The sequence below is a fragment of the Urocampus carinirostris genome, chromosome 13 (assembly GCF_059441175.1).
Source record: "Urocampus carinirostris isolate Australia breed hairy pipefish chromosome 13, RoL_Ucar_1.0, whole genome shotgun sequence".
NCBI lineage: Eukaryota > Metazoa > Chordata > Actinopteri > Syngnathiformes > Syngnathidae > Urocampus > Urocampus carinirostris.
In genome coordinates, this window is record NC_142361.1 from 6,618,345 (window position 1) to 6,690,433 (window position 72,089).

General features: G+C 39.2%; 3 protein-coding genes across 4 annotated transcripts in view; 2 read left to right on the forward strand and 1 right to left on the reverse strand.

Moving 5' to 3' along the window:
- Window positions 1-10,067, forward strand: part of wnt8b (wingless-type MMTV integration site family, member 8b) — a 17,252-nt gene extending 7,185 nt beyond the window's left edge. Inside the window, exons 4-6 of the mRNA XM_088350776.1 lie at window positions 2,558-2,683; window positions 4,381-4,523; window positions 7,556-10,067. Coding sequence (XP_088206902.1) covers window positions 2,558-2,683; window positions 4,381-4,523; window positions 7,556-8,122 — 836 coding nt within the window. The 3' untranslated portion in view covers window positions 8,123-10,067. The remainder of the gene's footprint in view (window positions 1-2,557; window positions 2,684-4,380; window positions 4,524-7,555) is intronic.
- Window positions 10,068-22,782: 12,715 nt separating this feature from the next.
- On the forward strand, window positions 22,783-44,300 carry hif1an (hypoxia inducible factor 1 subunit alpha inhibitor). 2 transcript variants are annotated; one of them, XR_015852443.1, is made up of 9 exons: window positions 22,783-23,224; window positions 26,029-26,058; window positions 29,081-29,331; window positions 30,649-30,797; window positions 32,414-32,559; window positions 33,581-33,687; window positions 37,279-37,335; window positions 40,051-40,161; window positions 42,524-44,300. XR_015852443.1 is itself a non-coding variant. In XM_088351277.1 (9 exons), the coding sequence occupies exons 1-9, from the start codon at window positions 23,054-23,056 to the stop codon at window positions 42,590-42,592; spliced, it is 1,098 nt and encodes a 365-aa protein (XP_088207403.1). In that variant the 5' UTR covers window positions 22,783-23,053; the 3' UTR covers window positions 42,593-44,300. The 2 variants fall into 2 exon arrangements, 1 of the variants encoding a protein (XP_088207403.1); XM_088351277.1 differs by having other exon boundaries at window positions 37,279-37,342.
- An 8,965-nt stretch (window positions 44,301-53,265) lies between these two features.
- cuedc2 (CUE domain containing 2) lies at window positions 53,266-59,822 on the reverse strand. Its single transcript, XM_088351900.1, has 9 exons — window positions 59,656-59,822; window positions 58,009-58,095; window positions 57,784-57,927; window positions 57,511-57,572; window positions 57,312-57,442; window positions 57,065-57,232; window positions 56,933-56,997; window positions 54,037-54,097; window positions 53,266-53,972 (listed from the first exon to the last, which is right to left on the reverse strand). The coding sequence occupies exons 2-9, from the start codon at window positions 58,080-58,082 to the stop codon at window positions 53,826-53,828; spliced, it is 852 nt and encodes a 283-aa protein (XP_088208026.1). The 5' UTR covers window positions 58,083-58,095; window positions 59,656-59,822; the 3' UTR covers window positions 53,266-53,825.
- Window positions 59,823-72,089: the final 12,267 nt, after the last annotated feature.

Below are 72,089 nucleotides of genomic sequence, written 5' to 3' on the forward strand. Positions count from 1 at the left end.
GCAAGACAATACAGTGATCCGGATTGTCAAGCTGTGTTCTAGTACCGTGGTGGGCAAACTACGGACCGCAGGCCACGTTAATCTGACCTGCCAAACAAAAATGGTAATGTTAATGATAATTTATCAACAAACTCATAACATAAGTGCAAGACTAACTTTTTTAGGCCAAATTGAGATTCTTGCCAACATCAGCTTCCTATACAACGCTGCACTATTTGCACAAGTGACAATATCGTAAATAAAAACGTAATGTTTTGTGCCTCTCTTGTCCCCAGTCTCCATTTATGTAGGTCCCCGCCTCACAGAAAATAAATATCACAAAGCGTTTTTCAATACTATTTTTTAATGATTTAACTATTTTATTCATCAAGATATTAATTGAATTTCACGTAAAAAATAAGCGTGTCTTAATTTATTTGGGTTTTTTCAAATTGATCACTGTAAAAAAGAGACAAAATATATTTGATTGCTTTGATTATAAAATTTCAAAATAATAGAAAAAAAATCTAAGGGAATAAGCCATGTAGCCTAATGGCGTAGCAAGAATCCCAGGGGGTCCCAAGTAAGAAGGGGAATGGGGCCCTGGCAAATGGGGTGTGGTCTTGTATACACATGTGACTTGACAGAAAATGGTGCATTTGTCATATGCACATTGTTTTATTTGATTGGCATACTATAAAGAATGAACAGTAGCGGACCGTAGTACAAACAAACTGATGAAACTAAAAATAATTAGCGTTTTGCATTTAAGAACTACATTTTGTTTTGGTAATTAGTTTGTCATAAATTTATAGAACAACAACGTATCATGTTATTACCATGTTGTTACTATGTTATAAGCAGGTTAGTTATTAAAGGATGGTTGAATAGACTCAGTTTACCACTAACAATATTTTTACTAGAAAATAACAATGACCCAGCACTGGTGAGCTACTTTAAGAAGCAGTCCGTGGGCTATTCAGCTGTTTAGGGTGCTACCGTTGGAGACCCCTGATGTAGGTGTTTGCAAGTATATTTATTGAGAACTATTAGATGGGTAATTTTTCTCATGTATTGCAGATGTATGGGATTCCAGACTCTGTATAAAATCAATTTATCAATCCTCCTCCCCCCCTTAACACAGCCCCTAAACCATTTTTTTCCACCCATCTCGGCCCGCGATTCAAAAGATTTGCTCACCCCTGTGCTTGTTACATATACCAATATTGACAAAATTGTCCAACCCTTTTTGTAGCTGCCATTCCTATTACAGGTCTGCTGCATACCTTTATCCGCACATACCAAAACAAACTAATCCCCCACCCTCACTGGATTGTTGCTGGTCATGAATGCTACTCACAAAAACACTCCTCATCTGTAAGGCTTGCCGCTATGAACATAGAATTGACCATGTATTTGGAAAAATAGAAAGCTGCATGGCGTAGCAAGAATCCCAGGGGGTCCCAAGTAAGAAGGGGAATGGGGCCCTGGCAAATGGGGTGTGGTCTTGTATACACATGTGACTTGACAGAAAATGGTGCATTTGTCATATGCACATTGTTTTATTTGATTGGCATACTATAAAGAATGAACAGTAGCGGACCGTAGTACAAACAAACTGATGAAACTAAAAATTTTTTCCATTGCCGTTAAGTCATTCAATAGCATTAGCGAGCAGAAGCTCACCTATTTGGACTAACTAGTCGCAGTTTAAACCAGCAAACAATAGGAGTAGACAACATGACAAAGATATGATTTCATAGTTAAAAAGACTAATCTGCTCATTTCTGATCCATTTTTTCGGTGGGACACAGAACTAAGACACAATTTATCTCAGGATCGAATCCACAAAATTCTGAAGAAAAATTGTTGAAATTAAAAATGAAAAAAATCATTCTTAATGTGACATTTTTACACAGGTCTTTAACTGAGAAGACTGAAATAAGAGTTACAAGCTGCCTTTACAGTGCAAATATAAACAATTCATTAACAAAAATATCGTGCAAAAGTGGTAACCACACGGCTGCGCACTGGTACCGGACCTTGTCAATGTGTCTTATTTTTTCTCATACGGTATTTATTCCTGTATACATTTTTTTTTCCTAAACAAAGAACTCAATGTTTGGGTGTGCCTTACAGTGAAGTATTTCCTACTGTCGCATATTGTTTACCACATTTGCTCAACATAGGATGCAATCAGAATCAGAGCTGGATCGCAATGGTGAGAGCGCCAAATCCTAATTACTAGACCAGTTGGATTGTAGACAACATAGGTAAAATCATTAGATTTTATCTGATCATTACGCCATTTTTACTCATGGTGCCACTTTATACAAAGTTGTAATGCAGCAATATAGAAAAGAGCCAAAACAATAATAATAATATAACAAGACATCACAACAGGTCCGTGGTACAGAAAAGGCTGTGGACCACTGCTGTATATCACATTTACACATCTTCATTGTTCAACTGATACTGGCATCCATTATAGTCATAATGCAAACAAAGCCCAAGAGCAACTAAACATAGTAGCATACATATCAAATCCACACAAAGCTTAAACAAGTCTCCTTGCTAGCCAATCGGGAGACGGCATTCGTGCACGCCATCAGCTCAGCTGGAGTCATGTACACCCTGACCAGGAACTGCAGTCTTGGAGAATTCGACAACTGCGGCTGCGATGACAGTCGGAACGGACAACGAGGTAAGTACTAATAAAAAATAGGTGTACTCTAACTCTATGAAGCAAAGATATTATGTATTGTTGGTGATATGATAAATATTCAAGCTTTCTTTTACTCCATTTGAACATGTAACTTGTGTTAATTTTGTATTCTTTGAAGGGTCTTTCTTTCTGATAGTTTAATGTTTAGTAGACACTCAAATGAAGGAGAGAAGAATGGATTTGAGATCAGGGGAGAAAAAGAAACAGATGATAAATTCCAAATTTTTTTGAAGGCCCTCCCTTTAGCCTTTTCTTTTTATTAAATCCATCTAGCTTACAGAAGCAGATCAGCCCTAAAGGGTGTGAAAATCAAAGAAGAGTAACATGATTGGCTGATATTGACGATGATGATAACCACATGTGTCAACCACGTGCTCCATAGTGTAAGTCGCACCAGCCAAAAAATTTAATTAAGACAGAAAAAAACACTAAAGTCACACCTGGAGTAGAAGTCACATTTTTGGGGGAAATGTATTTGATAAAATCCAGCACAAAAAACATTCATGTCATCTTGAAAGGCAATTTAAAATAAAAATAAAATCAACAGGCTGAATAAGTGCGGTATACTAACATTACATGATTGACATGTCAGGTATCGTTAGTAAAGTCGTAACATTTAAGCGTTATTCAGATAACTCTAGCAAAGGGAAAATGCCTGCCAAACTACCATCTTCACTCTAAATCACTAAATTGAATAAAATATTTATCCTCTGTGTCAATTGTCCAGTAAACAACTCTTAGTAGGTCCCGCAGGTGGACGATATGCCACCTCCTTACGCTTCTACGTCGAGGTCAAGGTTGAAAATGTCAACACAGGCCAAGAGTGCCCTCTTGCGGTTCAGTGTGAAAATAACAAGTGAAATGATATACCGGTAATCAAAATATTAAAAGTCAATGATATAACAATATGTTAAGAATTTCACATCTAAGTCTCACTGGAGTACAAGTAGCCCCCCAGCTAAACTATGAAAAAAACTGCCACTGATGGTCTGGAAAATATGGTATGTTCAATATAACAATTTATCACTTGAAATCAGATGTAAGAATGGGCCTAAAAAAATCCAGCCAGACTGAACCCAGGCCTGCAAGTATGCCTGACCCAGCCAGAGCCTGACCAATTAACTTGATTTGCAGGACCGATCCCAAAGCAAACACTACATTTACTTGTGAGGACTCAGGAGGAGGAAAAGGTGATTTATGACAACAAATTAAAGCCTGTCTTTTAAAACGAAGTCTAAGTTAAACAACACTGTATGAACTTTTACTCATTTTTGTGTCTGCAGAGGTTCCATAAAAATAAAATTTTCCATTATTGACAGATTAAAAAAAAAAATCTTAAGGCTGCTTTTCATTTTGATGGGTTAGAAATTGGGTCATAAACCACAGCAGCAGTACATCCTTTAATATCTAGGGCTGCAGTTTTAGAAAGGAAGAGGTAGAGAGAGAAACAAAACAGTTACAGGTGGATTATAAAATAAAAAAGACAGCAGGTAAGAAAGCGCGGCCCGACCCGAACCCAATGATTGACATTTTAGGCCCGGCGCAGCACAAAATTTGGGTTGGGCTTGGACTCAAGATCTTACCTCTGCTAGTAATAAAATACATAGCAGTGATAGACGCCAGTGCATACACTGAGATCTTAATATTTTAACCAGTAAATGTTATTTTATTACCAGGTGGTCACGGTTGGTTGTGGGGAGGCTGCAGCGACAACGTAGGTTTCGGCGAAGCTATCGCTAAACAGTTCGTGGACGCTTTGGAGACCGGCCAGGACGCCAGGGCGGCCATGAACCTGCACAACAACGAAGCCGGCAGGAAGGTACTGTTTAACCTCCACTGTTTATTGGCTTTCATATGCAAGGGGATAAAGATTTGAGTATTGTTGGGGCTCCCTTATTACAACCGTCGTCTACACGTCTCTCCAAAAGTTGCCACCCAGGCATCCCCTTTCACACAGCGATAAGTGAGGTGCCACCGGTCCCCGATCATAACAGTGTGTTCGCTGTACCAGAAGGGCCTATTTACTGGCTCTGAATGACAATCCCTCAACTCGAGAATCGCCGGATCGCCGGCGCACAAGCCTAATTGGAGATCCAGGGGAGCCAGACATTGCAGAGTGTTTCGTATTATCCCTTCGTTTTTTAAATAAGTGTTTAGTTTTATTCTTGCAATAAGGATCCCACATTTATGTCGGTCTTTGTCCCACCCCGGAGGTAGTCTGAGGGGACCACAGGCGTGCAGCTGAAGTGCTCTTTGTTGACGATGCCTTTGCAACCCCCTGGCGGGCCCCGGGATCCCCACGGCACCTGGAGCATCATTGTAACAGAAAAAAATGGCCACAGAAAGTGGAAGGGGGGGAAAAAAAAATCCTTTTTCATAAACCCCTTCAATGGGACCCTCCATTGGGTCTTGTCACTCTCAGAAAACATCGTGGTAGTGAACAGGCTAAATAAATACTCCTTTTCCTTCAAGGAGGGAACAATGGGTGCTCGACGTGAAACTTTTGGACTAAGAAGAAAAGGAGGAGGTTATCTTTTCAAGCGACAGATGTTTTGTGTTGGTTAAAGTCAGGAAGCGCAAACAACAAGAAAAACGCAAGGACCTCTAGATGATTATGAGCATGATCTGTTTAGAACAAAAACTATTTGTTTGGAAAGATCACATTCTGCCCATTCAAATTACTCCTATTTATGTTTGGGACGATGTTTTATTATTAAGTATTTCTTTTTAGAAGTGGCAACTCTGCTTTGAGGCGAAGGTGGGAGAAGATGAATGGCCAAAGCGCAGGAATGCAGGACAAAAGTCCTGATGCATGATGCATTGATTAAAAAAAGTAATAGAGTAAAATATAAGTATAACAAAGACTTAATGCTTGTGAATAGAACCAGCGGTAAAAAAAATAAAAAAACTTTAAGTTGTTAAAACCTCTCCTTAAAGGAGCTGTACGGAATTTGGAACCTTGTTTACCATCTCCTGCCTTATGTCATCATTGCAGCCTCAGTCAGGCCAATCATGATGCACGTGCAATCACGTGTTTTTCTTAGATGTGCGAGATTAAACTTAAAGTCTTTTTCCATCTTTCTTGGGATTTGGGTTAGTGTTTGAACTTAACTTAAAACAGGCTTTTTCTTACTTTCACCATTTTCATGCTAGACTGAGAAATACAAAATGTTATCATAAAAATCATGTAAGGACGTTCATGACGTCACTCTCCAGCAATCTCTTTAGCCCCCATTCCTCGAACCTAATGTATCCCGCCCCAAACAGCTCTGCTATATGTAAGATAAAAGCAGATTGGCGCATTGGAAAATAAAGCATAAGGGCTCTTTGAATTTAGTTGGACATTGTTACACAATACTTAATAGGAAAAATATTTACGTTAAATTTTTTTATGGACATCTCAAATTATCCTACCCACCTTTTAAAAGCCATTTAACTCTTCAAGTCTTGTTGGATACTCTATATGTTTGTTTTCCTTCCTTTGTAAGATGTTTTTAGCGCATTTATGTTTTAACTAAGCTTGTTGTGATCACACGCCAGGCCCATTCCTGACTTTTTAAGTGCAAGTCAATCCAATGGGTTTCCTAACAATTTTACGTTACATAGGCCATTACTAGTCTAAACAGGCTGTTATGATGAATGTCGTCTTTGTAGTAGAATTAAGAAGCCAAATCCACATTTATTTTAATCGTTTTCCGAGGGGGGGGCAATTTGAGAATGGTGAGTGAAGGTGATACGACAAAAGCTCAAGCATCAGCTAACAACCAATCACACATTAGCTGTTTTCTAAGCTCTGGACAACAATTCTCAAAATCGATTAAAACAGGACATTGCTTTCTACTTACGAACTCATAATTACATGTTTAAAATAGTAGGGTACCATACTACAAACCTGTGTTAAGGGAGTCTGATTTCCAATCAAAAAATCCCACAAGTCCTGTGTACATTGGAAGGATCGCTGACTAAAGTGACCCCTTCATACTGTATGCACTGTTTATGTAAGTTAGGGTATCTGTATCATATCCCTTTATGAATACCGTAAATTCCTGACTTGGTGGTCGAGGGGGATACTACTACGTGAAAAACATTATACATGCCGACACCATTCACTAACTAAGGAGTGGTACACGATAATCATTGGGCTGACAGTTGTGATATGACGTCATGTTTTTTGACCCAGTAGGAAAAATAAGCCTAATAATGTGTCACCTGTTGTCACACTAAAATATTTAATTGGCCACCATTTGTTCAAAAGATCCCAAGCATTTATGTGTAATGATTTGTTTTAAGTACCGGTAGTAGTAGAAATACCTAGTCTCCTCTCAGTCACTTTGTCATGAGCACAAGAAATGTGAGAGCTTAAAATCAGTCGCATGGCTCAACATGTGTACAGGGATGTTGTGATTGTACAGGCTGCTGAATTTATGTCACTAAAGTACATTGAGTATTGTTTTGAGAATACTTTTGTTGCACTCCTGTATATATGTTAATGTTATATTAATTAAACTTAACTCCTGCGCTAGTTGATTACGATTGGCACCTGTGTACACAGTCTGCGAATGAGTGTCTTAATTGCGGCTTAATGTGTTACTTTTCTGTACAAGACATTTCCCCGCTTTTTTTTAACGTAAGAAATGTATATGAATTTGTTCATACTTATGGCTGTTTGAGCTCGCGGCCTGAAATCCAGTGCGCCTTGAACAGAAAAAAAGTTACGTTTCTTCCTTAGATATTCCCCTGTGGCTTTTAATCGGGTGCACTCTGTAATCCGCAATTTACGGTAACACCTCCCCATCTAATGATCTCAGGATTGGGAATTGTTGGTCTATTTTACGTTTATCCCGACTGCAGGCAGTAAAGGGCACCATGCAGAAGACATGCAAGTGCCATGGTGTGTCGGGGAGCTGCACAACGCAAACCTGCTGGCTTCAGCTGCCTGAGTTCAGAGAAGTGGGCAACTACCTGAAGGAGAAGTACCACAGAGCTATTAAGGTGGACCTCCTTCGAGGGGCCGGCAACAGCGCGGCCAGCCGGGGGGCAGTAGCCGAGACCTTCAGTTCCATTTCCCGCAAGGAGCTAGTCCACCTAGAAGATTCGCCCAATTATTGCCTGGAGAACCGCACACTGGGCCTTCCGGGCACCGAGGGCCGCGAGTGCCTGAAAAAGGGAAAGAACTTGAGCAAATGGGAAAAGCGCAGCTGCAAGAGGTTGTGCTACGAGTGTGGCCTGGCGGTGGAGGAACGCAAGGCCGAGACAGTGTCCAGCTGCAACTGTAAATTTCACTGGTGCTGCGCTGTAAAGTGTGAACAGTGCAGGAAGACGGTGACCAAGTTCTTTTGCGTGAAGAGAAGCACAAGGGGGAGAAAAGAGAGTGCCGGAGGATGGCGCAAAACTATCAAGCTCAGCAAGAAGCATTGAGACTCCCCATGGAATACTTTGGGTCATTCAGTTCAAGAAAAGCTCCTGGAGGGAAAATTTGTACATTTCCCCCCTATAAAGAAAATGTCAATTTCAGACTTTTTGGTGGAAGAAAAAGACAGGCATTTCTTTTAAATGAAAAATACATTTTGAAAAGGCATATAGGCAACACAGTGTCATTGTGATTAGGACCTCCGGCCCAAAGTTCAGAGGTAGAGGGTTTGAATGAGGTCATCGCACATTCTTTCATTGGTTTTGCGTGCTTTCTCAAAAAAACGCCAGGTTACGCCGAAACACATTACAGTAGTTCCTTCAAAACACAATTGTCCATGAATGTGAATATTGCCCTGTGATTGGATCTCTTTCCAAAGCAAATGGTCAAGCTTAGATCCAAATGAGAGTAGGCTTGGAAAAATGGGTCATTACGTAGGTTGCAGACTAGTAAAAAATATAAGCAGTTGTTCCTTCAGTATATTACCCAAATATACAGTTTATAAACTGTACATAAAAGCAAGGCAGGAACCATAAGCAGTGGAGAAAGCTGTCCAGAGTTGCGTCCACAGTGGTGCCCTGACAACCCAGGCGGTTAAGGGATTCTTGAACCATGAACCGTGAAATTGTACATCGGTGTATGCCAAATTTGAGATACGGCGGAAATAAAATTTCAATAATGAAATAACTGACCTATCAATATCAAACAAAAACAAAGTCATTTTTTTGCTCTCTGAAGACTTTTTTTCACAGTATTTTGTCTTTTGGTATCTGGGGTGGGCTTAGTAAGATTGTCCATGCCATCAAAAAATGTGTTTCTGGTTTTGGTTTCTTCATAAATTTGACCCATATCTGCAAGCAGATAGTTCACTCATCTGTAAAGTGTGAGGTCATTGTTACTCTTGGAAAGCACGCCATTTTTGCTTTTTATTTTAAACAATCAATAAGAAACACTGTTTTCAGATCACTTTATGCAATAAAAAAGAACAAAAGTGAGATTTTCTTTGGGTCAAAAATGTGATTTGTCCAAAAAAATGTCATGTTTATCTGCTTGTGCATTTCGCCTGGGAAGTCAACCAGATATGGTCTGCGCATACAAGTCCTTCCTTCACTGGAGAGACCAAGATTTCCTGAGGATAAATCAAAAGCCAGTGTCGCGGTCAAGGGGAACTCCATTTTACCTTCATATGACAAACAGTTTGGGTTAGAAAAAGGGGTCCTCTCGAATAGGAGCATTGTTAAGGTTTATTGGCTGTATGTACTGTAAATGTAGTAATTTGTCTTATGTTAATAGTATATTACCTCCAAAAAAGGTCAATTTTCCCTACGTCTATTAAAAAAATACCTTAAATTGGCTGATTTAATTGGACTGATGATACATTGATCATTGAGGACTGCCATAAGTCTTCATTTTGATTACTATTGGCAAATCCTCTTTCAAGAAAAAAACTCTCAATTGAATTGTCTGAGGCAGAGATGTCAAACTCAGTTTGGCTCTGGGGCCAGATCAGACTTTCTGTTCTGAGAGAGACCGGATTAGTAAAGAAACGTCATCTCCAAATTTTTAGCTTTGTTTTACAGTATTATGCTTTATCATTCAGCCTACATAAGTAACCTACCCGATGCATTACAATCACGGATGACAAGGGATCTTTTCTAAACACAACACATTTATTTACAAAAAATGAAAAAAATATTTACACGTTTGACATTAAATGTGTTAACTGCTTTATTTTAACAGATGGGTGAGTGAATTTTACACCTGAACCAACTCACTATGCTATACAAACTTAACATTGCCCTCTTGCGGACAGAAAAAACATAACTTTTGGTAGAAATGACCTTGAGACTTGCTTCTTTTTTGACATACTCAGAATTTTATGGTAGGCAGAATTAAATTATCCAACAGGCTGGATCCAGTCCGCAGGCCTTATTTTTGACATGGCTGGTTTGAGGTGACCAGATCAAAGAATTCGTCTGAATTCATTTCTAATCAGTTGTTGGCCCCGTTGTATATTTAAATATAAGATGAAGCACTTTGTATTGTACATTGTTAATTTATTGCACCGCCTTACCTTAGTTTCATTGTTGTCTGTTTTGTTTGCTTTCTATTCAGCTGTAATAAAAGAATAATAAATCCTTTGTGGTATCATTCCGCCTCATCTCGTGACTATGGTTTGTGACTATGGTTTGGAAGTAAACATAGTGAGGTTCCTTGCATTGTTTGCACAAGTGGTTAAGGATCTTCAAGGTGGGGCCAGAGGGTTCGACAAAGAAAGGAAAACCCTTCAACTTCCTCCAAGGTGCTTTTCTCAATTTCGCCTTCACAACAAATCCCCCGTAACCTCCCTCGTCTGGGTAATCCCCAAAAGAACGCTTGCGTTTCTTTACTGTTTAATACTAGTTTAATTAACTTTGTCCAGACAGAGTCGAACACTCTGAAGGGGGGACTTGGAGAAGGCCATGAGGCAAGTAAAAATCATCCCTCTTCTAATTTTGTATGCTAATCTCCTTTTTCACGCCGCGCCCCCTTCGCGAAGCATTTGGACGAGGAGGGGGGAGAAATGTTGGGAAAACTTGTGCTCGGCTTCCTGCGGCTGTTTTATCCCAACGGGCCCACCTATTTGGCTCTTTCACTCCTCTAGGGCCTGCCTTTGCTCGATTTAACAATGCGCGCGGAGCTAATCAGCTCTCTCGGAAATGCGCTGCTGTCGAGGAAGGTAATCCCCTTCTCCGAACACTCTCAATGGCCCGGCGCCTCCTAAAGGACTTTGGGAAAAGGCTTTACACAGATTCACACTGTTCCTCAAAAGAAGTTAGTTCAAGTATTGTGCCCTAACAAGTGGCTTTTATAAACACATGCCTGCCAAGGTAGTGGAAGGAGTGCCAGGACCGACCTGGCAGGGGCCAGCACATGGCAGCCGAGGGACAAACCCTTCAGAAGAGAAAGTGAAGATTAGGGATTCCTTTCAGAAGGAATAAGAAGCGGTTTCTGCACCTACCCACTTTGACTCAACAATGTGTCGAGGAAACACCTTGTTGACATCTTATTTAGCAAATCTTGATAGTCACGACCCCTACCTTTAATTCCGACCCACCCTGAAAGAGACAGCGGGATCACTCAGCATGGCATGAAAATTCCAAATATGCTGCCCCTATGGATGGCGAGCTCAAATCCCTCACGCTCAAAGCTAAATGCCAAAGCAAACTAAAAATTAACATCTTTATTTCCAGATGGTTTAATGAATCGCTGGACTGTGTGATTGAAGTCAGGAGCATTACTGAGAAAAAGTAATTTGTTACTTTTTGAATTAAGTAACTAGTAACTGTAACTGCGTGAACCTCCCCAGATTACTGACACCCAAAAGAAGCACATTACTCGGAAAGTAACTATCTAGTTATAGGAAAAACGAATAATCTAATATTGAAGTTTACCCCCTAAAAATGCTTAAAAATAAACAAATGAAAGGAAATAGAAGAATGTGTGTACACTAACCTGTGGAAGCGCTTAATTCTTGGTATTTCTTGGCTTGTGCAATCTTGAGAGCTTGCAAACTAACACAGCCGAAACACTTCATATCCATTTTGTCTTCCTTTTTTGTTCAGGATAATTCCTAAGACGTTTTGTTTTTTGCTCCAGGAATAGCGTATTGCAAAAATATTTTGGGAAATAAACCCGACAAAATTCATCTCTCACATACGTTAAATTTTGTACTCACGTTTTCCCCATTGATTTTGATGATCCTGTATAAGCCACACCCATTTCTCATGCGCTGCCTACCATTCAGTACTGGTGACACGCAACCAAACATGAAATGAATGTGTAATTTAAAACAGAGACGGAATATATTTTCCCTTTTTTTTAAAAATATCACCATCAAAACCAAAACAACTTCAAGTACCGTATATACTGGCTTTTAAGCCTAAATCACCCATAAGTGACCCCCAAAAAACTACTTTAAATACTAAAATTAAATTATACCCAGAATATTTATAAAATGTCTACCTAAAAATTGATAATTACTAAATTATGCAGATGTTAAAGATTACTACAGAAATATATAACATTTTCAAACCATTTACTGTACTTTACAGCAGTTTTTCATTGGCAGCCCTCCTATTGTTTCACAATCACTTATTTCTTCAACTTGGTCGTCATCACCGTTTTCCAGTTTTCATTCCCCAAATCACTTATATTCTTGGGACCGATTATTGTGGGTAAAAAAGGGGAAAAACGATCATAATCATAATAAAATGAGATATGGTTCTTCTCAAACTCAATTGAGTTGGTGCGGATTAACAGAACAGTAAGATGAGATCGAGCAGGGCATGAACGCTATATACTGTTGAGGAATTTACTTCACCGTCTGGTTTTTCATCTACTTAGCATTTTTTTGCTAAGGCAAAGGCCCGCAACCCACTGAGAAAGGTCCACAACCGATTCTTAGGTTCCGTCCCACCAGTTGAGAAACACTGCTTTAGACAGTGCTATCATAACTGTATTCAAATGTATTTCGTAGGTACATATAAACACGCCCTGCCCTCTCCGAAGTTGTATTCGGCATTGGGTTGCTGGCGGTTTGAGCTATGCATAGTACTTCATGAGTGAAAAAAGAACTTTCAATGGGCAGAAAACGTTGTAATTTATGATCTGTTTCAAGAAAAAAACTGAGTAACGCTTGTTGTAACAACGGTTGAGTTACAAAAGGTTATTGATAAAACGTAACATTAATTGTTACAGAGCAAAATACTTGCATTCCAGTAGCTCGTTTCTTTGTAATGCGTTACAACAGACACATGGGCTTTACCTCTTTGTTGATCGTTTTACTTTTCAATGTTACTCACATTTATCACATATTTATCCTCAATGAGAAAAAAGTGAAGCAGTGCTTTATTTTGACCAGGGCTCAGACACACAAACATTTGCCCCAAAGCAGAGAGCAACGCGACCTCTGACCAAGGGGTCTAAAGTTCTGTGTTCGTGGGCAGACCCTGCCACCACCAATTTGCTGAAACACATTGAGCTCAAGGTGGCGGGGGAGAGATGGACGACAGTAGGCAGGAAGAGCAGGATTTAAAGCCTTTTTTCTCACGAGGCAGAAAGACGAGTTGTTTCTGAATTGTCTATTTATGAAAGGAGCACAAGTACTGATACTTTTAAACAAATTGAAGCACAATTTTAAAAATGTATAGAACAATAGTGTAGTTTTGCATTGAACGGAGGGGATGTATCCCCACCAATATCGGTAATCAATGTTTTGTCCCCACCAATGTTATGTGATCAATTAAAAGAATGAGCTTTTTGTCCCCACCAATGCCAAAACCAAACCTACCCCCTTGGTATAGAACTGGGGTCCACACCCTGCAGCTCTTTAGGCTGCCGAGTGGCTCCCTGGTACTTTCCCAAAAATGTTTACAAATTGAAAATGATTGGGGAAGAAATATACTTTGCTTTTAATATGTTTTTTTTAAGGCGGCACGGGTGGCTAGCGCACAGCCCCACGGTGTGAAGGTCCAGGGTTAAATTCCAGCTACCGGTCTCCCTGTGCAGAGTTTGCATGTTCTCCCTGCTCCAGCGTGGTTTTCCTCTGGGTAGTACGGTTTCCTCTCACCTTCCAAAGAAATGCGTGTTAGGTCAACTGGTGACTGCAAATTGTTCCTGGGCATGAATGAGTTTGTAAGAGGTTGTATGTCTCCCTGTGCCCTGCAACACGCTGGCAACTAGTTCAGGGTGTCCCCTGCACACTACCTGAATATAGCTGAGATGGGCTGTAGCACCCCCTGCAAACCTAGTGAGGATAAGCGGTGCTGAAGATGGATGGATAATTACTGTAGGTGGACAAACATGGCACAAAAACCTTTGCTGTAAATGTTGGAAAAATGTGTAACATAAATATTACACTTCAACTACTTTGCGGCATTTCTCCTCTGCTTGTGTCCCCTCGTCTGTGTTTCCTGTGTTGGAGCCGAGCGTATCCAAAGCTCCACCTCTTTTAAAAGGGCTTTTATTCTTCTACGGCTCCAGACAAATATGTTTTCTGTTTTTTCCGTCCACTTGGCTCTTTCAACATTTGGGGTTGCCGACTCCTGTTATAGAACATACATAACTGAAAAAATAAAAGCCATACCATAGTCCCAGATCTGAGACAAAACAAAAGATATTTATTGTTTGCATTACTTATTTTTTTTTAAACAAAAACTGCATCCGCTTAACAAATGAGTACTTACCAGTAATTTAAACTATCCCACTCAGCACAATTTGGTTGAAAAGATGTTGAAAGTCATAGCAATGTGGGTGTTAAAAGGACGTCTTTATACACATTTTATTGGGGCTAAATTTGGAACACAAAAATGACTATTTTTGGACAAAATTTAGTCCAAGTTGGATGGGCTAACCCGAAACAATCCCCCCATTTTTGGACTTTAAAAAAACATTTAAGCTATTAAGCCAAACCACAGGAATAAAAGCATTGATACCATTTTACTGAATTTATCTTTTCAATCTTCAGGAAGCAAATGGGAATTTCTATTAAATGTTCATACTAGTTTAGTTTTAGGTATTACCATTCAAACATTTAGAAAAATATGGTTTTATATATATGGTCGACACTTTTTAAGAAGCGAGCAATGTTAAAAAAAACAGCTACTAATGCTTGAGAGAATCCCTGACTAATAGGATTTAAAGCTTAAGGGTTCTGGACCTACAACACCTAGAGGGGCGAGGGTCAATATGAATGTGAGAGAAAGCCAACACAGATGAGGAAAAGGAGGGAGGATGCAAGACATGCTGTCATGTGCTCCTATTACCAAAAAATCTTTGGAATCCGTATTACAAATTCCTCAAGTACTCCTCTGACTATGCTTGACTTCCACATAGAATTTGGGGGGGAAAGAGCAGCAGATAGAGAGGAGACAATAGCAGTGCATTATCAGTCTGGATTGAGACACAGGCTTTGGACAGGGGAGTGTAAGAGGGTAGGGGGTTTACCAGGGTGGTCAATCTTCCTGCTCATCCACAAAAGAATGGGGAAGGAGAGGAGCATCAGAGGGATCAAGCTCAGTTCATCCCACTGATGTGGCCAGGAAACACAAGAGCATGGGAACCCACCAGGGAGCCTGCAGCAGTAGTTGAGCTTCCCTGCAGGGCGGAGGTGAACGCAGACTCAGGAGGAAACAAACAAGGCGCTTCACTTTCAGGAATGTCTTCATTTGTCTTGCTATGAGGATGTTTTGGGGAGCTTAAGATCAAAAGGCAATTGGGCCACTTGGCCATGTTTAACAAAACATTGAATACAGTTGATATTTAATTTGTATGTATATAGGACTTTCTCAGAAACTACAATACTGTATTGTGAACCAATAAAAACCCTCAGTAGGGTTGCGGGGGTGCTGGAGCCCATCCCAGCAATCATCGGACAGTGGGCAGGGGACACCCTGAACTGGTTGCCAGCCAATCGCAGGGCACACAGGGACGGACAACTCGCTCGCTCATTCACACCTAGGGACAAATTGGACTGGCCAATCCACCTGAAATGCATGTCTTTGGAATGTGGGAGGAAACCGTAGTGCCCGGAGGAAACCCAAGCAAGCACAGGGAGAACATACATACTCCGCACAGGAAGTCCGGTAGCTCTCTCTCTATATATATATCTCATCTCATCTCATTAGCCGTACCGCTTATCCTCATTAGGGTCGCGGGGGGGCTGGAGCCCATCCCAGCCATCTCCGGGCAGTGGGCAGGGGACACCCTGAACTGGTTGCCAGCCAATCGCAGGGCACACAGGGACAGACAACTCATTCGCTCATTCACACCTAGGGACAATTTGGACCGGCCAATTCACCTAAAATGCATGTTTTTGGAATGTGGGAGGAAACCGGAGTGCCCGGAGGAAACCCACGCAAGCACGGGGAGAACATACAAACTCCGCACAGGAAGTCTGGAGCTGGATTTGAACCCGGGACAGGTTCCCATGACATGAACTGTGCCGCACAAGCGCTAACCACTGCGCCGCCGTGCTGCCCCTCTATATATATATATTATCGGGTCGGGTCGCGGGGGCAGCAGCGTTAAAAGGGAAGCCCTGATGTCCATATCCCCAGCCACCTCCTCCAGCTCATCCGACGGGACCCGGAGGCGTTCCCAAGCCAGCCCAGAGACATAGTCTCTCCAACGTGGGTGTGTCCTGGGCCGCCCCGGGGCCTCCTGCCGGTGGGACATGCCCGGAAGACCTCCTGAGGGAGGCGTCCAGGAGGCATCCTTATTAGATGCCCGAGCCACCTCAACTGGCTCCTCTCAACGTGGAGGAGCAGGGGCTCTACACCGAGTCCCTCCCGGATAACTGAGCTTCTCACCTTATCTCTAAGGGAGAACCCAGCCACCCTGCGGAGGAAACTCATTTCGGCCACTTGTATCCGGGATCGTGTTCTTTCGGTCATGACCCAAAGTTCATGACCATAGGTGAGGGTAGGAACGTAGATCGACCGGTAGATCGAGAGCCTTGCCTTTTGGCTCAGCTCCCTCTTCACCACGACGGACCGGTACAGGGTCCGAATGACGGCAGACGCTACACCGACCCGTCTGTCGATCTCCCGTTCCATCGTACCCTCACTCGTGAACAAGACCCCAAGATACTTTAACTCCTCCACTTGGGGCAAGACCTCCTCCCCGACCCGGAGGGAGCATACCACCCTTTTCCGACTGAGAACCATGGCCTCGAACTTGAAGGTGCTGATCCTCATCCCGGCCGCTTCACACTCGGCTGCGAATCGCTCCAGCGAGAGCTGAAGATCACGGCCTGAGGAAGCCAACAGCACCACGTCATCTGCAAAAAGCAGTGACGCAATGCTGAGGCCCCCAAACCGGACTCCATCCCCGCCAAGGCTGCGCCTAGAAATTCTGTCCATAAAAGTTATGAACAGAATCGGTGACAAAGGGCAGCCCTGGCGGAGCCCAACCCTCACCGGGAACGAATCCGACTTACTGCTGGCAATGCGGACCAGACTCTGGCACCGGGCATACAGGGACCGCGCAGCCCGGATAAGGCTGTGCGGTACCCCATACTCCCGAAGCACCCCCCACAGGGCCTCCCGAGAAACACGGTCGAATGCTTTCTCCAAGTCCACAAAACACATGTAGACCGGACAGGCAAACTCCCATGCACCCTCAAATACCCTGCAGAGTGTATAGAGCTGGTCCAGTGTTCCAAGGCCAGGACGAAAACCACACTGTTCCTCCTGAATCCGAGATTCGACTTCCTGGCGGACTCTCCTCTCCAGTACCCCTGAATAGACCTTACCAGGGAGGCTGAGAAGTGTTATTCCCCTGTAGTTGGAACACACTCTCCGGTCCCCCTTCTTAAAGACGGGAACCACCACCCCAGTCTGCCAGTCCAGAGGCACTGTCCCCGATGTCCACGCGATGTTGCAGAGGCGTGTCAACCATGACACGCCCACAACATCCAGAGCCTTAACGAAATCCGGGCGGATCTCATCGACCCCCGGGGCCCTGCCCCTGAGGAGTTTTTTGCCCACCTCGGTGACCTTAACCCCAGTGATACGAGAGCAAACCCAGAGTCCTCAGGCTCTGCTTCCCCAGAGGAAGACGTGTCGGTGGGATTGAGGAGGTCTTCGACGTACTCCGCCCACCGATTCACAACGTCCCGGGTCGAGGTCAGCAGCGCTCCATAGGCACTATACACAGTGTCGATGGCACACCGCTTCCCCCCCTGAGGCGCCGGATGGTGGATCAGAATTTCCTCGAAGCCGTTCGGAGGTCAGCTTCCATGGCTTCGCCAAACTCCTCCCATGCCCGAGTTTTTGCCTCGGCAACCGCCGAAGCCGCATTCTGCTTGGCCAGCCGATACCTGCCAGCTGCTTCCAGAGTCCCACAGGCCAGGAAGGCCCGATAAGACTCCTTCTTCAGCTTGATGGCATCCCTCACCGCCGGTGACCACCAACAGGTCTGAGGGTTGCCGCCGCGGCAGGCACCGACTACCTTACAGCCACAGCTCCGATCAGCCGCTTCGACAATGGAGGCGCAGAACATGGTCCACTCGGACTCAATGTCCCCCGCCTCCCTCGGGACATGGGCAAAGTTCTGCCGGAGGTGTGAATTGAAACTTCTTCTGACAGGAGATTCCGCCAGCCGTTCCCAACAAACCCTCACAATACGCTTGGGTCTGCCGGGTCGGGCCGGCATCTTCCCCCACCATCGAAGCCAACTCACCACCAGGTGGTGATCAGTTGACAGCTCCGCCCCTCTCTTCTCCCGAGTGTCCAGAACATGCGGCCGCAGGTCCGACGAAACGATGACAAAGTCGATCATCGAACTACGTCTTAGGGTGTCCTGGTGCCAAGTGCACATATGGACACCCTTATGTCTGAACATGGTGTTCATTATGGACAAACCATGACGGGCACAGAAGTCCAATAACGAAACACCACTCGGGTTCAGGTCAGGGGGGCCGTTCTTCCCAATCACGCCCCTCCAGGTCTTACTGTCATTGCCCACGTGAGCGTTGAAGTCTCCCAGCAGTACGAGGGAGTTCCCAGTGGGCGCGCTCTCAAGCACACCCTCTAAGGACTCCAAGAAGGGTGGGTACTCCGAACTGCTATTTGGTGCATAAGCACAAACAACAGTCAGGACCCGTCCCCCCACCCGAAGGCGGAGGGAGGCTACCCTCTCGTCTACTGGGGTGAACCCCAACGTACAGGCGCCGAGCCGTGGAGCAATTATTATGCCCACACCGGCTCTGCGCCTCTCACCACGGGCAACTCCAGAGTGGAAGAGAGTCCAACCCCTCTCGAGAGGACTTGTACCAGAGCCCAAGCCGTGCGTAGAGGTGAGTCCGACTATATCTAGTCGGAATTTCTCAACCTCACGCACCAACTCGGGCTCCTTCCCTGCCAGAGAGGTAACGTTCCATGTCCCAAAAGCCAGTTTCTGTCGCGCCAAGGACCCCTCCCTTGGCCGCTACCCAGCTCTCTGCGCACCCGACCCCTTTGGCCCCTCCTACAGGTGGTGAGCCCATGGGAAGAGGGTCCCACGTCGTCCCTTCGGGCTGTGCCCGGCCGGCCCCCGTGGGTAAAGGTCTGGCCACCAGGCGCTCGCCAGCGGACGCTACCTCCAGGCCTGGCTCCAGAAGGGGGCCCCGGTAACCCGCGTCCAGGCGAGGGAAATCGAGGACCAAAGTTTTGTGTCATCATAAGGGGTCTTCTGATCTGCGTTTTGTCTGGCCACTCACCTAGGACCTGTTTGCCATGTGTGACCCTACCAGGGGCTTAAAGCCCTCGACAACATAGCTCCTAGGATCATTGGGACACACAAACTCCTCCACCACGATAAGGTAGCAAATCAAGGAGGATATATATATATATATATATATATATATATATATATATATATATATATATATATATATCTCATCTCATCAGCTACACCGCTTATCTTCAGTAGGGTCGTGGGGTGCTGGAGCCCATCCCAGCAATCATCAGGCAGTGGGCAGGGGACACCCTGAACTGGTTGCCAGCCAATATATATATATATATATATATATATATATATATATATATATATATATATATATATATATATATATATATATATATATATATATATATATATATATACAGAGCAGCACGGCGGCGCAGTGGTTAGCGCTTGTGCGGCACAGTTCATGTCATGGGAACCTGTCCCGGGTTCAAATCCAGCTCCAGACTTCCTGTGCGGAGTTTGTATGTTCTCCGTGCTTGCGTGGGTTTCCTCCGGGCACTCCGGTTTCCTCCCACGTTCCAAAAACATGCATTTCAGGTGAATTGGCCGGTCTAAATTGTCCCTAGGTGTGAATGAGCGAATGAGTTGTCTGTCCCTGTGTGCCCTGCAATTGGCTGGCAACCAGTTAAGGGTGTCCCCTGCCCACTGCCCGCAGATGGCTGGGATGGGCTCCAGCCCCCCCGCGACCCTCAGAGGATAAGCGGTACGACTGATGAGATGAGATGAGATATATATACATACACATAGATATATAAATACGTATATATAAATAAATCAATTTCTCTCTCTCTCTCTCTCTCTCTCTCTCTCTCTCTCTCTCTCTCTCTCTCTCTCTCTCTCTCTCTCTATATATATATATATATATATATATATATATATATAATACCCTGCTATTTTGCTATTTCTCCCACTTAGATATCATGGAGGGGTCTGAAATTTTCATTGTATTTGCATGTCCACTGTGAGAGAGATAAACAAAAAATAAAAATCCAGAAATCACAATGCATGATTTTTTAACGATTTATTTGTGTGATATAGCTCCAAATAAGTGTTTGAACACCTGAGAAAATGAATGTTAATAGTTGGTACAGTAGCATTTGTCTGCTATTACAGAGGTCAAACGTTTCCTGTAGTCTTTCAACAGGTTTGCACACACTGCAGGAGGGATCTTGGCCCACTCCTTCACACAGATCTTCACTAGATCAGTCAGGTTTCTGGGCTGTCACTGAGAAACATGGAGTTTGAGCTCCCTCCAAAGATTTTCGATTGGGTTGAGGTCCGGAAACTGGCTGGGCCATGCTAGAACCTTGATATGCTTCTTACGGAGCCACTCTTTGGTTTTCCTGGCTGTGTGATTCGGGTCGCTGTCGTGTTGGAAGACCCAGCCACGACTCATCTTAAATATATATATATATATATATATATATATATATATATATATATATATATATATATATATATATATATATATATATATATATATATATATATATATATATATATATATATGAACTGAAAATACATGATAAGATTTTGAATTCGAGCCTTATAAAACAAACAAATCCAGACTCTCTTTGGTGCTCAATGTAATTGTAGAATTTTTAGATTTATATTGAGCCAAAATAACAAAGTTGAAAGCAATTTTCATATATTATGGACCAAACAGTAATTGAATCTTAATCATTTGGTTTGTGGGTGTTCTGCATTAAAAACATTGAATTTTGTTAAGGTTTTTCAAGTACATCGATGGAGAACTAAAACATCTTTTCTTCATCTATAAGCAGGCAGTCAGACAGATAGCCAGATAGATAAATGGATAAATACAAATTCTTGTTAACTTCTCACTTTTATGATTAAAAAAAAACACCTCAGGTTTTCTTTTTTTGCACCTTATTTGGTAAGATACAAACTGCTATTGACTAAATCATTCTATGTGTAACCTATCCAAGGGTAGGATAATTAAATACCTTGAAAATTAATTTGGGAAAGTGCAGCCAACATTGAAGACGGACAAGCCTAACTGTAGTATCATAAGACGGATTGTTTACAACCAAACAAACAAACAAACAAAAACAACGACTGTTTCTTAAATCATACTGCGCTCATCACAGACTAGAAAATACATTTTAGTCAATATTGAAAGAAAGAGACAGCAGCACTCTCTAGCGTTGAAAACTGTCATAAACAAATAGATTGCTTCAAAATTAAAAACGGGAGCACTTTTTGCACACATTAAACCTTACAGAATTCAAAGAAAAAAAACACAAAACACCGTTAAATATAAGCTTGCTGTTAGTTTCCAAATAAATTGGTCAAGTGTTTTTTCCAGAACATAAGTACTGAAACATTGAAGAAAACAATTAGCCTAAACCAGGACCGTTGCCAGGCATGAGTTTCGAGGGGTGGGATGGGGGGATATCGAATGTACAAATATTGTTAGCCCCTATTTTTTTTTGTTTGGCACGGTTCCCAATGTTTTTCAGGAATGTGCTTCACAAGCAGCGTTTTCTTTATTGTATAGTTTATTATTGTATTTTGTAGTTTATTTGTTGCACTAAAATGTCAATATATTTAACAAACATTTCGGCTTAAGGTTTCTTCGTATGAAAATTTTTAAATGAGTTAAAAGTTCACCGCAGAGTGAAAAAAACACAATAAATTTCGTTATATTTTCGTAAATTAAAAAAAAATGTATTCATTTATTTTGTGCAGACTACATTATCATTAGTAATGTACCGACAAAGGGGCCCCCTTTTTCCTGCTTTTTTCTTTCTTGCTTTATCAATTTTAAAAAACTTATCCCCCCTTTATACCTTTAATATAATTTTTTAGTTTTTTTTTTACAGTTTTTTTTTCATTTTTTTCAATTTTTTCTTCTTCTTTTCCCGCAGGTTTTTGCCTCTTTTTCTTGGTTTATTTCTTTTAATTCTTTTCTTGACTCTCCATGTATGGATAACTACAAATTCTTGTTGGCTTCTCACTTTATATATATATATATATATATATATATATATATATATATATATATATATATATATATATATATATATATATATATATATATATATGATTCAAACGCTGCGTTGTTCATTTTCGTTTTGTTTTACTTTTTCTTTTATTCATTTTTTAAATTGAGCGTTTTTCATCATATTTTAGCCCATCCTCTCTTTTATCAGAGAAAAGAGAGTTTTAAAAATCGTAAAGCCTTCTGTGGGTTCTTTGGTTGAATTAAGGGGGCGCTTGAAAGCCCCAAACACAGTCTGGTTACGTCCATATTTCAACATATCGCATGATCGGTTTACCATAAGACTGTGTTCTAAGCGTCGTCTCCCCGCCACTCCGCTAAATGTCGCCCTTTCAATTGCATGTACTTCCTCACCAAATTATTCTCGTTTGTTTACCGGATGTCAACGCGGTGTGTAAACACCAGCAGTACTCTCATATAACACAGGTAGAAGCAGTGGTCTCCTTTTTACGACGTTTTGGCTGCATTTGAGAAATTATTATTCACTGAAAACGTTTATATAATACTGAGGTAGAGTGTTAATTACATTTTAGCAAGTGTAGGGGCGAAACGCTTTACTTTTCTTGCTAAGTCGACGAACCGGCGCAAGGTACTGGAGGTGGGGTACCGAATCGGTGCTGGCACGTCCGACCCATCGACGGCCATGGCCGCAGCGACCTTCGTGGAGGCTGAGAAGGCAGCGGCAAACGGTTTCTCTGGCGTCCACGAGCCGGCCTGGGACAACTCTCAATTGCGAAGCTATACGTTCTCCACCAAGCCCATTCCGAGGCTCTCGCACTCAGACCCCAGAGCTGAGATGCTCATCAGCAATGAGGTAATGAGCGATTACATTTGTGTTATATATTATGCACAAACACTCCACTCCTTGTTTTTATTTCCCCCCATATATGACCATTGTATTGTGAAACATGAATGCTTACCTACCCAGCATGTTTACTATTGCATACGTTGTTCTTACTGGGTTTGTCATAAGAGCCATGTAGAGCCTCACGATTAGGAAAATTATGGAGACGATTTATTGTGACACAAATTATCACGATTGAGGAATAAGATGTCAGTTCCTCCCTCTGCATTATATCCTCTTTTGGTCATATGAGCTTAATATTACATATACTGGACAGCTCAATAAAGAAAAGCAATGTAATGGTCAAGAAATTGTCTTTTTTTTTAAATATTTGGATTAACTTGATTTCCTTTTCCTTTTATCAAAACAACTGCAACAGTGCAGAACGTTTTGAGGAACAATACACAAGTCAGGTAACAGGTCGTAAGGTCTTTGACTCAACTTCTCAGTAATAAAATGCAAAATTGAACAAAGTTAGAAAACGTGGTGCACAGATGAGAAACTAAAAACAGCAGCATGCCAAATACATGTCTCGTTGCTTTGTTTCAGTTCTTAGGCTTTGAAAACAAAGACTGGTGCATAGTAAAAGGATGTATGAAGAAAAAAAATTGTAAAATTTGAAAACTTTCAAATACTTTTTATAAAGACAAAGTTTGTGAAGAGAACGGCATTATTTTTATTACATGAGACCTACACAGAAACAGTTGTATCATTGATGTTTCACATTAGTTATATAATATATAGCTAAGCATACAATCTTGACACTGTCAGAATTATGTGCTTTTATGTGCACAGCCCCTTGATAAACGGTACTTTATCCGACATTTTAAAAAATGTATTCCATTCAACGGCTATCAACCTTTATGCGTGAATCTAGAAATGTTATTTGTTTTGAGTGCTCACCATATACAGGGAGTGCAGAATTATTAGGCAAGTTGTATTTTTGAGGATGAATTTTATTATTGAACAACAACCATGTTCTTAATGAACCCAAAAGTCTCATTAATATCAAAGCTGAATATTTTGGAAGTTGGAGTGGGGCTTTTTTAGTTTTAGCTATTTTAGGAGGATATCTGTGTGTGCAGGTGACTATTACTGTGCATAATTATTAGGCAACTTAACAAAAAACAAATGTATACCCATTTCAATTATTTATTTTCATCAGGGAAACCAATATAACAGCTCAACATTCACAAATATACATTTCTGACATTCAAAAACAAAACAAAAACAAATCAGTGACCAATATAGCCACCTTTCTTTGCAAGGACACTCAAAAGCCTGCCATCCATGGATTCTGTCAGTGCTTTGATCTGTTCACGATCAACATTGCGTGCAGCAGCAACCACAGCCTCCCAGACACTGTTCAGAGAAGTGTACTGTTTTCCCTCCTTGTAAATCTCACATTTGATGAGGGACCACAGGTTCTCTATGGGGTTCAGATCAGGTGAACAAGGAGGCCATGTCATTAGTTTTTCTTCTTTTAGACCCTTTCTTGCCAGCCACGCTGCGGAGTACTTGGATGCGTGTGATGGAGCGTTGTCCTGCATGAAAATCACGTTTTTCTTGAAGGATGCGGACTTCTTCCTGTACCACTGCTTGAAGAAGGTGTCTTCCAGAAACTGGCAGTAGGACTGGGAGTTGAGCTTGAGTCCATCCTCAACCCGAAAAGGCCCCAGAAGCTCATCTTTGATGATACCAGCCCATACCAGTACCCCACCTCCACCTTGCTGGCGTCTGAGGCGGACTGGAGCTCTCTGCCCTTTACCGATCCAGCCACGGGCCCATCCATCAAGACTCACTCTCATTTCATCAGTCCATAAAACCTTAGAAAAATCCGTCTTGAGATTTTTCTTGGCCCAGTCTTGACGTTTCAGCTTGTGTGTCTTGTTCAGTGGTGGTCGTTTTTCAGCCTTTCTTACCTTGGCCATGTCTCTGAGTATAGCACACCTTGTGCTTTTGGGCACTCCAGTGATGTTGCAGCTCTGAAATATGGCAAAACTGGTGGCAAGTGGCATCTCGGCAGCTGTACGCTTGACTTTTCTCAGTTCACGGGCAGTTATTTTGCGCCTTCGTTTATCTACACGCTTCTTGCGACCCTGTTGACTATTTTGAATGTAACGCTTGATTGTTCGATGATCACGCTTCAGAAGCTTGGCAATTTTAAGAGTGCTGCATCCCTCTGTAAGATATCTCACTATTTTTGACTTTTCAGAGCCTGTCAAGTCCCTCTTCTGACCCATTTTGCCAAAGGAAAGGAAGTTGCCTAATAATTTTGCACACCTGATATAGGGTGTTGATGTCATTAGACCACACCCCTTCTCATTACAGAGATGCACATCACCTGATATGCTTAATTGGTAGTAGGCTTTCGAGCCTATACAGCTTGGAGTAAGACAACATGCATAACGAGGATGATGTGGTCAAAATACTCATTTGCCTAATAATTCTGCACTCCCTGTACTAGCTGGCAGCAGACATCTTAACTTCAGCACTCTTTTCCTATTCTGTCCTTAATGTGAGTGCCACTGTCTGCCAGCAACAAATGATTTGTTTTATATGAAAGTTTTCAGTAAGGCATTTCTTACTGACACCTTGGAAATAATTGAAATGCAAACCACCTGTGTTATCCTAATAAGGTGCTTTATTGTTATGTTTGTTGTGAGAAGATACTTGAGCTTCATATGACATATTTTTTTGACTTTTAATAATACATCAAAGTGTTCCTACTTTGTTTTTGTCTCTCTTGGTGAATCCGCCATCCTCTTGCAAAGACCACACTTTGCGGACCAGATCTCAAGCAGGTGATTTAATTCAACTTACTGGCAAATTTCGCATACCAATATCCCAGCTTGTGGTATGTTTTCTGACTCACAAACCTAGATCACAGCATCTGTGTTTCTGGTCTAGGGGTACCGCTGTGCTTGTGCTCTAGCTTTCTCAACCGATTCTTGTGACTTTTGTGTTATTTTCCTGAGTAACGTGCAGCGCCAGTATGCATAATGTCACCATCCCAAGGACCAAACAGTGGCTTATGTGGATGTGCTAATTTTCCTACGGCAATAAAACAAGTTTTGCACTTAGATATTTGCAAATTCAAAATCAATTATTAATATCCTGCTTTTAGTCATGCTTTTAGCTTTTAGTCTCTCACACTGCTCTTATGTGATTTTGGTCCATTCTTCTTCCAGCCTCCTTCACAGTTCGGTAATTGTAGTGGGTTTCTTGACCATAACCTTGTCACCAAGTTTTTTATTGGGTTGGGGACTATGGGCAGGCCACGCCATTAATTTAATGTTTTACACTTGAAGGACATTTTTTACCTATTTTTCTGTGCGACATGGAGCATTGTCCTGCATAAGGACTGCAGGCTGATAGGCGATAAACGCAAGTAAGGAACCATGTGCGGTTTAAGAAGGTTCTGACACAGATTTTCATTTACCTGCCGATGTAGCTGCCCAGGAGGTCCAACTCCTGCTGCAGAAAACATGTTCCAAATAATGACACTTCCTCTTCCACATTTCACTGATTTTGTTTTTACAAGGTGTGGGTTTTGTCTTTCTCGTAAGTGTTGCCAAACATAATGTTCCCATTGGACCCAAATGAATTATATTTGCTTTCATCACTGAAGTGAACTTTGGACCAGTTCTCCTCTGTCCACACAACATGTTCCTCAGCAAAACTCAGTCTAGCTTTTTGATTATTTATTTTTTGTTAATAAGAAGTTTGGTCACTGCTGTGTGGGCCTTCAGTCCAAATGCTCTTAACGGCGAGACACTGAATGGTGAGAATTTTTCTTACTATGTTCAGCACTGAACTAACAAGCAATTCCATCTGGACTGTGAAATCGGTTACCCATTGCCATCCTTTGCAGTGAACTGTCTTCTCTTACATTTGTGTTCCGAGGATGACCAGCCTTCTTGGGCGACTTGAATGCTTTTGTAGTTTTGTAAAGATTCAATATTCTTGAAATTACAGTTTTGGAACGATCAACTTGTCTTACTACATCTAGATAAACTGCTACCAGAGAAATTCAGTCACCTTATAACGGCCAACCATCTTGCAAAGTCAGTGAAACTGGCTGTTACAATTCCAGCTAAATGGGGGTTGACTGATCATCAAGGAAATTAGCACCATATGCTAGATTAGCACCATTAAGTGGGAGGCACCTGAAAGTGTTCTGATCAGCGCATTTTTGTCAAAATACAGGTTTTTGCTATAATGCCTTATCCATTTTGTGAAAATGTGTTTGTAGTAGCATGGTATAGACTCAACAAAATATCCTTAAGTTGTTAGGAAATGAAGATGGCATTTTTTCAGAAATATTCGATTTTTTGTTGTTCTCTAATTTTGATCTTTTGAATGTGTGACTGTTGAGCTCACACGGATTCGCCAAAGTGTGCAGCCCAACACCAAAACAAAATGATTCTAAAAACAAATGTTTTGACTTACGTTTGTGAAATTGTATGGAACACACTGTCGCCCAAGTTGAGATGTTGTCAAAAGTGAAATGTTAATGAACTTCACTCATGCATATCAGGTCAAAGGACTTTTGCCTCACAGTTTAGTTTACAGAGATAACTTTTTTCTTTTGCAAACGTGACCGAATGCTGCTCAGAAATATGTAAGCAAAATGAAGGAATGTGAAGGAGCCTTTGAGTTATTTACTAAATGTTTACTGACATTATTGCTCCCCTTGTAAAATTAGTTCGCTGTTTGGTGTGGCGGGTCCATGTAGTGAGCGCGTCTGAAATTGCCCCACAAGATGATAAGGATCACATATTAGGGGTGGGACGAAATGCTTTGGTTACGGTTCGATTGTGTCACGATACTAAGGTTCCAATTTGATGTATCACGATTCTCATTAATTGCGATTCTATGTAATTGGAGATTGCAATTTTATCTTATTTCCTAAAAAACAGGAACCTTTAATCATACGCTTCTGAGACAATAGACTATGAATGAGGTTCGAACAACGCATATCAGTCTGTGTCAGTCAGGGAATCTGACATTTATTTCGACTGAGACAATGAGAACATAACATGCACATACTGCAACAGGTTTACAATCACAGAATGTCATGAACTTAAATCTCAACATAACACATGTGGTCCTCTAATAATCCTATTTACAGTTAACACTTGAGTTAACAACTCTTACAGTTAACAACTCTTGTGTCCCGTTTCATCTGAAGGGACGAAAGCATGACCAACTTGGGTGCAGAGGTGCTTAACTTGTTTGGGTGATTAGGCATTTGGGTTGCCCATGGTCAAATCTTTTAATGTTTTTTGCTACTTTCTCTTATTTTTTCTATATGTGTTTGTCTTGCTGTCAGTCAGCCCTCTCGAGGGATATGACCAAGGTAGATAGATAGATAGATAGATAGATAGACAGTTAACATTGTAAGTTGATTAAATAAAAAGGAGCCTCTAAGAGAAAAAAAACAGCACAAGTGTCAGCGATAATATTAAAATCAAGATCCTTCAATTTTAACAAGCTTTCACGCATTTTTACGTACCGAATACGACGTCACAAAAATCGATTCCGGGGAGAAACATCAATTTTAAAAATCGCTAATAATCAAATCACAATATATACATGCATAAAATGGTTTTCCCACCCCTATTACATTTGTTGAAAACCCCCCAAAAAACATGACATGTCTTCTATAGGGCCGACACCAATAGATTTAGGGAAAGTTGTCCGAAATTGAGTGTGTGTGTGTTTCGTTCAAAGAAAAACTCAGGAATATGTCAAGGAAATGTTTCCTGCAAATAAAGGGAATAACAGAAAAAAACAATTGTATCCACTTTATATATTTCCCAGGAGCCGGTGGTTTTAACAGACACAAATCTGGTGTACCCTGCTCTCAAATGGGATATGGCCTACCTCCAAGAGAACATTGGCAACGGTGACTTCTCTGTTTACATCGCGGATAACCACAAGTTCCTTTACTACGATGAAAAGAAAATGGCCAACGTGGGGAACTTTGTGCCCAAGTCCCAACGACTTGAGATGAAATTCTCAGACTTTGTAGAAAGGATGACGCAAGTGCAGCAAACGGGAGGACAGGAGCGGTAGTTTTTTTCACATTAAGTTTAAATGTTTATGTACAGTCTAATCATATTTCAATGTACAGTGGAACCTCGGTTCTCGACCATAATCCGTTCCAGAACCCTGTTCGAAAACCGATTTGTTCGATCACCAAAATCATTTTTGCCATAAAAATAATGTAAATCGTTTTAATCCGTTCCAACACCCTGAATGTTTACCATGAATGTTTAACGTAAACATAAAGCTACCCCAGGCTAATCGTACGTCCGCGTTATCGTAATCTTCCGTACAAAAGATTACGCTAACATGAACGTTTAAAAATAAAAAAATCAGGTCGTTTACAAGTCATTTAGCACCCGGGTCTCCACAACAAGTGGTGAGCGGTTCATTGGAAAGGGGGCTACGTTCCAACACCCTGATTGTTTACCTTGAATGTTCAACTTAAACATAAAGCTAACCCAGGCTAATCATACGTTCGCGTTATCGTAGTCTTCCGTACGAAAGATTACGCTAACATGAACGTGTAAAAATAAAAAAATCAGGTCGTTTACAAGTCATTTAGCACCCGGGTCTCCACAACAAGTGGTGAGCGGTTCATTGGAAAGGGGGCTCCGTTACAACACCCTGAAAGTTGGGCTCCGTTCCAACACCCTGATTGTTTACCTTGAATGTTCAACTTAAACATAAAGCTAACCCAGGCTAATTGTACGTTCGCGTTATCGTAGTCTTCCGTACGAAAGATTACGCTAACATTAACGTGTAAAAATAAAAATAAAGGATAAAGAAAAGAATTATGAATAGGATTTCTTACCTTTGTGGTGGTCAGCAGAAGGCGCAGGTGGACAGTGGGGTATTCCCTAGCAAGATCAGACACTCGCACACCTCCTTCATATTTTGCTATTATTTCTTTCTTAAATGCAATAGTTGTACGCACTAGTTTTCTTTTTTTACCTGTAGCAACTTTGCTGCTTGCACTGACTTTCTTCGTAGCCATAATTAGGGGCTAAAACACTTCGTACACCTATATTGAAAGCGAAAGCAAAACGAAGCATGTCCGCACGCGATAACAGTTGGTCACGAAAAAAGCGATCTACACCTGTACGCCGCTCAGCATTGCACCCTAGTGTACACACTCACGCATTACCGGCGTTCGAACTCCGATTTTTTTGACCGAACAGCGAAGCAAGAATTTCTCGAAATTTTTGGTCGGACTCCGATTTGTTCGAACTGAGAGGCGTTCGAAAACCGAGGTTCCACTGTATCTTCCTTTTAGAAAATACGATCACATCAAGGAGGTTATGTGTTCCATAAGACTTTATTTGCATCTGCATTCTTTTAAGGGTCTACTTGCAGCAGACGCTCAATGACACAGTGGGAAAGAAAATAGTAGTGGACTTTCTTGGTTTTAACTGGAACTGGATCAACAAGCAACAGGCTAAAAGGAACTGGGGCCAGCTAACATCCAATCTTTTGCTCATTGGGATGGAAGGTAAGGCAGCTTTATTGAAACAAGCATTTTTAAAACCCTGATTCACCAAAAAACATTGGTACCTCTTTATACAAACTTGATTCCTTCCAGGATCATGCTCGTAGTCTGAATAGCTCATGTAACGAGCACATTTTCCTGATATGAAAAAATTAACAATTTGACAGATCCCAACTTCCCAAAAGCAAAAGTGAACGGTCTCAAGCGGTCTCTACTGGTAGCTTCCGGGACTGCTTGAGAATTGGATTTTCCTTCGTAAAACAAGGTCGATTTTTGTTTAAAAAAAAAAAAAACGAATACCGAAATCCTATTGTTTATACGTGCTTGTATAAAGAGGTACCACGGAAATAGTAAAAACTGACAGTGCTACCAAATACTACGAATCTTTCGTAGTCTACTTCGCTAGTTAATAGAAAATTATCAATTAGACATTTTGGATAAAAACTACAAAAATGATCAAAATCAAGCAATGGTCAGTTTTGTGTTGACACTGTTGCTTGTTACTTGGTTCTTTATGATACATTAGTACCACCTGGTGGGCATTTGCAATAACAGCAGTTTTAAGGTGCGGTTTCTTACCAAGAACAACTTTTGACTAAAAGGTGGGCTTTTAAATGCTACCACGAAAAAAAAATCTGAAAATTATTTTTACCCATTTAAAAATATGCTTTTCAGTGTTTGGCATCCGTGCATCCACTACTTCAATCAATCATAGCCAACTTCTTGGGGGTTGTTATGTAGAAAATGACTTATGTAGACATTTTTTAAAAATGACAAAATGACCAAAATGAAAATAAAGTATAGGTTTGTCCAAAACTTCATTTTTGAGTTCCATTTTATACGCAAATAGCGTTTTCTTTGGGGGGATATGACAAATTGACTACATTTTTTGGAGTTGTTTCGAAAGAAACCGCAACAACAAAGACGACCTAACGTGGGGGTATTTGAAATGGAATAGTGTACTATGAAACACTAATTTTAGGATACTTTTTCTGTAATTACCCTGTTTTGGGGATGGATGTTATGTACAAAATAATCAAATGGATTAAATAAAATTATCAAATGTAAAAAAATGTTTTGCTGGTGAAAATGCATGACACACGCTTTCGCCCATGTTGGGATGTTGTCAAAAGTGAAATGTTAATGAACTTCACTCATGCATATAAGGTCGCAGTTTGGTTTACAGAAAGGACTTTTTTCTGTAGTTTGCTTTAGATGTTAAGGATTTTTTATGGTTGTGTCATTTTGTGCCATTGTTTTAGGATATTATTAACTGTAGGGATTAAAAAATTGACCACATTTTCCAGCTGCTTTGAAGAAACTTCCAAATCATAATTTATATATTTTTTGCTATTTATGGTGATTCTTTTTTGTGGAGTTGGTTTATAATTGTTTTTATTTTTATTTTTTTTACAATTTTTGTTTTTTTTTTGGGACAAAAAAATTTGGACAATGTTTTAAGACACGTTTTTTTTCATCGTTATCAATACAAACATCTCCAAACGCTCTGTTTTATAAACCCAAAGGAGTTCATCTATTCTTACGCCAAATATGTTTTTCTTTAAGCAGATTTTTTTCCAATTTGATAAAATTATCAAACTGACTTTTCCCATACTCAGGTAACGTGACACCAGCACATTACGACGAGCAGCAGAACTTCTTTGCACAAATCAAAGGCCACAAGAGATGCATTCTCTTTGCGCCGGACCAGTTTGAGTGTTTATATCCCTACCCAGTTCACCATCCCTGTGATAGACAAAGTCAAGTGAGTGATTATTTCAAAATTTAATTTCACAATTTGACCCCCAAAAAGATGAAACAGGAAGCGTTCATTCGAGCGTGTCTAAGAAAAAAGGAAAAACGTGGTACTCTGCACTAGTTTCCTGGCTTAAAGTCAGAATTGCAGGCTTACGTTTTTAAATGATGCACTCCACCCACCTTTCGGGAATTTGAGCGTGTTGCTATGATTAAATAGGCATATGTTTCTTCCTTTTCCTTTTCGGACATGTTATGTTACATTGCTTTTGCTTTTTGACTTGTTTTTTGTTTGATTTTTCTAATGTTTGAAATAAAGTTTTATTCATTCTTTCATTCATTCAATTGTACTTGTAAACCAGTGACGTGCAGTGAAGTTTTTAAATGTTATTCATCTTTTGAGTGGCAAATAGAGAAAACAATATTGAAATTGTAGCAGAGAAAAAAACGTTTGATTGTCTTGAATTTCAAATGAAGCCTATGTGCTGATGCTTTTGAATGAAAACATCAGTAGAATAATCCTCAATTAAGAAAAAAAATCCATGCAACGAGAAAGAAATTACTGGATGGCTTCACTGTTAGCTTGCCAATACTATCGCTAATTATATAGTCTTGGGCTGAGTTGTGTACCAAATCAGAATTCTTGGTCTAATGATTGCCCTTTGCCATGAGGCAAGAGAATTGCGTACCTCATTCTGCTTCAGCAGACGCTCAGCACAGTAATACGTTATATACTAATTGTATTAATGTTATTCATGATATAATGTGAAAATTTAGCGATTTTCAAAATGAAAATGCAATATGTGTGAAATTAAACAAGTTTAATTTTATATTTCCATGATGACAGGTGAGGCACTGCCATACCTGCCTCCCTTGAATGCACGTCACTGTTGTCAAAATGCTGTGATTTGACAAAACGTAATGTGCAATTTTTTTCATTGTTTCTTTAAAAGTTCAATTCTATTTTTAAACTGTTAAGAAAACCTATTGCAATACTATTTTGGGTTTAATGCTATCATTTTTATTTCTAGGTTGATTTTGACAACCCTGACTACAATAGGTTCCCCAATTTCAAAGATGTTGTTGGCTATGAGGCGGTTGTCGGTCCAGGGGACGTACTCTACATCCCCATGTATTGGTAAGAAGTAGGGGTGTCCTGATCTGGTATTGGTATCAGGTATTGGCCTAAAATAAGCTCTAAATCCTGTATCAGATTTCATCTAAACCTCTGATATAACGACCGCTATTAGCGTTCTGTATTAGTCGTGCCTTCTAGGTACCGCTCTTGCTTTTCTGTCTAGCAGCACCTTGATAGTGCATGCAGAATAGAAGTAAGATGGGGCCTAAAAAGCCAGGCCAACCTGACATGGCCCGCGGGTATTAAAGCCTGAATCCAACGAATTAACTTGATTTGAGAGACCGGGCCCAAAGTAAACCCAAAGCTGCATTTTGGCGCCGTGCGTACTTCAGCGCCGAAGTGTGCGTTCCGGCACCAAAGGGCCTTCCTCGGCTAAAATATGCGCGGGGCCGAAATGCAGCACCAAGGTGCAGCTTTGGCTCACTTTGGGCACGGTCCCTCAAATCAAGTGTGCACTTCAGTGCCAACGTATGCACGTCCCTTAAGTGCAGCGCTGATGTGCACAATTCGGCCCTGAAGCGCGCACTTCGGTGCCGAAGTACATGTGGCGCCAAGGTGTAGCACAGAAGTGTGTTACTCAAGTAAAAGTATAGTTACTTCTGAATAATATCAGTCAAGTAAAAGTAAAAAGTAGCCATACAAATAAATACTTGAGTAAAAGTAAGTGCATACTGTGCAAATGCTCCACAAAAATGATTTTATGGGCCGAGTTCGGGCCCGGGCCCAAGATCTTACCTGTAATGCAGAACTTGTATGATCGTAACAACCCCATATTTCAAGTAATTAGCTTTATGAGTTTGGCCATGGACAATGTTGGTTATCTTTGTTATGATACGCACCTTGATCGACATTTGTACCTAAATACATCTCATCTCATCTCATTAGCTGCACCGCTTATCCTCAGTAGGGTCGCGGGGGTGCTGGAGCCCATCCCAGCAATCATCGGGCAGTGGGCAGGGGACACCCTGAACTGGTTGCCAGCCAATTGCAGGGCACACGGGGCCAGACAACTCACTCGCTCATTCACACCTAGGGACAATTTGGACCGGCCAATTCACCTGAAATGCATGTTTTTGGAATGTGAGAGGAAACCGGAGTGCCCGGAGGAAACCCACGCAAGCACGGGGAGAACATACAAACTCCGCACAGGAAGTCTGAAGCTGGATTTGAACCCACGCAGGAGGTTCCCATGACTTGAACTGTGCCGCACATGCGCTAACCACTGCGCCGCCGTGCTGCCACCTAAATACATATTGATACAATTTTACACAATGGGAGACAATGCAAACTTATACAGTAGGGTTTTGGTGCTTTTCAGTTTGGTTAAACACATCTAATATTCAAGAAAGTACAAATCTGTTTGTATGTTAAATGTACGGTATTTTCCGCACTAAAAGGCGCAACCCCCCAAAAAAGTCTTTTGTGATATATTTTTTCATATACAAGGCACACTGGACTATCAAGCGCATAGATTTAAAGCTTCTGGTTCAGTATGAGCTACCGTAATTATTCGTGTCGATCAGACGAAAAATGTTGCTGACTACAATCGCTAAACATATGCAATGGAAATTGAACCCAGGCTGCAGTGGTGAGAGCACAAAAACCTAACCACTACAAAACAAGTGATACAGATGACTTGTGAAAAAGCATTCAATTTTACCTCATTATCACACTATTTTCACTCACTGTGTCAGAAATAAATGAAGAATGGAGAAAACAAAAATAAATGCAAAAAAGAACAATGAGGGAAACAACTTACTGGTGTATCCGGTGATGACTCAAACTTTGCGTTTACAGTCTTTTGTGATTTTATTCAGCAACGTTCTCAATTGATCAATCATTTCACAACTCAACTCAACTTTATGTATAAAGCCCTTTGAAACAACCACAACTGAAGACTAAGTGCTGTACACAAATAAAACATTATATTATTATTATATACCTGAGCCATGTCCCCCTAGTAGGAGGTGGCTAGAGTCAGGAGCACGTTCATATTTCTGACTCTTTCCAAGAAATCGATACAGAGGAGGGGATTCCCAGCCCCCTCGCTCAACCCAACTGATGTCATTAGGTGACCAAACCCCCCAATTCCAACCCCTAAAGCCGAGCGCCAAACAGAAAGGCAATGAGTACCGATGTTGTAAGTCTTAGGTATGACCCGGCAGAGGCTTGAACCAGCGACCTCACAGTCTCAGGGCGGGCGCCCTACCTCAGGGCCACCGAGCTGTTATTAAAACATAGTTGACAAAAAAACCCTCAAATAAACCATAACGCAATGGAAACAATTAAAACGTTTAGAAAATTAAAATAATAAACCAAGAACCAAGTCTAATTTTGGGTCATAAGCCAAGAAATAAAAATGGGTTTTTCGGACTACTTTTAAAAATGGACAGTGAGGGAGCCTGTCTGATGTGCAAAGGCAAAATGTTTCCAAATTTAGGAGCAGCAACAGAAAAGGCACTATCCGCTCTGAGCTTCCTCTTAAATCTCCGTACCTCCAGCAGCAGCTGATTGGCTCATATGAGGCACCGAAGAAGAACATAAAGATGAAGTAGCTCACTGACTTAAGGAAGGGCAAGGCCGTTTAAAGAGAAATAAAATAATATTAAAATGAACCCTGAAATAAATGAACAGGCAGCCAGTGAAGGGAAGCCAGAACCGGCGGTATACTGTAAAACCTGGCGTAGTAGCGCACACTTTGTGTGGTTTGGTCACATTGAGTCTCCGTAGTTTGTATTTCATTTTGAGCTTTTTAGCACTCATTTTTGGTTTCATTACACAACACTGTGACACTTAGTGGTCAAATATTACACAGTGTTCTTCTAAACCCCCAACATGCTGTAGTAAACAAAAGTGCAAAAAAAATCCAAACGAACAAATCTTTTGTTTGGTGTTACACATAAGCGTAGATTGTGTGAGCATCTTTGTGGAGCACTCTTTTGACTTTTGGCCTCAATTACCAGTCGGAATTGTGAAATTGGACTAGTAAAATACCTTTTGTGCCAGCAAATTAATAAAAGTGGCTCGGGTGACCAGTTTGCATTTAGCTTAGTTACACAAAAGCAGCAATGTGGCTGAAAATTATCTAGGTGAAGCTCATGTTTTGTAAAATAATTGTACTTTTTTTTTACAGACACATATTTTTAAATATGCATGTTTATGCATGTGATTTGCTTATTATTTACATCCATATTGTTTTTTTGAATGAGGTGGGTTTTTTTTACCACTATTGGCGGTAAATTATACACACTCTTCCTCTTGCCCGCATGCTGGTTTGCTAGTTTAAGATCAGGTAATTGTGTAATTTTGTAACTGTAATCCTGTGCAGTCCTTTGAGACATTTTTGTGATTAAGGGCTATATAAATAAATTTGACTTGACTTGACTTGACTTGAAAAGAAAACCCCCAAAAATCTAACATGTAATATTCCTGCGGACATCAGATCAGATAATATAGGTAATCAGAAAATATTTGTGCTGAATATCAGTATCAGAAGTGAAAATGTTCTATGGAATATCCTAAGTAAGATATTGATTTTCAGTGTTTTTGAGCATTTTTAAACATGACTTTTCTTTTTTTTTCCCCCACTAGGTGGCATCACATAGAATCACTGCTGAACGGTGGCGAGACAATCACAGTCAACTTCTGGTACAAAGTATGCATATTAATTAGTTTGAAGAAGAGTTGGGCTTTGAGACACATGTTTAATTGCTGTAAATAGAAAATAAAGAATTATTTTGTAATTTTTCAAAACAAGCACTAATAATAACATGAAATTGAATGTAAACAGTTTTTGCTCCAAGTGAATGGACATTGTGCTGCTCTTGGTGTGTGTACTTTTGGCTCCAGGGGGCAGTACAATATAGACATATCGATATACATGATATTCAGTACATGTAGAAGGTAAGATGCAGTGATATTAGCGAGTATAGCTGTGTGTCTATGAGAGTATACCAGAGGAGGATAGAGTTGCCAAATATTTAACTCGAGTAAAATTACTGTTACTTCAGAATAATATCACTCAAGTAGAATTAAAAGTAGTCATCTAAATACGAACTTGAGTAAAAGTAAAAAAAAAATACATGGTGAAAAAAATTACTCAAGTACTAAGTAACTGTAGGAACATCGTATTTATTGATTTTTTTTAAACAACCATTCAGATCATCAAATTATCAGAGTCCATCAAATCAGCTAAAAAACATTTAATTTTAAAGTAGATTAAAATATTCAATGTAAATTCAAGAGCTTTAATAAACAATAAGATAAAAATACAGACGCTGCCCTACTTACAAATGAGGTTCCGGACGATCGTTCGTAAGTTGAATTTGTTCGTAAGTTGCGTCAGTGCTATATTTAGAATGAATGATTAAGGTTTGTATAATTAGCTTTAAGTCTTGTATAAATAACCTGTATAGTTTTGTACTAAAGAATAACATTTAATAAAATTATATCCTCTATAAAGATAAATAAAGTGAGGTTAAGCTTACTTTTGGAAGATGGGTTTCAAGAGTTAGGCGACTTCCATTTCCGTGGTAAAAATTGGCCGAAAAAAACCCGATCCATTTTCTCAACTGCATCAAGCTTTCTTATTCCACTTTCATTTAAAAAGAAACGGCTCGCCTCTTCTTTAGACTTTTCACCAACCATATTAAATGGATGCACGAGATATTAAACAATACAAATGTCAAAGTTCTTAGTGCGCTGGAGATATAGTATGGTATGTTTACACACGAACTGGAAAGAGGGAGCCGGATTTCTTCTTCGGGGTGGATGCTGGGTGATCTCTAGAGGCGCCACCACAGGTCGGTAGCGGCAGAAAGAAGCACTACAGCAATGTCCTGTACTCGGAAAAAAGGTGCACACAATACACAATCCAAGTCAAATGGTTGTAAGTAGGGGAGCGTCTGTAGAATAAATCAAATAAATAAATTAAGCACATGTAGAACCAAGTAGTATATTAAAAGCCCCAATACTTATCTTAACAGGCTCTGCAAGCAGAACAACAAGCTAGCCCATGAACTCGAACAAAGGAAACATTGCATATTGTAGCCGGTGTTTGGCACCCTTTTTAAGGGGGACGTGCTTTTGATATATGAGGCCAGGGGTGCTCCTAGTCCTTTGTGTTTTTATAGTCGGTATTGCTAAGTGACATTTTCGATCTGTTTTATCCGTAAACAACTCTTCTCCCGCTGAAGTTGAATAGGGTCACGTGAATCACTGCTACGTTCAATTGGTGAAAGATGGTAGAGCATGGCGGAGTTCTGCGTCAAAATAAATGCACTTTAGCGGAGATAGAGAGATGCGTACTTACGTGGAAGGGGATTTATTTAGTAACAAAGTAACAACTTCAATGTTGCCTAATAAAGCGGAATAAAAGTACATTTTTTTTTCCTTCACAAATTTACTACAGTAAAAGTAAAAGTAGAGGAATTTTAAAATACTCCTGAACGTACAAAATGTCCCAAAATGTACTCAAGTAAATGTAAACGGTGTAAATGTACTCCACTACCTACCTCTGGAGTATAGTATTATGTGTTAGAGTATAGTCAAACAGTATTGTCACAAAAGTGAGTACACCCCTCACATTTCTGCAGGGATTTCAATATTATGTTCAATGTAACACTGAAGAAACATCTCTCTGACATAATAAAGTCTGTGTGAAGCTTCTATAGTAGTGTAAATGTATTTTTCCCTTCAAAAAACTCAAAATGTAGCCATTAGTAGCTAAACCTCTGGTAACAAAAGTGAGTACACCCTTAAGTAAAAGTTCCTGAAGTTCAATATTTTGTGTGGCCACCATGATTTTGCAGAACCACTATAATCCTCCTGGCCATGGATTTCACCAGAGCCTCACAAATTGCCACTGGAATGCTCTTCCACTCCTCCATGACAACATGACTTAGCTGGGGGATATTTAAGATCGTGTGCTTCTCCACCTTCCGCTTGAAGATGCCCCAAAGATATTATATTGGGTTTAAACCTGGAGACATGCTTGGCCAGTCCATCCCCTTTACCCTTAACCCCTTTAGAAAAGCCTTGTCATCTTAGAAGTGTATTTGGGATCATTGTCGGGCTGGAACATTGCCCTGCGACCTAGTTTCTGCAGGGAGGGATCCTTCCTTGCTCCCGTTTTTCACAGTACATGGTTGAGTTTGTGTTTCCCTTAATAAAATGCAACTCCCCAATTCCAGTTGCACTCAGGAAGCCCCAAACCATGACATTCCCAACACTATGCTTGACTTTAGGCACAACGCAAACATGTTTAAACTCCTTGCCTGGTTGCCGCCACACATCACACCATCTGTGGTGAAATAGTTTTCAAGTGTTTGTTTTTTAAATTATCACCCCGATGTCTCTGTTCAGGGAGCTCCTACACCCAAGAAAATAGAATACCCACTGCGGGCCCACCAAAAGGTAGCTATCATGAGGAATATCGAGAAGATGCTGGGTGAAGCGCTTGGTGACCCCCGACAAGTAAACACGCTTTTTCTTATTTCTTTTTGTTTCTTTTTTCAACAATGAACTGCTCGACATAGACAAAGTCTCAAATCAGACACATTTAGGTCAACTTTGTCATGTGAAAATCCCTGAGGCGCATTTGGCCTGGCTCGCAAACCTCTTTTAGCTTATATTTATGGCTCATCGAGGTCATACTCAAGAAATGCTTTTTTGGTGGTGATGGTATGAAAAAGTGTAGGGGTCACATTTACATGTCTGGGATTTGTTGTCACTATGCAGCCAGAATCTATTCCAGCCCGTCCCAGTTTTTTATTAAAAACAGGCAACTAGAATACTGCACGCTTAAAATGTATTGTACCACAATTATCCAAACAGGTTGATGTAATGAATGTGCTGCTCTTTTGTACATGCATTGGCCACCTTGGTGCAGTTTAATCCGTGCAAAAACGGATTTGGCAAAACAAAAATCCATTGCAATGTATAACATGAAGATTTTGTAGTTGTATTGGGTTCCTTAAAAGTTGGCATTGCAAAATAAAGATTAAATGGCGTGCGGTGAAGTTTGTGTCGAGTGAGGCGCAGTCAGATTTACAAATAAATGAACCTACAGCTTATCCACCATTTGATTGGCAGAGGAAGAACGGGATCTATAAACTGTAGCTTACAAAAAATGTATATTACCTTAACTTATAAAGGAAATCTACAACCTGCTCCTTTTGAATAAAAGCATCAATACATAAATAATCCTCAATTATGAAAAAATTAAATGCCAAAACAACAAAAACCTGTATGGCTTGGCTTGCTCCTACTTTCTAGTGCTATCACTAATTCTATAATTTGCGGTAGATGTGTGCGCGAAATCAGAATCCTTGGTCTCACTATTGCCCTCTGCCATGAGGCAAGCATATTTGATGCCTCACTCGGCATCTGCAGACACATCACTTACTGCTCCTTTTGTATAAAAAGCACCCCATAGATTAGTAATCCTCCAGAAGAAATGGAGTAATATGTTACATTACAGTTTCCTTAACCGCCTAAATCGTCGAGGTGAAATACATGGAATAAACCCTTTCAATCCCCAAAATTCGACATGGATCTGTTTTGAGGATCTCAAAGTAATCTTGATGTATAGAGGGGAAAGTATTATTGTGCAGCTCATGCCCTTCAAACCCACTGTACCCCAGGTAAAAACATTAAAATAGTATATAGTACCGTATTTTCCCTACCATAAGGCGCACCGTGTTGATAGGTGCACCCTCCGCAGCTGGTTCTATTCCTTTATGTATCGACTCATACGGCACACTGGCTCATTGGGCGCGAGTGCCGAGCGACCGCCTTACAACCACACAGACAAGCATACAAGTGTGTGTATTCAAATAAAAGCAGCGGGAGTAAAAGTGAGTTTGGTTCTGGTTTATTTAAGTATCTATCACAAAGTAAAACATCTGGATGTAATAAAATTGTACAAATAAAAGAGAGCAAAACTGATTTTGGTACTCAAAGCTGTTGAAGTCTTCAAGCTCCGTTTCTGACAAGAAAAGCTGCACCAGATCCCCCGCAGATGGTTCATTTTCAGAGTCACTTTCTGCGACCGACAAAACGCTTCTGCCACTTGATCTTTGCTTAATGATCCAGCGCTCGAGTCTTTCTTCCTATTCAGGCCACCTCGCCTTACATCCACTGAAGCTCAGCTGTGTTTTCTTTACTTGTCGTTTTTCAACTTTCTCTATTTTGGAACCACCGATTCATTAATCTTCACTCCATTGCGTGTTCCTCAGCATAGTTGATCCCGGCTAGTTTAAAATGTGCTTCTTACGCGTGTCTCTTTGACATTTTCAGCGTCAAAACAACTCAAACACGTGACATCACCACACGCCCGTTGGTTTACGCCCTCAATTCAAAGATTAGCGGTGATGCCCGTAATTCAAACTTTCACGGGAAGTTCAGTCCTCAGTCACGTCTGCCACAAAAGGCGCACTGAGTGATAGGACGCTGCTCACATTTTGAATTAAATCTGAGACTTTTATGTGCGCCTTATGGAAGTGAAAATACGGTGTATACTTTGTATTTGTATTATATGTGCATATGATTGAATAACTTTATAAATAAGATTAAAGAAAAAAATAAGTTGTATTTACCTTTGGTGTGAAGTGATTTGGGTACTAAGACGTCGAACATTTCTCTCACATACCAATTGTATAAATGATATTCATAATGTAAAAATTCAGCAATATTTAAAAATAGCGAATTTAAATGAGAAACAACTTTAACACTGAATGAATATGACTATGTGCCTCCCCAGTCTTCACGTCACCTCAAAGATAGTTTTCATTAGCTGTCCATGATGGGTTTTTTGTGTGTGTGTATTCTTCTCAAGGTGGGACCTTTGCTCAAAACTATGATCACAGGACGATACGAAGAACCCATTGAAGAGGCCGAGCCTTGAAATCCCGCCCGTCTCGACTTTTGGACTTTTTGGTCGATGCATGGCGAAAAGCGGCTGTTTGGATCACGCTTCTCAGAGTGCCATTGGCTTTGCCGAGCTGACTGGAATTGACCGTACTTGAACAATTTTTTTTGTTGTGGTTGCGTGTTTTATTTTGTCCATTATTTATGTTAGCAGTGATCTCGGATCGAATGTAAAATTGATGACTGGGTTGCGCAGTGGATAGCAGTCTTTTGGGAGGAATCTTAGGGATAAACCACACATGAAGGAGTTAGTTGACTGCTTTTACAAAGTGTTTTTTTTTTACATATCACAGATCCAATATGAAATTGATCTTACAATTTCGAAAGCAGTAGTTTCAGTTTACATCGTGTTAGCGGCACCCATGCTGTCACGCTTTACAGAATCTTGTAGGTCCTTGAGTCAAAACTCACTTTTTAATGTCAAGTGTATCTGATAAATAGGGCTGGGCGATACTGAGACTTTTGGTATCAGTACAATCCAAGGAATTACAGGGTAGTATCGATTGATACAAATCCAATACTTTTTCCTTGGAGATGTCATGATTCATGATCATTGAATAATTGAATCCACCGCAGCCCTCGCCTGACTTAGTTTATTATAATTATGATAAACACAGCACAAAGATTTATTTTATATTAGATAACTACAATACAAACTTTAGGAATATAACAATGCTTCTACTACAAAGACTTTCAGAAGAAAACTCAAAGTCAAACCCCACAAATCACCTTTTTTGGAAAATAAAGTCAGTAGTGCAATTAAAGTGTAAACATAATTGGATCTAATTTGAAAGTCAACATATAGCAAATCAGATTCCTGTTTAACTTTTCAAGCTATGGTTTGCAACTCAAAGTGCTCTATAAAGACATTTAATGTACCATAACATAAAATCCCCTACAAATGTAGGTACCTGTATGTACGTGTACTCTTACGACCTACTGAAACATTATTATAGTGGTAGCTAAATTGGGAAGACAGTATAGATCCCAAGACAATTGTATTGATCCGATCCAAGTAATAGCTCAGTATCGCTAGTATCGACATTTGAATCGACCTGCCCACTCTTACTGATTCGTTTATAGTTTAGTTGACACTCAAAATAAGGAGAAAATACATCAATGCATTTTGTACTTGTAAAAACAGGAGAGGATTTTACAAAAGAACCCTCACGATGCCAAATTCCAAATCTGTTCTCAAAGCCATTCCTGAGCCCGTTCTTTGGATTAAATCTCCTATGTCACAAAAAGTGAATCTGCCCTAAAAGGTACGTAAATAAAAAACAGGAATATCATTGGCCGATATTTAAGATGTAAACACTGCATAGTATTCCAAATATTCTATGCATTCAAGGTCTTTTGTAGGTGTCCAATAATAAGAACAGAATTAACTTATCAGTATGTTTCTGGGTTTGTATCAGCACCCTTAGCTTAGCTAAAAATAAAGTACTTTAGTAATAGGTGATGGATATGACATGTCATGAGGGTGTATGGGTTAATCATAGATATTCCCTAGCTTTTTGTAACCATTCCTTTTACTCGTATTTAGCATTGCTTGGTTGGATTGATTGACATCATCTCTTTGTCGAACTAAGGACACTTAGTAGATTATGCAAAAAGCAAGCTTTGTGTGACTTAGTATGATTTTTTTCCCCGCCTCATATGATTACAAGATTTCTACTAATGGACTTAAACTCTCACTATTTCTGTTTTATTTCAAACTTAAATACATTGTCTTCTGAACAACAGGGGCTAAGTTTTAAGTGTAGTAGGCACTCAAAATAAGGAGAAAATACATCAATGGATTTGAACTTGCAAGAAGAACAGAGGAGAGAGCCCACACCTCAAATAAGAAATTCCAACCTGTTATTTTTTTTTTTAATGAAATCTATGTTACGAAAGCAGACCTAACCTAAAGGGTGTATTCATCAAAGAACAGCAATATGATTGATGTAAATACAGCACAATAGTCAAAACAACAAACAACAGTGAGGTATAATAGTCAAAATAAGAAACTGGCATTCAATGCAATCTCCTTTGCAGGTGTCCAATATTTAAAACGGATTAAACTACATGGGGGGAAAAAAAAATCAAGGAAAGTACGGATATTTTAAAAATCTACAATCGTGCAGTAAAGCGAGGAGACGTGGTCCCTTTGTGTACGCTATTCATTTGTTCAATGTTATCTATAACTGCTCGTATCTTGAACAAATTTTCCCCATAAGAAATAACCGCAAACTAATAAATCTGGCCTCCTAAATTAACACATTTTAACCCCTAATAGCTATGAAACACATTGCCTTGATCACTAAAACACATCCAAATTTTGATTAAACATAAAAATGAGATACAGAAGATATAGAATGTGTGATTATTATGAGCACTTACCATGAAAGATGTCAGTGGTTGCTAATGGAGTTTTATGTAGTGGTGGAGGAGTGAGGGAGCACAAGAGACTGTTGATGATTCATAAGCTTTTACTGAACACTTAAAATTCCTTCGCCAGAACTCATGGCTAGGGTCACAAAAGCGAGATGCAATGTAATTAAAAAAAACAACACAAGCGCGTGCGAACAGGTCTGTATAGCGAAAAATGCACATGCTAACTGGGACTAGCTAATGTTGCAGGGAGCGGCCTCGAGCACTCGGCCCTCTAGTGGTAGTGTCAGGAAATTATGTAACTTGGATTTTCTCTGGTTTGTCAAGATTTTCTCTGGTTTGTCAAGACATTTAGTATCTAATTTCTCGTAACTAGAATAGCTCGTATGTAGAGGGGCCACTGTATTTGAATAGGACTACTGATAAAGGGTTATAAAGGACACCATTAAAAAATGAATATGAGGTTTGATATTCTAGCCACAAAATGTTTATCAATTCAACTTTCAGGTCATGTCTTCCTTAAGTCATTCAAAGTAAGGCAGGTTTTCAGGTTTAAAGCTACTTGTTAAGTTTAATAGCATATAATCACGATTGAACTGCAATAGAAATGGAGTGTGCCGTTAAGTTTGTTTTTTTAAACACTGTCTTTACACTTTAACAAGGACATACAAAGAAGAGCAATTCCATATATATATATATATATATATATATATATATATATATATTAGTGTGCCAAACAAAACCAGTAGAAGTTGAACACAAGCACATAACTATCAGTGATTGTGTTTAAAAGCATCATGGGAAATATTTTTAAAAACATTTTGTTTGCAGGGCAACTGACTTATTTTTTGCACATTAAATTAATTCTGCTTGATCAAAAGGCCTGCTCATGCTTGCAGTGCAGTTGGTCCTCTCATAAAGTCTCAGTGAATAATATAAACGGAACATTTGTGACTTGGGATGGTTAACTAAGTTTGAAGTTGCTCTCCACGACTATTTTTTCACTATTTTTTTTAATGTTGTTGAACTGAATTCATGGTTTGCTGCTGCTGTAATTAAATAATGTTTACATAAAAATCTTTGTTTCAATTGATCGCACAATCTCCAACACTATGTGTTGGTTAAAGCTGTCTAAACTTTTTCCCTCTAGAGCGGGCGTCGGCAACCAGCGGCTCTGGAGCCGTTCCATAGTGGCTCCTTGGCACTTTTTCAAAAATATATGAGAATGGAGAAAGATGTTTTTTTTTCTGTAGGAGGATAAACATGACACACAGATTAACGTTTTCATTACTGTATGTCATATATATAAACAGTATGTGTTGACTTATAAGATTTACATAAAGCTTATTTTTTAGCAGTACAGTACATCCATCCATCCATAATCTGCACTACTTATTCTCAGTAGGGTTGCAGGGGTGCTGGAGCCCAACCCCAAATTTAATACATGTGTATAGGTAACAAAAACTGTATATATTCGTGTTTCCCAACCATTTTGAGCTAAGGGACAATTCTTTTCCATCAAAAAATGTCAAGGCACACTTGTCCATCAAACGTTTTTCAAATTTCATTCCCGACACAAGTTTCATGGTTTTCTGTTTAAGTTAAATGCTCATGTTTCCTATATTAACAGTACAACACTTTTTGTGGTCACTGTGGTTAAGGAAGTAGTACAGGTATTATCTTATAATATTTTAGCTGTAATTTAGGATCTTACTATATTTTTAACCAGTTTTTCAAGGGTTAGTGTTATTTTTTTTAATATTTTCTAGAAAAATATAAATAGTACATAATATGAGAAAAATCTGCCAGTAGGAAAAAAGGTTATATTTTGTTCTTTGTTTAAGTAAAATGAGAATATGAAATCAGTGCAATAGTTTTTATTTTTTTCTTGCATTGCAATCCTTAACAACTTCATCAAGCTAAACAATTAAATAAATATTTCCATGTTTACTGGGTGGAAAAATAAAATAATCCTTTATTTGTCCCACAATGGGGACCTTTCTTTTGTTACAGCAGTAAGACAAAGAATAATGAATAATAGCTTAGAATAAACAGTATAAACACCTATTTTAAAATATACAAAAATAATAAAAAACAGAATATTTCCAATGGCAGGTCTGCAAAATAGTTAAAGTGGCCAGTAATGTGCAAATATGCAAAGTCATGGAGGGTGTTCAGTCTAACGAGAGCACTGCTTATATTATAGTCTGGCGGCTGCAGGAAGGAAGGAACTGCGGAACCGCTCCTTCACACACTTGGGGTAAAGCAGCCTGTCACTGAAGAAGCTCTCCAGAGTAATGACTTTACAGGCTGGGGGCGTCGTTGCTGTCATGTACTTTCCGGACAAATTTTCAACATGTTATCTAGTGTTTACTATGTTTGTGTACTGGAATGCTAAATCTATGTCACCCTGGTCATCCTGGAAGGGGGGATTACCACTTGTGACGTCCCTTCTCAAAGTTTCGCTTTTTCCTCTTGCTGAGGTTTTGAGTTGTTCCTTGCCCGCATGTTGGTTTAAGATCAGGTAATTGTGTAATTGTAATCCTGTGCAGTCCTTTGAGACATTTTTGTGATTAAGGGCTATATAAATAAATGTGACTTGACTTGACTCCAGAGCAGATATGGTGTCCTGCAGGGGATGGGAGATGTTTCTCGTCATGGATGACAGCTTAGCCAAAATCCTCCTCTCCTTGGTAAGGTAGTCCAAAATCCAGTTTGCTGGGTTCACCCCTCTGCTCGCCAACTTGTCCCCCAGAAGTGCAGGCTGTATAGTGTTGAAAGATAAAAGAAAGAGGGCCTGAGGGTGCTCTGTCTGTAGCCTGCTCACGATGGAGTGGAAAGTGTCACAGGATGGCTGCTGTTGCAGTATCATATTGCCCTCGAGAGGGATGAGCGCCATCAGGCTGACACCCCAGGAAATGGTGAGCCTACGGCCCTAGTTGTTAAGGGATACAACAACCCAACACCAACTACCTCATGAGCATATAATAATATATACATTTTTTTTTTTTTTTTAAATCTTTAACTATTAATAAAGATGAAAGTTACTTACTCGGCGGATCACTGGAAGAAGGCAAAAATACTGAAATGCTTTTTTGCAAATATTAAATAGGGTAATTTCTAATGGCACACTGGGTGAAAAGCAGTGGTGCAAAACACACAGGTATATTGTGCGCTGGCCACGAATGGCCCCTTCCCTGTAGTTTGGACACCCCTTGTGTTTGTAGGCCAGCTCCAACATCTTACAAAAACATAAGTACTTGGACAACATCGCGAGATGCCAGGCCTTTTTGCCCCATCCAGAAATAAATCAATACAAACACAATAATCGATAAAATTAGTCTTTACTATAAATAGTGCATTTTTAGCAACTCAAAGGCATTATACATTTTCAGTCAATAATCACTGTATGCGTTAAAAGTAACATCGATCATGTCAGTCACAGACACCACCACTGCACTACTAATCTGAATCAAATAGGTTCCAGGAGAAACACAACTGACCAGTGGGACAGTAGCCTACCTATCACTCCAAATGGTGATTAAGACCACATTGTTTTAAAAATCAAAACTAGCACTTTAAGGTATTCCCAAATTCTAACACTTACAAAATTGTGAGGAAATAGTACATGGTTTTTGCATAAGAAAATTAATCAGAATATATAAATTATATATTATAATCAGTATATTTCAATTATTTTCCGTTATATAACATTTTGAAGACAGCATTTTTTGGTCTTTGTCATCCAGAGCAGTGACGTCAATGGAGAGACACTAGCACCCCAGTCGCCATATTGTTTTGTGTGTTAATTAGGTTAAGCCAGGTTTTGATGCCTAGGTGATGTTTTGCAAGTGGATGCAGTAATGATACAATCAAGGGACTAACTGGAAAGAATAACACACAGAAAGCTAAGAGGGGCTAACCGGGAGCAATCAACAAAAGGTGACTGGCAGCATCGGCGGAAAAACGCAAAGCTGGCTGACCCAAAAAACCCGCACATGCTTCGTACACCTCTCCCATGCTTAAATTCAAGCACTTTCAAGGCCAATTTTTTCAGTACCTTCAAAGAGGAAATCCAGCAATCTATCGATTGTGCAATATGGCTTCACTAATTAGCGATTTATTGACGTCACGGCTCTGGATGAAACAAGACAAATGGGTCAACTTTGAAATGAAATTTCTCGGGTCTCCCAGTACATGGAATTTTTTGCAACATTGCATAATTGCGGGGAGGAACACAACACACTCTATGCATAATTGAAAAAAAAAAATGGAAATACCTTTAAAGATGCTAGGACAGAATACATTATTATACCTAGAAAATCACGTTTAGCAGTGTGAAAAATACAGTGGTTCTTTGAAATGTGACCTACTATTTGAATGAGTTTTTATTCAAAAAATACATTCAAAATAGTTAGGCTGTTTTTGGGATGCTCAAACAACACACCACTAATGCCATCTCCATTGAACAATTGGGGATATTTTCTACTGCATCATTTTCTGATTGACACAGGCGCCCGACTTTCAGGTAGTCAACGAATCCAAATACATTAGTGCATAGTTTCCTTCCCTCTGCAAAAAACAACAACTGATATTTAAAAGGGACAGTGTGTATTATTTGGCAACTAGGTGTCACTGACTTGTAAAACTGAAACAAGCGCAACAAAGCACCAGGAAGAAGCCAAACTACTCAAGGTGATCTTTTTTTTTAGGTCTTAGCAGCAAGATGGCAGCTCCCTCTATAGGTAAGGCTTATGATATGTAAAAAATAATTTTTGATTTTCCTTAAAAATGCACATTTATATGATAGTTCATGTATTTTTGCGCATTATTAAAATCAATATTGTTGTATACCACTAGAAGACCTAAATAATGCACACAGTCTAGTTAGACCATCCTCATTTTACAGGGCATTTTAGATTTTTTTAAAAAACAGTTTACATGGAAATCTGAGTAAAAAAAATATTTTTTTTACTACCGTTGGAACCTATTTAGGTAGTCATAAAATTTGTCTTTTTCCGAGTTTATATCAACACTGTGGCGAGTCATTTTGACCAGAGTACAAGATGATTAAATACAGGGTTGGGTAGAGTTACTTTAACTTGATTACTTTCAATTACTTTTGGATTACTCCAATACCAAATAGGCTAATAAAAGACAAAAGAAACTAAATATGAATAAAATTATGACTCACAACACGTGGTAAGCTTTCTCTCCTGATATCCGGCAAAACTAACATAAAATGCGACAGAAACAAAATGAAAATAAATCCAAACAGCTTGCCAACCTCATTTTTTCCGTTTCATGTATTCCGTTACTCTCCAAGCCTGCACAAAATTTAATAATTTTTTTCATACTTAGTTTATTTAGTCTTTTATTAGCATATTTGCTATTGTAGTAATCCAAAAGTAATTGAAAGTAATCAAGTTAAAGTAACCCTACCCAACCCTGATTAAATACACGAGTTACCTTAAAATCCCAACATATCAGTAATTATCCTGTTCAACCACTTTAATTTCAGTCTCCTGATGTTTATTAGCTGCTTTAAGTACAAGTGGTATATTATATATATTAAGAGGTCTATTTGATTGAGACTGTGTATTGTTCGACAAGGTGACCAAGGCGCACCATTTTTCCATAAAGTCTTTCTTTAAACCAGAGTTATGACGTTTTTAAGTACTCTAAGCATTAAGATTGCAGAAAATTATGACAGCACCCTCTATGCGAGGCTCATTTTATACAAAATAAATGAACATTTCTCAACCGAGTATTTACAGAAATGCACATTTAAATGATAGTGTTTTTTGTCAATTATTTAAACCAATAGGTTTTTTCTTTAATTACGTTTTTTGGTACCACTAAACAATGACAAATCATACAAACTGTCCCTTTTAGTACCTATACTACCTTTAAATGCCAACATAACAGCAATTTCCCCATTAAATTACGTCAATATTGCATTCCTTTGATTTCAGGTTCAAGTTAGTTTAATGGCCACTAATGGTACAAATGGTGTATCTATTAATTTAGGTAAATCAAGTACTGATTGGTTAAAATAAACTGCAGATCTCAGATTAAAATTGTGAAAGATGTAATGCCATATATATATATATATATATATATATATATATATAGGACTGTCTCAGAAAATTAGAATATTGTGATAAAGTTCTTTATTTTCTGTAATGCAATTAAAAAAACAAAAATGTCATACATTCTGGATTCATTACACATCAACTGAACTATTTCAAGCCTTTTATTATTTGAATATTGCTGATTTTGGCTTACAGCTGAAAAAAACTCAAAAATACTATCTCAAAATATTAGAATACTTCCTCAGACCAAGTAAAAAAATAATTGTATAACAGCAAAACTAAATCAAACATTTGAAAATGTCCATTGATGCACTCAGTACTTGGTTGGGAATCCTTTTGCACGGATTACTGCATCAATCCGGCGTGGCATGGAGGCAATCAGCCTGTGGCATTGCTGAGGTGTTATTGATGCCCAGGATGCTTCGATAGCGGCCTTCAGCTCATTTGCATTTGTAGGTCTGGTGTCTTTCATCTTCTTCTTAACTATACCCCACAAATTCTCAATGGGGTTCAGGTCAGGGGAATTAGCAGGCCAATCAAGGACAGTGATGCCATGGTCAGTGCACCAGTTACTTGTGGTTTTGGCACTGTGGGCAGGTGCCAGATCATGCTGGAAAATGAAATCCTCATCTCCATAGAGCTTTTCAGCAGATGGAAGCATGTAGTGCTCTAAAATCTCTTGGTACACAGTTGCATTTACTCTGGACTTGATGAAACACAGTGGACCAACACCAGCAGCTGACATGGCTCCCCAAACCATTGCTGACTGTGGGAACTTCACAATGGATTTCAAGCAACTTGGATTTTGCTCCTCTCCAGCCTTTCTCCAGACTCTGGCGCCTTGACTTCCAAATGAAATGCAAAACTTGCTTTCGTCTGAAAAGAGGACTTTGGATCACTCTGCAACTGTCCAGTGCTTCTTCTCCATAGCCCAAGTCAGACGCTTCTTCCGTTGTCTTGAGTTCAGAAGTGGCTTGACCATGGGAATACGGCTATTGTAGCCCATTTCCCGGACACGTCTGTGAACTGTGGCTTTTGATACCTGGACTCCAGCTTCAGCCCACTGTCTTTGAAGCTCCCCCAAATTCTGGAAGCGGCTCTTCTTCACAATTTTGTTAAGGCTGCGGTCATCTCTCTTGGTTGTGCAGCGTTTCCGGCCACATTTTTCCCTTCCAACAGACTTTTTGTGGATATGCTTTGAAACTGCACTCTGTGAACAGCCTGCTCTTTGAGAAATTTATTTTTGTGTCTTACCCTCCTGATGGAGGGTATCAATGATGGTCCTCTGGACAGCAGTCAGATCAGCAGTCTTCCCCATACTTGTGATTTAGTTTACTGAACCAAGCTGAGTGTTTTTAAGGCTCAGGAAACCCTCGCAAGGTGTTTCGAGTTAATTAAATGATTCAGGTGATTAGTTGAATTGCCTACTTGTATACTTTTTCATGATATTCTAATATTTTGAGATAGGATTTTTGAGTTTTCTTAAGCTGTAAGCCAAATTCAGCAATATTAAAATAATAAAAGGCTTGAAATAGTTCAGTTGATGTGTAATGAATCCAGAATGTATGACATTTTTGTTTTTTTAATTGCATTACAGAAAATAAAGAACTTTATCACAATATTCTAATTTTCTGAGACAGTCCTGTATATATATATATATATATATATGTGTGTGAGTATACACACACACTGAAGAAAATAAGTATTTGAACACCCTCCTATTTCTCCCGCTTAGAAATCATCGAGGGGTCTGAAATTTTCATCGTAGGTGCATATCCACTGTGATAGAGAAACTAAAAAGAAAAATCCAGAAATCATAATGCATGACATTTTAACAATTTATTTGTGTTTATTTGTCTTTTTAGTTTATCTCTCGCGCAGTGGACATGCACCTACGATGAAAATTTCAGACCCCTCGATAATTTCTAAGTGGGAGGAATAGTAAAATAGCAGTGTGTTCAAATACTTATTTGCTTCACTGTATATAACACTGTGTTTGTCTAATTTCGAGGCACCATTGTAGCTCTGTGAGACTTTTGATCATTTTAACTTTCATTGAAAAATCAGCTTAAAATCTTGTGGTCTTAATTATTCATAAAGCATAGTTTTGACCCGCTTGTTTACCATCAGGCACCACGCTTATATTCCCCATTTTGTTTAGCTTATACAAACTCTTAAGTGAGATAGTAACAGTAGAAAAGTTATTTAATAATAAATATACCTGCATATCTAAAACATGGGAGTGCTCCTCAAGACTAATTAGACATACGGTTAAATAATGCACAACATGATGTCGCGATATCTGGAGAAAACCACAGTGCAAACGATCATAAGTCAGTCTTTGATTTGGCGGCACAGCAGAAAAAAAACCCTGAATAAAATTCAGTGATCTTGTTTGTACAGGCTGTTGAAAACAAGAATAAAATAAAGAAAGCACCACAAGAACAAATTGTTACAGGAATCTCTCACAAATGACCTAAATAGATGCCACTAAATCGTGCCAAAGCACTACTTGCAGTGAATTAGCAAGTAGCAAAACAGAAAAACAGCACACTCAATCACGTCTTGTAACACTCCAAACAGTTAGAATATTTAAAAACTGAAAATTCTAACCAGAAAAATGATGACTAAATAAACTATGGCAACATAGTCACAGAAGAAAAGCTTAGAAAAGAACAACAATAAGAACAAAGCAATTTCATAAATTAAATAAAAATCCCAAGACAACAAGGCGAACTTTCAATGAAATCGGTATTTGCGAGCCGGTTTGATGTTGACGTAAGTCTTCTTCATGTCTTCCGTCTCGCTCTTCTTTACCACTTGGTAGCGTTCTCCTTTGGTGCTTACCACTTGGTTGCCGTGGTAGCGAACCAACTTTTTGGGAGCCTGCCCCAGTGCAAAGTACGTAAATAAAAACGGGGACGAACATAAAAGCAAATGGACTTCTTACCTCTTTGGGGGCAACCGGTCGATGTGTTTTTTTGTCCTCGTCGTTGTCCACTAGCATGTACCTGCAAGAATTTGTTGTTTTATACATTTTGGTTCTGCATTGCGTGACGAAGACCAACAAATGCTTTTAAAAACATGTAAACAGTTTTATTGTTAATTTCTTCTACTCAATGACATATAACAGCAAGTGTGCAATAAAGTATTCACCACATAAAAGTTATGATTATTTTCAAATATACAGTTGATAAGTAAGGCATGTATATAAGAGAAGGCTTTTATTTGAATCACTAAAATCATCAACTTATTTGTACTGTAAACACTTGCAATATCGCAGTTTGCTTTCCACTGATTCCTTATTTTGCTGATTTCCATCGTGTATTGTGTTTTACATTTTGATTGCTAAAGAGTCACTCTGCCTCTTTGTTTGTGTGTGTAAGAGCCGTAAAAATAAAAACGAGGTAGATAACCGTAATGTGAGCTCAAGTGAACTGTATCGAAGTGTGTGACATTTGTGTTTGTATATTTATTTATTTTATATCCTATCATGCCTGATTCATCATTAGATCCCCCACAAACTTGCATCCCTTGTCGTACTTTTTTGATTTAGTTACATTTATCAACACGGCTTTGAGTTCTCCATTCTATAACATTTGACTCTGGCACTATAAATGACAATAGTGATAATGAGATGAAATTAAATGTCATCTATATCGGAGGTGGTCTAGTGGTCCTAATTCGGCGCTCTCACCGCCTAGACTTGAGTTTGATTCCCTTTGCATCCAATGTTGTGAAAATATGGTCAGAAATATATTTAGACTGATCATTGCACAGAGTACAGACGCTCCCCTAATTAGGCCATTTTACTTACATAAAACGGTAGATACGAACATTTTTCCGGGATGTCAAAAAATATCCGGACATTGCTATAAGTTAGATATTGTATTGTGTGCACCTTTTTCAGAGTACAGGACATTATTGTAGTGCTTCTTTCCGCCGCTACCGGCATGTGGGGTTGTTTGGGGTCACCCAGCATCAACCCGGAAGTGAAAATATCCGCTTCCTCTTCCTAATTCGTATGTAAACATCTCTCCTTCATCTCCTCGTAATCCCACCGCTGCCACCAATGTAGCGTGTCGTTTTATGTGGGTGGTGGATTTCTCCTCGTTCATGAAAAAAATACTCAGAAACACTTATGGTCTCTTTGTAAACACACCGAACTCTGTCAAAAACTAGACTCTCGCACCAACTCTCGCGATATTCGTTGCCCAACTGACATCGTTCATGAGCACCTCACATTCTAAGCCTACACTATCTCCAGCACGCAAAGAACTTTGACATTTTTATTGTTTAATATCTCGTGCATTCATTCAATATGGCTGGTGTAAATTGTAAGGAAGATGCGAGCCATTTATTTTGAAATGAAAGCGGAATAGGAAAACTTGATGCGGTTGGAATGCTTTTTTTTTGGCCCGTTTTTACCACAGAGGAGGAAGTAGCCTAAATCTTGAAGCCCATTTTCCACAAGTAAGTTAAACCTCCTTTTATTTATCTTTATAGAGCATATTACTTTATGAAAGGTTTATTTTTTTTAGTACAAAACAATAAAGGTCACTTATACAAGCCTTAAACATACTTATATAAACCTTGAACATACAAAATATAGCACTAGAGCAACTTACGAACAACTTCAACTTGCGAACAATCGTCCGAAACCTAACTCGTTCGTAAGTCGGACAGCGTCGGTAGTATAAAACGTAAAATCTCGTGTATAAATTGCACCCAAACAAAGACAGTACTCTGGTTGTGGTTCTAATTTCTTCAATGTGAAGCTGTCAGTTTACGTTGACGATAACTATTATAATTTCACAGTAAATAAGTTATTTGTGAAGTACAGTACAGTACTTTCATTTGTAAAATGAATGCTTGAGCCTGTAAATAGGGGTTGTCCTTTGGTTTCAATGTTTAAGATTTTTTAAATACTTTAATGCCCTTTGAAATCAAATTTAAGACTAAGTCGACAAAAAACAACAACAAAAACGCATTTAAAAAAAAAAACAAATATTTATTGCACACAATACAGTGTACTTCATACACATTACATGGCATAGCTTCTATCCATGGCAAAAAACGGTCGTCGGACAGCCCCTATTCATTAAATTGACACTTTCTGGGCATGGTCCAAAGTAAATGACTCTGTCCAAAGTTATTATGTGTATTGTGGGTAGACCTAATACATGCGTCTGCCCTGAAAGGCCCAACTGAAACCACATAACTGTTTTGATAGTTCTGTTATTGTGGTGGGTCCATGTTGCTACAACAATAAATGCTTGAATTATAAAAAAGACAAATGATACATTTTAACCGTTTTAGTTCAGATATTAATCTTATTATTCACAATTTTAGGACCTTTGAAAAATGTATTCAAGACATTATAACGCTGATTAAGGCCTTATTTTTACAATAATGCGTTCAATGCCCCTTTAAGGCTTTTCAAGGATCTGCAGGACCCCTTTATAATATATAGAGATTAATGTATTGCTATGTAAGTTTAAAATAAAAAATAGGCCTTTACCGTGTACATACCGTATTTTTACGACCAGGAGGCACACTCTTACTTGGATTAAAAGCTATTTATTAAAAGCTATTTATTTAAAGCGCAAGTCAACCCATAAGATCCTCTAAAAAATGTTCTTTGGGCTATGTTCGAGACAAAACACAACAGATTTGTGTTGGTAGAATAAGAGTTATTTTGTGTCATAAAACCTTCAACACTTATCAAAGTTGTGACTATCTGTGGCTCAACTTGTTAGGAAATCCTTCAGTTAGATTCCCACATTAAAGTGAAGACATTACAAATGCATTCATAATAAAATCGAAAGCACCACTGCAGTACTTACTTCTCAAGAATGCTTTCTTTCAGTTTCTGATCAGCAACTGAAGAGATATTCTTGCCATGGTTTACCTGAAATGAAAAACAGGTTAATTTTGTGTTACTCTTAACATAAAATAAAACAAACTGGGAACCTCACGTTGAGTGGCGTAGGGCTGAGTTGGACGTCACCCTCGATGATGAGACGAACGGCTTCTTCCATGTCTCCTTTGGCGATGGAGAGAGCGCTGCGGGCCTCTGACAAACTACACTTGGGGAACATTTCCAGAAGGTGCTGCTCGTGGGCTTCCAGTTCAGTCACTGGTAGCTGATAACAGACGGACAGGTCTTTCACACACAGCTCCACGGTATTCATAAAGGGTTACAAAATAAAGGCACGGTATTACAATTGCTGTGGCACCCTCTGTTTCTGTTTGTAGGCACTGAACGTCCCTTTCAGTCACAGATTCGCTGGATAGGAGAGAGGCGGTTTTCAATGAGCCATCCCTGGGCTTTGGTACACCATTTTCTTCGTCCACTTTAAAAAAAAGACACATTCACTGGGCAACGATATCTCAAACCACAATACAAGAGCACAAGACGTACCTGAAGTGCGAGCTGTAGCTAGTGTGGACGCTAAGCTGAACATCATTTCACATACTTTGACACTGTATCAAGACAAAAGAACTGTGTTTTGTTTTTAATTGCAACAGTATAGGCAAGATTTACAATGAGAACATGGATGTTAGGGCACAGCAGGTTTCCGCAAGAAAGTACTAATACGAACAATTTCCATTGTCTGATAAATTCAGATTAGATTTTGGGAGGAAAAAAAATACAAGTATCACAGGTTGAAGTTTTGAGAAGCATTATTCTGACCTGTCAATTTCAGCAAATCCAGGTATGTACGCCTCCAACATTTCAGCAAAGATCTCCACATCAAAGTTCTCCTCCACACTTTGCTGGGAGCCAAGATCTTCCAAGACTCCAGTGATGTAAAACAGAAGGACGTCATCCAGCATGCTGCGTTCATGAGCATACGGAAAAGTACTCTTAATGACAGCCGCACACAATCCAAAGCCAAAAGGTGAATGTGCTGCTTACCTTAGATCTGCATCAGGAATGTAGGTCTGCAAGAAGTTGTGCAATGCCTTGTGAATGATTTTATGGAGGTCCATGTTGGTTTTTTAACTGTACAAAGAAGTCCACAAATTAACCAGGGCGATTGGTCCGGCAGAATCAAAGCACATCCACATACATTAAAAAAATTGTGATGCAAGTTTAGCTTTTAATGTAATGTCTGTAATGTTTTTCAACTAGTATGCTTAAGTACACAAGTTTACCCTGAGACCTTGTCTCATGTTGCAGAAATTATCTTGCAAAGAAGCATGCGATTGTTCAGTATATTTTCCTTCTTCTAGGAATAAGCGATGTTACTGTAACATTTATCATTATTAGAAGCCTGGAAGTTGCACACTAGCACATGCATTGCTTTTGAGTAATTGGACAAAGCTCCTGGACTAAATACATGCTGTCATTTGGAACCTGCAGCATCGGGCAAGTATTTGAGACGGAACATTTGTCGTTGTTGTCAACTGGACTCTACATGACTTCAGTTATTACTTATGATTATTGATTATGTTGACTGTGCTTTGTCCTTTGATGCCCTTGCAACATCCATTGCAGCCTGGCCATCCTTATGTGACCACTTCTCAAGGTTTCACAATTTTCCTCAAGCTGAGATCTTTGAAGTTTTTTCTTGCCCGCATTTAGGTTTCCGATCCGGGAAGGTTGTAATTGTGGTCTGTGCAGCCCTTTGAGACTTTTTATGATTACGAGCTATACACATAAAAGTGATCTGACGTTATTACATTCTTAACGTCTTCAGCTCATAGCATTTTGAACAGATTAGGAATCCAAGTTGCACTTCTCAAAACAGTTCATAACAAAAAGGTGCACTTATACCATATCATCTCGATAGAAACTAGCCCCACGTCGTGAAATGCAACACAAGACAGGAGGTATTTAGTTTATAATATGCGTTTTATACGAAAGAGTTTATAGTGTTTTCGGCTCATTTTTTAAGATTTTTAATGATAAAAGGGTTGTACAAATGAATGCGACTTGACTTGAATTCAGGCAACATGATAAGGTGAACTTATAAATTATTTCAAAAAATGGTGCTGGGAATTATTTATAATTTTCGGCGTGCCAGGTGTATTAAGATTTAAGATAGATAGATACTTTATTCATCCCCGACGGGAAATTCACATTTCCAGCAGCATAAGTGTGCCTTGAAACAAAAAAAAAAGTTTAAAAAAATAAATAAATAAAGCTTTCGGTAAATTATTTTAGTTCAACGTTAGCACTGCGTTTATTTCTGTCAAAAAACGGTTGCTGCACATGCATCAGTTTAAAACCGACAAAACATTTACATTATGTCACCAGGCAACAATTCCTGTGTCATAATCAAAACCGTTAGCGTGTTTAGCCACTCAACGATGCTAACCCCAAGCTAACTGAGATGCCATTCGCCAGCACATAAGAATCTCAACTGATGTTTTCGTATACTTCTGCTGTCTCGATGGTGTCAACAATAACCCAAATCCCGACTGTAAAACGATAAATAATTGTCAAATTTATCTTATTCATCTTTTTGTGTGACACGCCATGACAATTGACTAGCATGCTAACCAAAACAATCTACGTAAGACTGCTAAACCAAACGATGCACATTCTGAGTTCACTTACTGTGTTTGCAAGTGAGAAGACATGAATAATTCTCACGTTGCTTTAAAATATTCCTGAGAAAATGATAATTGGAAAGAGGTTGAGGCAAAAGTGGCTGACCGTGTTTGACGTGTGCGAGCTTATTAGCAATTCACAACAAGGAGAACGTCATTTCCTCACATCGTAAACGCTTCAGTTAATCAAATGGAAGACAGTAAGACAATTTCCCCAACATGATTTAAGCCAAAGCACTGATTTCCTTTAAAATGAGGCACATTGCCCGTCAAACAATCAAAAATAATAATTCACAGAACCACTTTCATGTTTCTAAGCATAAATTATCCATCCATCCATCAATCCAATATCTGCACCGCTTATCCTCAGTAGGGTTGCGGGAGTGCTGGAGCCCATCCCAGCTATCTTCGGGCAGTGGGCAGGGGACACCCTGAACTGGTTGACAGCCAGTCGCAGGGCACACAAGGACAGACAATTCGCTCGCTCATTCACACCTAGGGACAATTTGGACCGGCCAATTAACCTGACATGCATGTCTTTGGAATGTGGGAGGAAACCGGAGTACCTGGAGGAAACCCATGCAAGCACGGCGAGAACAAGCAAACTCCACACAGGAAGGTTCGATCTCATGACCTCAGAACTGTGTCGCACACGCGCTAAGCACTGCGCTGCCGTGCTGCGCATAAATGATCATTTTGCCTAAATTGACAGTACCTGTGTACCGTTTTTCTTAACATATGTGGCTACCGTGGCTCAGACGGTAATACAAGGCAGGTTTTGTGAATAATTTTGCCGTCATTTTGCATTTTACTATATTCAACCTGTTGTTCATGGGTTAGGACTATTTAATCGTGTTTTGTTTCTAGAGAACAAAAAACAATATTTGAAATGAGGGAAAACGTATCTGCAAGTGGAACAAAATATTTGACTATATTCTTTCTTTCACTCTTGTTTTTACTCTTATGTCTTTCAAAATGTTCCAGCTCTTTTTGGGATGTATTTTAAGCCTTAGTTTTTGAATTGATATTAAAAGATAAATACCTTTAAACTTAAAATAACTTTCCTTCTTAGTGTTGTTTACTGGCTAAATATAGGTAGAACATTATTTTTAAAACATTGCATTATTATTTACATTTTACAGACGCTAAAAACGTAACCCGAGTTAGGGTATTTCTAATCAATTCAATGACAGTGGAATTTGGAAAAAAATGGTTCACCATTAACATCAAAATTAAAAAAACAGCTACTAATGTGAAACCTTTTTGTCCGGTAGTGGCTGACTTTTGTTTCCCCAAACTTTTCAAATATAAAATTTTGAAGAAACATGGTGTTTGGAAAATATTTGTTATAAATATTTTGATTACATTAGGTGTCATGGATCTTTCTATGTATTTTTTACAAGAGAAATCACCCCAAAATATGTAAAACACATAAAACACAGAGTATCAGCCAGTGGAACCATTTTTCTTTTTTTTCTTTTTTTTTTTACCGGATATCAACCTTTTTAAAAAATAGTTTTGGTAAAATCATAAAATAAATAAAATACAAAAAATATGTGCACAATTTTTGGTTTATTTGATTATTTTTATTATGTTTTTTAGTGTCATCTTAAACAGCTTTATCAAACAAATTAATGTATAAAATATATTTCCTTGTACTACTTTATGAGCACATAATGAGAACATCCATCCATCCATCATCTGCACTGCTTATCCTCAGTAGGGTCTTAGGGGTGCTGGAGCCTATCCCAGCTATTTTCGGGCAGTGGGTAGGAAACACCCTGAACTGATTGCAAACCAGTTGCAGGGCACACAGGGACCGACAACTTACTCGACCATTCACACCTAAGGACATTTTGGACAGGCCAATTTACCTGAAACGCATGTTTTTGGAATGCGGGAGGAAACCGGAGTGCCCGGAGGAAACCCACGCAAAGCACAGGGAGAACATGCAAACTCCACACAGGAAGGCTAGTAGCTGGATTTGATCCCATGACCATAGAACTGTGCGGCAGACACGCTAACAACTACACCGCTGTGCCGCCCTAATTAGAACATTTTAAAAAAAAATAGTAATTTCTTTCCACATATCGTAATGAATGAATGTTATAACTATTCGGCTAATGACGGGAAGACAGCAAAGATACTGAACAATGGCATGCTTTTTTGCAAACATAAAATTGGGCAGTTTCCCGCGGCGCTCTGGAGAAAATCTCACAGCACGCTGGTGTGTGTGTGCACACTGGTTGAAAAACACAGCAGTAGGAAATGCATTTTCATGCATTGCCAATCAAATGTTCAAAAGGAAAACATGTTCAACAAAAATTCTATCCATCCATTATCTGCACTGCTCATCCTCAGTAACCAGTTCAGGGAGTCTCTTACCCGAAGCCCGAAGATAGCTGGGATGGGCCCCAGCACCCCCGCGATCTTACTAAGGATGAGTGGTACAGATAGAGGATGGACAACAAAAATGACAACATAAAAACTAAGATAAAAAATTGAGGCTGTTTTAAGTTAAAAATGTTCCCATCTTATCCTCCCCATTGGTGGAATTGATCTTTTTTTTTATAAAGTAGTTTTCATGAAATTCTAATCACATTTTTGAACATCAATTAATTGCAGTGTACGGAGCCAAACCCTTTCTAATCGTCACCAAAATTCATACTGCTAGTTGGGTCAGGTCATGCCAATTTCCCCCTCGAAAATATCACACAAAAATATCTTGTTTGTCATTGAATGGACATTATTGCATAAGCAGAGCTGGAAATCATTGAAAGTAATATTTCAGAATGGATGAAAATACTTTCAGACTTTCAGTATTTTGGAGTAGCATTTAAGAGCGCCATTTTATTTGATAACTGTTTCTTAGACAAAGTTAAACTGCACATTTAACCTGCTATTACTGTAAGTGTCCATAGATGGCAGTAATGTGGCATTGAATCACCAAGGAACAATGTACATTGTCAACACAAAAATGAGTATTGCTTAGTATTTACATCATTATTATATGCATTTTTTTAAATTTCCGTAGTTCAATAGAAAATTCCTATTTTGTAATTTGTAATAAACTGGCATCGTAAACTACGGAAGATTTGTAGTATTTTGTAGCACTGCGTGAGTCATAGACATAGAGGAATAGAAATGACAAGCCTTTTCAGACGTACCTGAAATACAGCAATACATGATGGTGATGTCAATGTGTGTAATGCGTGCGCTGGGATGCTGGCATGCTTTACTACTGGGCTCATTTTCGTCGATAAAAAAAGATAATGAAAAATGTTATTGCTGGAATTGTCAGGGCCTTACAGATATTGTTTTGGCAAGATTTTATCATGATTAATTGCTGGGCTTTACCTCATAGAGGAGTTGCATTAACCATTTTAAACACCGTCATCACACCTTTATGATCCAGGGCAATTCCAAAGTTGTCAGTCTTTTAGAATTGTTGGAAGCTCACCATTTTGCGGACATCTTTATCCAGCCAGATGAATTTTACTACAATTCTTACATAATGAGTTTGGCTATTGCGAAAATAACCGTATGGAATTTCGCCTATAGGATGGACAGCCAGGGGTGCTAAAGACTTCAATAAATAACCGAACCAGATGAAAAAAAATCTTATCATCAGAAAAGTAATACTGCTGATAAACTTAATAAATACACTTCACCGTCCCATGTAAATTATATTCCTGGTGAGCTCGCGAAGGATCGTCTCTACAATGAAAGATTGTTGAGTTTTCCAGATGAGAAGCAATCTTGTGGAATAGAATATTTAGGCTATCTTTCTGATGAGAGCAAATGAATGGTTCACTATGCCATCTTGGCTTTCCAGTTCATGGTCTTTGTCGAACAGCTGTTTGTCCCCCACGGTTGTAATTACCTGAATGAAGTGTCTAATTTTGTCCATGACAGAACTGTCCAATTTACGAACATCTGTCATCACACGCAGAACTCGTTCCGTAACGGTGACCAGTGAATAAGTTCCCAACAATATTCTTAATCCTTTGGACATGCAGTTTTTTGAACGCTTAGGAATATTCATACTGTATTTGGGATGGGAAATATAGACAAAAATGCAAACCTTTTCCTTATCGGCCGCCATGCTGATCAACATATTACACACATTTACATCATTTCCACTGTTTGCCTTGTATAATCCTCCATGTCTGTGCCATAAATTATGCCCCGCAAAATGTACAAATGTCTGATACACTTTCAATCCTGTGAACATGGCCTTATGGTTAATATTGTGTTTTTGGTATTCCAAGGGTCACTCGCCTTCTACTGTGATGTACTGATTACCTAAAATATCACAGGAATGAGCTTGCAAATGTCAGATGTTCAAACAAAGTAAGAGATGATATGTGGTCGTCATTTAAAAAGATGCACGTCTCACTTCATCCATGCACCTGAACGTCTTCTTAGTTTGGTTGACTAACCAGAATATCAATTCTTCCTTAGAGGGCCACTACAAGATGGTACTTAACTCTATCCCAAAAAATAAACAATTTTTGGTTTTTCGAAAAGTGGGCTTTTTTGCAAAGTGTATAAATTAATTCACGTGACAATCACTGAAACATTGTAGACTACACATATCATAAACCATTGGTGGAATAATTCAGTGTGTCTATTTGTGCCAAATGATGAATAATTCTAAATACCATTTAGTTCTGCGTGCATACTTGATGACTTTGGTTGTATCTGAGACAACATCGATTATGTCATCAGCTTCTATTCTAAGTTACCCTTGCTTGTTTTGTCATTATTGCAGACTTTCATCATTAATTCAATTTTTATAATTTCTCTCCTCGTTTCATCCATTATTTAAGGAGAAATATAGTCCAGTATAATAGATGTAAATTTGACTAAACTCTCAATGAATTATGTCTTGACCCACAATCAATGTGCAAGACAAAGGGAATAAAGATTGTTAATGATAAACTTATAAATCATTAAAAAACACACATTTGATTTTAACAATGTGCAACAAAATACCTTGTAAAATGTAACAACTCAACAAACATTTTTAAATCTTGTACTATGGCAGTGGGGTTGGCAGTGGCTCAGGAGGTAGAGCGCTCGTCTTGGAATCAAGAGCTCGCAGTTCGGATCCCGGCTCCTCTCAAGACATGTCGAAGTGTCCTTGGGTAAGACATTGAACCCCTAATGCCCCCAATAAGCAGGCCACTATTGGGAAATGAGAAGCACACTGCAAAGTGCTTTGGGAAGTCTCGACTTGAAAAGTGCTATATAAATGCAGATCATTTCATTTCATTTCACTCATTACATTCCAAGTGTTTAAAATCTGCTTATCCAATATAACTCCTTTCAATATTGTCACTTTTGTTCATTAAGATTTTTTTCACTGTCTTTTCTACTGTTTGTTTAGTTTATTCAATCCATTAGCTCTTTCTAATTGTTACTTTCTTAAGTCCTCAATGATAGTATCATCGCTTTGAGTGACTTTTTCGTTATGCAATTAAAAAAAACATACAAACGTTGGGAAATTAAAATAACACAAACAGCACTTACTGAGTTTCACAATGTCGATTATCAATACATTTACGTTAGGGGTAAAATTATTCATACTCCATATTATTGATAAAAAAACCGAGAGCGCAATGGAAACATACAGACACAAGATGGCAGCGTGGAGGCATAAATAACTCAAGTTCATCTACTTGTGTTTTTTTTGTTCATTAAAATAACATTCTTGAATTGTACACGTAGCATTTGTCCTATTCAAATAAAGGTTGAGCTGTGTGTTAATTTCAAATACGCTACCCACCCCCACCTTTCTCCCCCCAAAATAAATCTCCAGGAATTGCTTAAACCCTAGCCAATTTGTTTATTTCAATAGGGCCTTATGTTTATGGTCTTACTTTACAGTTTCCCCCTCATAGTTTATGGCGTAAGAAATCATGAGACATAGGCCAAATATTTTTGGTCCATATTCAGTCACAGCAAAGTGTGACTGACAAAAATCTATTACTAATTTGTATACAATTGACCAAATTTTAGTTAATTCGAGGCATTATGCAAGAAAATACAACCTTTATATTTAGGAACAGATAACAAGGAAAATTAATTCCTGTATGCAAGTCCTTAATAAATGGATTTTCGCTATTGTTTGTACACATATCAACGAATAAGTTTTACTATTTTGGGTTGGACTTTACAGAGTAACCTACAACTATATTTGTTTTTTAAACTGTTATCTCATTTTTTTGCACACAATCAGGTGATTTATTCTATTGATTTTATCCTTTTGTTTTAATTGTATTTCATATGCTCTGCGGTACAGTGGTCCCCAGCCTTTTATGTACTATTGCCTCACAACCCGGCCCCAAAAAACATTAGTGATGATAATAATAATAATAATAATAATCCCAAATAACACTGTAATCACTAGACCACTTGGGATGTAGATGACATGGGAAAAGGAATACATTTCATTTCATTATCACACTATGTTTAGACACGGCACCGTCCTCAAAGATTTAAATCAGGGGTCAGTAAACTCGTCGAGTCGCAGGCTGCATTGGTCTGAAAAAAATTGCACAGGGGCCGGGGAGGAGAAAAAAATAGCTGATTAACGTATTTAATTTGTTGTAAATGCCGGTCTATAGAGAGTCTCAAATTCGACACCTTGGCAATACATGAAAAACACAGAAAACATTAGCGAAGACATTTTTTTTTCCTTTGCGTATGCCTGCACAAGTTGTGTTTCATTGGCTATTTGTTTATAAAGGGACAATTTTATCCAATTGGTTGTAAAACACACCAAACATACAAATATTTATGTCCATTTACAAAAAAAACCTTTAAGAGTAATACCAAAGTAATATCTCCCTTTTAAGCACTAAATTGATCATTAGCATTGGAAAACATGCAATAAGGCCACTTTAGAGGTTTGACGATATCCAATGGAAATATTAAAACCTGCAGGTCATTGTTTGACTAGAAGCAGCTCATTTTCTTTCTTATGCTTCTCTCAGCGTTGTCTCGCAGGGCGGATTAACTCAGTTTGTGGGATTAATGCGACCCGCAGGGCAGTAATTTTGTGACCACTGAGATAAATAAACTCAATGAGCAAAATGAGGCAAAAAAAAGCGTATTTTTGATAATGTGTTTATAGTTTACATTGTCAGTGAAGGATATGAATCATGGCCACACGTATACAACAATGTGGTACCATGAGTAAAAATAATACTTTTGCAAGGCACTGTATCCTGCAGGGGCTCTGAATGTGGGCATTGTAAGCATGGCACACATTTCCATTAACATTCATACAATGGGTCGACTGCGTGGATGTCTGAGTGAAATGGGGAAAAAAGAAATACATTACAATTCTCATCAACAAAACATTGAATGAGCCAAATTAATTACCCTTTACCCAACTTTAGACAATAACGCTCGGAGCTGTCTGCTAGAGCTGTTTTATTCTATTAGCATACAATTTGCAGTTCAGCTACAGTGACTTCATATTTGAATTTTATTGTATTTTCCAAGCCAATGTGTAGCATTGCTTCCGTAATATAATAGCTCTGAATTATCCGATAGTTTCTACTGAAACGCTCACGCAACACAGATCTTATTAGTTTGTTGAAAGCCAAATTTTACTTAGTGTAGCTGTCTCCAAGCATTATAAAAGGGCATTTACAGTGTTAATTCAAGCACAGATCAATTTGATTAATCTCAACTTTCACAATATGAGGTTTCCTCTATAATCATGGCCTGCTCAATCTGAATATGTTCTTATAATTCATTTTAAAAATCATTTAAAATGCTTTTGTGTCACTACAGCAAACTGTGAATGACACATGATAAGTCAAAGTTGGTTGTAGATTTTTACTTTTAAAATGTGATGTTTTTTTTTTTTAGAGGGAAAAAATAGTGTGATGTTGTTAAACGGTGAACTTGAGCTCATTGAGGACCGATCCTGCGATATGTAGAAATAAATCTTAAGGGTGGGAATAGATGGAATCGATACTAAGCAGGTACTTGGATTGGATCGATACTATTGTCCTGGGATCGATACATTAATCCTCCACCAATTTCCTCAAAGCACCGCTTTTCAATTTTGATAGCACATTGCTTCTCTCGACCACTCCCTAAGTTTATCCCTGAGTGGGTGACTCTCAAGCTCATTTAGCTCATTTAGCTCATTTAGCTTATTTAGCTCATTTAGCTCTTTACGACCCCCCCCTACCTGGCCTGCTGCTGCATCCTGCCTGTCTGGCAGAAGAGATGGGCAAGTGATGTGCCCAACCATACCAGAAGCTACAAATGATAGAGGCAAGCAGGAAGTGCACATGAATCTTACCCTGCAGAAATCAATGCGCTGCAACCAAAAATATAAACATGTTACTGTCCCTGAACAAAAACCCGTAAATCCATTGTCAGTATAGCTACACAGCCAATGAGAAACAATTTGCATTACTGACTTTCCTTTAAAAATGTTATACAATTGAAGGTAATTTAGTTCTCCAGTTCACACTTTTATGTAGTATTTGTATTTTTGTTACACCAACACCTCTATCTATTTGGACCTGGTTTGACTTGGTTGTGCTTCTTTTTGGGTTTGACTCACTTAACTTTTGTTCTGAACCAGTAGTAAGAGAAATATTTGTATTTTTGTTTCAATACTCTTAATGTTTGCAATGTAGATTTTTCATGTGAAATGAAAGGATGCAGAATTCAATTATTCAGTGATCATGACATTTCTCTGTGTGCCCTGCGATTGGCGTGTCCCGTGCCCATTGCCCAAAGTCTCCTGGAATCAACTCCAGCATCCCTGTTGTTAAGTTTTGAGGATGGACCCAAGTAAAAGGAAGCAGGGACTGAGGCAGGGGTGCTTAAATACCAAAAAGTGGGAATAAAGTATCAAAAAAAAACAAGGGGTCAGAAAATGGTAAATGGTCTGCATTTATATAGCGCTTTTCAAGTCAATGAAGACCTCCCAAAGCGCTTTACAATGTGCTTCACACTTACCCATTCAAACAAACACTCACACACCAATAGGTGGTCAGCCATGCAAGGCGCCTACCTACTAATTGGGGGAATTAGGGATTCAGTGTCTTGCCCAAGGACACTTCGACATATAACACGGAGAAGTCAGGAATCGGACCTGCGACCTCTTGATCCCAAAACAAGCGCTCTACCTCCCGAGCTAATGCCACCCTACAAACAAATAACTTGTCCAAACAAAATCCCTAGATGGTAGGGCGCCCGCTCCGAGACTGGGAGGTCGCTGGTTCAAGCCTCGGCCGAGTCACACCTAAGACTTACAACATTGGTACTCATTGCCTCCCTGCTTGGCGCTTGGCATTAAGGGTTGGAATTGGGGGGTTTGGTCACCTAATGACTCCCAACACAGCAGTTGGATCTAAAATGGCTGCGTCCTGTTTGGCTGCGGCTGCATCGGCTCGCTATAGTTTATCTGTACGGGTCAGGTGTGTCGACATTTCGTTCTGTGTGCAAGGTTACAAAGAATGACAATAAAAGTAATTTCTATTCTGTTCTATTCTATTCAAACCCGACAATATCCAGAACAAAAACAAAGACCAAACCGAAAATGTAGATGCGAGGAACACAGTAATAAACAAACAAAGGGTCACAAAACAAATAACATGTCCAAACAAATTCCAACCTGACAATTTCCAAACCAGAAACAAAGACCAAACCTCAAAATACAAGGAACAAAGTAAAATACAAACAAGGGGTCACAAAACAAATTACATGTTTAAACAAAATCAAATGTGATAACATCCGAACCAGAAATAGAGCCACGTGTTCGCCACCCCCGCTATAAAGTCTTGGGATGAAAAGGGATAGGTGTTTTGCTCCACACCCAGTTGGCGCCCTCTGTGGGAAGGTGACGTGCCACATCCTAACATCGGCGAACCTTGTAGTGAGGAAAATGAATGTAAAAATGAATCAGTTTTTTACTTCAGTGTGGAGAGTTCCCTGAAACCTCAGAAAGTTATCACTGTCAGTTTTTTTTTTTAACTTTTAGGAGACAGTAAATAATACCCACTGTCCAGTTAACTCTAGACAAATCAGAAATCAAAATTCCCACTTTGGTTTCCCACCGAATCAAAGTAAGAGACCACTCTTATGAAATTCCTAAACAATGTGATATTGGGGGCTGCGACTAGAAGGGTATTACCTATATATTGTATCCTGATTTTTTTAACAGTTAATTTCCAAAATGTTGTCGATATTCTTATAGGCTGCAAAACTTACTCTCAAAAAATGTGAGAAGAAGTAATCTCTTCTTTAAGTACAATTTGTTTTTTTTTGCTGGCAGATCATTTAGCTTTATAAAAATACAGTGATCCCATGTTATAACATGGTTTTACTTTTCACTGTATCCCTTCTTTATGGATTTGCATCATGTATTGTGCTCTGCATTCTGATTGGAAGAACAGTTTCTATGCTTATTATTTGACGGTAAAAATAAAAAAATCTCTACAGTTCTTGTTAAACAAAAACTCCCTTTAAAAGTGGTTGTTCTTTGGTTTTAGCATGGATTTAAAACTGCAGTAAAGGTCAGGTTTGCATACAAAATAAACAGATACTTTAAATTAAAAATACGACTAGGGAAGCCCAAACCTCAGATAAGAAATTACAATCCGTTCCAAAGGCCCTTCCTTGAGCCCTTTTTATTTATTAAATCTGCTCGGTTACGAAAGCAGATCTTTCCCAAAGGGTTTAGGAATCAAAGAACTGCAACATGATTGGCTGAAAGTGACAACAATGTTAGCAGTTCATAATAGTCAAAACAACGAACTGTCCTCCTAATCAATCTCCTTTGCAGGTGTTTAAAGCAAAAACAAAATAAACTTATCAAATAAAACAAAAGTAATTCATATTTACAATAGCAGATTTTCTACCAATACTTTATTATATTCAGTGTAAGATTATAATTAATATACCACCATGTTGACTTACTAGGTCATATAGACCAGTGTTTCTTAAGTGGTATGTCAGGACGCAAAATTGGTACAAGGGTCCGTTTTACATAGGTTGTAGCCCTTTTTCTTGGCCAAATGATACTATGAAGGAGAAATAGAGGGTCATACATTCCACGATAATGCCCTGCACTCACCCTTCTACCCCCTTCTACCTGTTCAGTCAATTGGTGTGTTTCAGAGGTATCACATCTCATTTTATTGTGATGTATTTTTTTTTCTTTTTCTGCCCATTATAATGGGTCCCAAGAAAGTTAGTGTAAAAGGGAAGGAAAAGTGTCAAAAAGTGACATCAACGCTCGAGTCAAAATACGTAATGGTGTAAGAGTGTCTGCCATTGAAGCACTGCTGGAAGGTACAGTAAATGGTTTTGAACCTTTTTTTTTTTTTTTACAAATATACTAATCTTTATTAATTACATATTTGAATGATTATTGACGTCTAGCTACATGCTTTATTAATATTTTTTTTTTTTTAGCATTCAGCTATTTTAATGCAGTTTTAGTGGGTCGCTTACTGTATATGCGTTGTAGGCTGATATGCGAGAATGCATGATACTTGAAGTTGTTCTGGTTTTGTCTGGTCATTTTATTTAAAAAAATGGTGAATATGTTCAACTATCTGTGTTGAGAAGTGGAGATTTTTTTTTAATTTGTGTCGCATTTTGTTTTTAGGGTGGAATGGTGGGTCCTAAAGTCGGACCAGTTGAGAACCAGCAATATAAAACATCCTAAATAATGATGACAAAATGATTGTAGTCATTTGTGGTGTAAAAAGTGTCTCAATTCACTTTTGCCTCCAGCTTATGTAATAAGCGAGTCAACTCTGTGTACTATTTTAGTGTGGTGTCAGCAATCGGGTCTGCCCCCTTTTGTCTCGCTCTACGCGTCTCATTCCAGTCGATAGGTTAACCTGTGCACTGCATCCATCTTTGGCCCCACACATACACACATTACCATTGATCTGAAGGAAATAAAGAGCACATGTGTTATTATATACCACAAGAGAAAAAAGCAGGCCTATCACATTGATGGAATGAACAGAGCAAACGTATGAAATATCGCCTCTCCGACGTATTCTGTCTTCCTGTCAATAGTGCAGCCTTTGCCCACAACCTAGATCAATAGAGACTTATCTTTTCACCATAACACATAACAGTGTTGTTGTTTTTTTCATATTGAAATTTGCACGCCCTGCCTAGCATGTAAAGTGTGTATAATACAGATATATTCAATTCACACAACCACACACATGCTTCAAAGAAGTGTGGGGCCCACCAGTCAGAAATGTGGCAGTTACAAATTTACATGTTGATTTTCTGGATGTTTATCTGCAGCTTTTGAGGGTCTCTCATGTGTGAGACTGCTCAGTGGAGAGAAGACGCCCCTCTGTAGAAACATCTGTTGTGCAAAGGGCTGTCAGACATTTGCGGCCTCCGTTTCAGACATTGTCATTTGTTTTG

What these genes read in the sequence shown, in the direction of transcription:
- hif1an (XM_088351277.1), top strand. Translation starts at nt 23,054, where the DNA reads ATGGCCGCAGCGACCTTCGTGGAGGCTGAGAAGGCAGCGGCAAACGGT. An exon ending in GCGGACCAGATCTCAAGCAG is followed by an intron (nt 26,059 to 29,080) that starts GTGATTTAATTC and finishes TATATTTCCCAG; the next exon opens with GAGCCGGTGGTTTTAACAGA. An exon ending in CGCTTGGTGACCCCCGACAA is followed by an intron (nt 40,162 to 42,523) that starts GTAAACACGCTT and finishes ATTCTTCTCAAG; the next exon opens with GTGGGACCTTTGCTCAAAAC.
- cuedc2 (XM_088351900.1), bottom strand. Translation starts at nt 58,082, where the DNA reads ATGGACCTCCATAAAATCATTCACAAGGCATTGCACAACTTCTTGCAG. An exon ending in ATTCCTGATGCAGATCTAAG is followed by an intron (nt 57,928 to 58,008) that starts GTAAGCAGCACA and finishes TCATGAACGCAG; the next exon opens with CATGCTGGATGACGTCCTTC. An exon ending in GGATTTGCTGAAATTGACAG is followed by an intron (nt 57,573 to 57,783) that starts GTCAGAATAATG and finishes GTCTTGATACAG; the next exon opens with TGTCAAAGTATGTGAAATGA.